Below are 72089 nucleotides of genomic sequence, written 5' to 3'. Positions count from 1 at the left end.
GAGCTTCCCATGCAGACCTGGTTGCCTGAGATCTGTAAAACGTGTCAGTTATTTAGAGGATTCTCAGCAATGACAGGAGAGGGGCAAAGGGGGAAGTATTCAGGTTGCATTTCTGGGTGGAGCTCCTTCTACTCTAAACCTAACACTGTGAGAGCTGAAACTTGGCCCCTTTGTGAGATTAGGCCTCCCAAATTAGCTCTCTTTGGTGACAGCAAAAATACCTGCCTGTCCCCTTCAGCAAGACTCTCCACCTGAAGGAGAAACCAGAAGCATGGCCCAAGCCCAGAACAGGTGTTTAACGGGGAAGCTGAAAGGTAGCAGGCTTCCACATGCAGAACTTTGAGGCCATTGCTGTGGGGATTTGGCTGCATGATAAGCTTTTATTACAGTTAAACAAAATTAAAGGCAGAGTCTATAATACTGGCACAGAAGCTAAAAGGGGCACATTTGCTGGCTCACTTGGGAATCCTAAGTTTTGTTACATTTTTAGAAAGTGGGCATCTTTAATTGCCATCAAAACCTGTGGTGAGACATAATGTTTCTTTCAGTTTGTCACGATGTTTCCAAATGTATTGCTGTTATTCTTTTTTTAAAAAGTCTACTTCAGTATAAATGCTATTAGTTGTTCTAGATAATATGTGACATATTGGAGGCAACCTCACATTTATGGACTTATTTTATTCACAAAGTACCTATATGAGGTCAGTAGGCTGAGGAACATTATGATTGTCTATTTTATAGACAAGGAAGTTAAGGTGATATGGAGAAATTATTTTGTGTCTCTTTTTCTGAAAGTTTTATTCTGAGAAAACAAGTAGCATCCCACTGGAAAAGTACAGATTTTGTCACAAAGACAAATTATAAAAATCATGGGAAAGAAGCTGTAATTTTTTTGCCACTTCAATTTAAAGTAGATACCCACAGCATTCATTCTCATTTCCCTCATTGTTTTCCTTTACACTCACGGTATAATCTAAACATACATATTTATTTGCATGCTGCTCATTCCCTGGACCCCCTCCCCTTCAGAGTGTCAGCACCATCAGGGCAGGCACAGTGTGGCTTTGCTGCTGGTCCGGTACCCAGTAACCCTGCTTGGCACCTAATAGGTGCTTGAAAACGTCTCTTCAAGGAACAAATACTTAAAGAGTAAACATAACAATATATTTATATTTGAAAGTATCAAAAAGTCAGAATATGGAGATGTTTGGGATGAATTAGTCCAGACGGAAAAGAAATAAAACCTCTCCATTTGCTTGAGACAATTGTATAAGCAATTATTATCATTCGTATCTCTTTTTTTTTTTCCTTGTTTGACGTTGCCACTATATGTAAAACAAGGACTAGGAGCAGGAGGTATGCAGGCAGTGGTGGCAGTTCTTAAGGAGTTATAAGCAGGAAGATAAGACCTGTCTTGTGAGGAGTTATTATGTGGGGCCTTATCCTCAGGGGCTTTGAATGTCCTAAAAAGTCCCAAAGTTGTGTACAGACTTGGGTTAAGAGATTCAAGGTGAATTTAAGGAAATATCCTATCTTAACTTGAGTGTGAAAAGAAGCCTTGGTGGGTTATAAAGAGTCATTAACACAAGTTATGTGAGGAACGTGTTCAGTAGAAGAGTAATAGGAAGCTTGTAGATTAGGATTCTGCTCTCAATTCTTCCCTAGATTGGCAGTGTAGCCTTAGTATAGTCACTGAGCTACTCTGGGCCATCATTTCAGAGTTTGAATTAGAAAGAAGAGATTTTCCAGTTCTAAAAATCTATGCTGTTTTTACTCCTCCAAGTCTTGCTCTGTGTTCTGTATTCTTTCTAGAAAAAGAGTCCTTATATTTTTAATATTTGCACTTAACTGTTTTCATGGGGGAAGAAAAGCTGTATTTCTTTGTGAACTACACCTGCAGGGAGCCTAGCTGTTTGAACCGTGAGGCTATAAAAAAGGCTCATGAGTCCACCTGGTGGTTTCTTACCCTAAATGCAAAATAAATGCATAGAAAGAAATAGCCTTGCAAACCCAGTTAAGTACAGAAGTGATATAAATCTTGGGCAGATTTTCAGAAAATGTCTTGCCTACAGACTCACAATGAATTAGTTTCCCTATCCAAGTCCAGGACTCTTCTAATTGTCTAATAAGATTGCCTTATTTCCCAACATATGGAAAAGAGTTATTGTGCTTTCTGAAACATTTAATTGCTATTAGGGAAGCTTTGGTTTGCCTCTTCTCGGGAGAAATAATTCCAGTACTGTACTTTTCCCCACCCAATACTGTATTTTGATGCAACAGGATATTAATGACTAGAATGAATTAGGTCTATGAAATTGGCCAAAGGTCTGGCCAGGGACATAGGTCAAATAGGCTATAAGTGGAGTCCAACCAAGAGAAGGGGAGAATGACAGAATAATGTACATGTAGGTTGATCAGGCAGATGGCTACTCTCTTCATTCAAAAAGCACTTAATAGCAATTCCTGCATGTACGGAATTCCAGGTCATCATGGTCTTTACAGATAACTCTGTGATTACTTATCTGATTGGATTATAATCATTTAGGTCCATGTTTATCTCCCTTATTAGTCTGGAATCTATAAGGGCAGAGATTGATTTATCTCTGTACCCCCCCTTGGCTTGAGCAAGTGCTTGACACATCAACGGTGACTCTACATTATTAGACAAACACTCATGATTAGTATTGTAACTATTGCTGTTTTTGTATTTACTATTATTAGTTGAATGAAAAAAAAAAACTCATCCAAATTACTGGTAAATAATGAATTTTAAATTTCCCCCAAACAATCATTTTAGAAAAAATACCCAGGGAAAAGGGATTTAGTTAGTTGATGAAATATTGTTTGATCTTAGTCAAAATACACTTACCTTTATTAAATAACACAACTTGGATTCTGTCTTCTATAAAAATACTTATAGAATATTCTCCTTTTCAATTGTGTCAGTGGGGTGATTGACAGATATGTGCTGAGACTGACTTGTGTGTTCAGAAACTAGTGCTCTACAATGTAGTTTCCTGAAATCCAAGATTCAGGAATATTCTGTTTTTCTCCCTAGTGGGTAATGCCAGGAACCTGCTCTGTGATCTTACAAGCCTACCAGCTATTTTGAAACATCACACATTTACCTATCTCTTCCTGTTGTTCTTTTTTATAGCTTTGTTATATGCATCAAAATTATTTCCAGCACAATGCTAACCTTCTCAGGGATACATATGTTTAAAATAAAAGGGATTGGGAACAAGCTTAACACCCTTCTCTTAAAAGTAGCATACATTCTTAACATTAAAAGAAGCTGTCTATGACCCTTAAGAATATGTAAGAATAGTCCTATAAGAGCTTGTTCTTCCCTCATTTGTAAAATAATTTATACACATTCACTCCTAATAAACATTTTATGTATGCCTTCAGTTTTTTCCTCCCAAGCACTTGTGTTTATAAGGACACTGCTGTTGAGAGTAAATAATGATACAATTTTGGCCTTTATGATTCCAAACACCAGTAATGTCCTTTCCAGGGCCTTTTCACGATTTGTCTAATCCTCTATCGCCCTTACCATCTTAGGCTAGTTGCTGTTCGTGTCCACAAGAGATGAGCAGCAATACCATTATAGGATTCCCTAACAAAAGACTTCCACGATCATTTTCTAGCATCTTGGAGATTGACAAGGTCCCCTCCTGTTTCCCAAGCCCATTTCCCCCCTTATTCCTGGTGATTTCTTTTCTTATACACCAGAAAGAAAGCACCTCGCTGAGTGGTGACCTCTCTCGCTACATGGATACCTGCTAGAAACAACAAACCTCACGTGTTAAAACTGCCCCTTGATGTGTTGGGATTGGTGTGATGGCTCCTGTTTGATATACTGGGCTGCTTGGAGCTGCCTTTAAAAAAATCAATCCATATTAAAAATAAAAGTTCCTTTTGAAAATTACTCTTCTTATTTCTTTGGGGGGGGTTGCGCCACAAACCAGCTAAAAGTGCTGAAAAGTGTCACATAATGAAACCACCAGGACTCTAACAAGCCAGAGGAGGAGAAAATGTCTTGAGTAATTACAATACTTTTTGCTTTTCAATCATGTTTCAGTTTATCAGTAATGTCTAGTTTGTTTTCTTGTTGAGAAGACTGCAAACTTTAAAAATATTTATAAGATGTCAATTTTAATCTTTTGTCCAGTTTATTTCAAATTGGCAAGTGTATACACACACACACACACACATATTTGTTTTAGAAAAGTATGGGAAATAATTGCCTATGAACTTATATCACAGGGCATAACTTTTTATTAAAAGTTAATAACAATCTCCCTGAAACTTTATCCTCTTTTTACTAGTAATTTTTGCTAGTAGATTTTTGTTTCATTATGTGTGTAAGGCAATAATGTATGCCAAAGTAAATCATTTGAGAAAAAGAATAAACAATTTTAAAATACAGAATAGCCTTTAGAAAAACAAAATAATTAGAATGTTTTTGGTAAATAATCTTTTCAATTGGAGAGACTCCCTGGTTACATGTGTTTCTTAAAAACATATGTTATCATGTGTGTATGGGTGCATGCATATTTATATGCAGATTCTAAATATACATACCTGCACTTTCTTCATTTTAAAAAAGTATATTTTTATAACATTCTTCACATGACTAGGTTCAAACATAAACATGCCAGGTGTGGTAGCTCATACCTCATTGATGAGGTGGTTTAGGCAAACAGCCAAATGAGAAAGGGTAACTAATGGTGAGCAGCTGTGATGGTTTAAAGGTTCTGCTAAAGGATCTAACCTGAGCAAGGTTGTTGCAATGTTTTAACCACAGAAAAGAGTTTGGTCGGTTTTTCTTTCACAACCCAGTTAATATACGGGAACATGAACGCCACTCCTCCTGTAGACTCAAAGGATTAAGACAAATTTAGGGTAGGATTTGAAAAGTGTAGAGAAGCATATGTTCAGCCTTTACTTGAATAAAGGAATGTTCCTATCAGCCTAAGGAATTAAGTTTTGAAAAAGAAGAGCTTCATAATTGCACAGAGATTGGTCAACTGTTTCTCAGATTTACGACTGGATTGAGGCGGCAATCAAGTCTCAACTCCTCCAACTGGCTCAAGGCCTCCCTGAAGCCAAACTCTCTGTACTGACTCACCTTGAGTTCCTCCAGTTCCCTGCTGTGATCTGATTCAGTTCAGCGCGGTGCCTTTTTCCTGAAATCGTGTTCAGTCTATATCCTTTGCCATGTGAATAGGCTTGTAAAATGTCTTTCCTGTTTTCAAACATTATGGCCTCTGCCATGAGACCTTCTTAGGCATGGTAATGTGCAAAGTGCATGGGCTCACCAAGTTGGACAGATCTGGGTTTGAATTCTGGCTCATCTACTTACTTGCTACATGACACTGAGGCTGTTTTATTCCTCTGAACTTGTCTCTCCTTCTGTAAACCAAGATGATAACAATAGCTCCTGTTTTTAATTGAGTCCTACTATAATAATGCTAGCTATCATTCATAAGTTTATGTGACAATTAATCAAATCCTCACAGCAATCAAGGGTATTTTTTTAATGACCATTTTATAGACGAAAAAACTGAGACATTAAGAAAACTGCCTTAAGTCATAGAGCTAAGATTTAAACCCAAAGTGGTTTTGTTTGTTTTAACAATTTCACAGCCAAATTTTTCTCCTCTGTGTCATTCCTCCAACTTGACTTACCTTACAGAGCTTTAGTGAAGATTATAAAGGAGATATGTAAATTATTTAAAACATAATAGGCATTTAATAAAGTTTTTATTATTCATTTATTTTAACCCACCTATCTTTTAACATTCGTTTGTCTATAATATATATTTTGGTATTAACTTTAGTCTTTTAAATTTTTTTTGGTCATTTTGTGGGCATATCTTACATTTCTGTATGGCTGATTTTACTCCTATACAAGGTAGGAGATGACTTGCGAGGTGTGATTTAGGGGAGATGCTTTTCAAAATTTCTATGCTCTTTCTTAAGGAGTTGTGCAATGCCTTTATTCTATGATTAACGTGGGGACTAAAAATGCAAAGTCTCCCATCTTGGAACTAAGTGTATTCATTCAAATTAATCGCTGTCAAGTATCCAATAGGCATTGGAAATGGTTTTAGACAATAGGTATATGAGATAAATAAAATGGAATCTCCTTTCAGTCTGACAATTCCAATTCAATGTGAGGACGGGGACTACTTGCCTAGAGCTGCTGTCTGATGTAGTAGCTGTTAACCACATGTGGCTATTGGTTACAGCTAGTCTATATTAAAAGGTACTGTAAGTATAAGATACACACCAGATTCCAAAGACAATATAAAAAATGTAAAATATCTCATTAATAATTTTTTGTAATGATTACATATGGAAATGAGAATATTTTGCTTATATTGGAATAAATAAAATATATATTTAAAATAAATTTCATCTGTTTCTTTTAATGTGGCAACTAGAAATTTGACATTCCACATACGGCTTATATTGTGGCTCACATTATATTTCTGTGAGACAGTGTTGGCCTAGAGTAATTGGGGCGGGTGGAGGATGAGTTAGAAATTACCATTTCTATGTATTTCGTTTTATAAAAATCAAATTATGCTGTTATTTGATTTTATAAAAATCAAATTATGCTCTTAATAACTGTTTGTAACTATGTTTTTCCCCCTCAATAATATATGTGGATGTCATCCCATGGCTGGATGGTGGTTCATTATATGGATGGATCATAATTTATTCAGCCTGAGCCTGTGAAAAGTTGTGGATTTGAATAGATGAGAAGAATTAGAACTAGAATCATGGGGTGAAATACAGGATGTCACAATTAGAGGGTATGTAGACGTTTCTGAGGCCAAATGCCTCATTTGAGAGATGAGAAAACTGAGGGCCAGAAATGATGACTAGTGTTTCTTCTGGCTTTTTTTTTTTTTTTAAAGCTAACATTTGAGCATTATTCTATACTGTGCTCTGTGCTAAGCATTATCTCAATAATCTTCATGGCAACCTATGAAGTTGGCACTACTGTTATTTCTACTTAACAGGTGAGGAAACAGAGACTTAGAAGAGGTCACCTAGCTAATAAAGTGACAGAGCTGAGACTTGACCAAATCTACTTGATTTCAGCCAGAATTGTTACCATTTCATCAAAAGTCACCAAATCTTTAGATTTAACAAATTATTTTTTAATGGAAAAAAAACCACAGCTTAGCCACATTTTTTTTTTTTGCAATAACACAACAATTACTGCAACAATGTCACCACTATCTCTTATAGCCATCATTTCATAAAGGTAAGAGCATTTGAAAATAAATAAATTAGTTGCACTTTTTAAAAAAACAATGTCACTTTATTGCCCATATTTTTCAAATTTTACCATGGAGTGGTGAAAACAGGGTCACAGATAGGCATTGGGCTGGAACTGGTGTTAGGAAACTGTGCAGGATGCTGTAGGAGAAACTCAGTGCATGTAAAGCCAGCTGCTGAACTATGAGCAGGCTCAGAAGACTCCAGATTGCTGGAATCCTCTTCAAGTTCTTGCGACACTGCAATAAAGTGTCAGCCCTTGCCATAGTTATCCTGCATTGGGTAATATCCTTCATTGTACGGGTACTTTACTGTATCAGATCTGTGTACTTGGATTATTTATCATTCAACCCTGGAGATAGTCGTTTTTTTTGTTTTTTTGTTTTTTTTTTTCCATCTTAGTTGCTCTACAGGATGTAAAGCATTGAGTTTGTTCTGATCTCCTCTTCACATAGACTCCTTGGCCTTCAAGAAGCTGGCTCCATTGCACTGCCTTTGTATTTTGGAGCAGGCTGATGAGACAGACATGCTGCTTTGGCTGTCACTGTGTCAACTCTGTTCTTACATATGGTTGGCATCTTCTTGCTCTGCTCTCCTTTGCCAGCCAAATAATTCTAAGTACCCACTGCAAATACAATGCCTCTATGATGCTTCACCAATTTGGAGGTTTTCTAGAGACTGTAGGATTAAATTGGCATGATACAGACTTTGTTATTCTTTTTCTAACACATGTACCATATTAGCATGTTGGCCATATTAAATGATTATTAAGTGGTAAGTGTCTTTGAAGAGTTTTTTAGTTTCTCTGGGAAAAAAATAAGCTACAAATTTTATTATCAATAAGCTTAGTGTTGCTGTCATTTTTGTGCTGACTTTGTTTAGATAAGACTAAGACTTAATGACTTTGAACTAAGTAAAACAGCAAAAACAATTCAGATTAAATATTGGAGTCTCCACAGAATTTGAATAAAATGCAAGTAAAAAATTAAGAATGGAGAGAAAAGGAGGAACAGCATTAGAATGTGGTGCTGTGTGAGTGCTGGTGAATGCATCTTAGGTTACTAGGCCAAAGAATGTCTACTAGAATGGAAATAAAAATCTTTATTGTTACTTTTATTAATTAGAAAATAAATCCTTGTTTTTACACTTCATGTTTTGATTTACAATATTTCAAATTAATTTTAGGTAATTGATTTCTTACAAGAGATCCCCTTAAATTGTACATTGAATATAATAAATGTTGAATGATGCCAACATTTTAATCTTTCTCCATTTGGGAAATTGGAGTTCTAGTTCCCATTTTTCCATAACTGTTTTTTAATTGATGAAGGAAATTTTTCTTTTATCCCAGGGTTACTAACCTTCCTCAGCCTTTTGTGTATTCCCCAATCAAAAGGTTTTTGATTATCTAAAGAAATGACACCCACTGGTTCGCCTTTATAGATCATTTTGTTACCTCTTTCAAAGCATCTTAACAGGTTGGGGAGCCCAGATTTACCCTAACAAAAGCCAGGCTGGTCGCTCTCTTTTGTAACCTCCTCCTCTAAGCAATTTATAACTTTCCCTTCAGTGCACAGCTGAATTGGTTATACTGGGATCCAAGGGCAGCTGTGGGGGGTCCTGGATTGTTTTCAGGGGTCATCAGAGGATCTTTCTAGAAAATTATGGCAGCACTGAAAATTCTCAGTGCCCAGAAGGGTGAAGAGAAAAACTTCTTTCTTTCAATCTCTGTTGATTTCTGTTTGTTACTTAATCTTTTAAAATTATTTTCAACTGCTGGAAGTTTAGATTGTGTCCTGAGTTATCTTAGGTTTAGGGTAGCTGCATAATGAAAACTAGAGGAAAGATTAAAGTGAAGAGGATTGTTAAGGTGGAAAGAAAGGTGGCCTTGGGACATAGCCTTGGAAGGGAAAGCGGAGGAATTTTTAGAATCTTAAATTCTTAAAAGGTTTTTTATTTTTAATTTTTGTTTAGAAATTTGGAATTTAAAATCATAGGAATCGTCAGACATAATGAAGATAAAACTCGTGCTATTGATGAATTAAACTATGCAATGTAGCAATTCATTCATGTTCTTTTTTTTCTATTACACAAGTGATAACTACTTTTTGTAAATATCTTAAGCGAAATAGAAGCATAGAGAGTGAAAGTGTCTCATTATCTCCCATTTCTCTTCTTAAGGAAAGCCATTGTTCTCAGTTTGAGATGTATCCTTTCAGTCCTTTTTCTACTTATTTACATGCACATATACAATATAAATATAGAGAATATATTATTTTTGTTTTTATATAATGGGATCCATATTATATAATTATCTTGTGACTTGCTTTTTTCACTTTATAAAATGTCTTGGAACTTTTTACATGTTAGTACATACAGATCTACTATATTCTTTTTAATGGCCACATGGTATTTCATAATATGGATATAGCAGAAACTATACAACTGGTGCCAAGTTAATAGACATTTTTTGTGTTTCCAAATTTCTGTTATTATAAGCATTAGTGCCCAAACATCTTTGTGCATGCAAGTATCTGCAGAATTTCTTGGACATGGAATAGCTAGCCTGACTCACTCTCCACTATTATTAGCATACTGAGACATCCTCTAACCCATATGCCTGCCTCCATGATCCATTTCCCACGCAGCACACGGTAAGTCATTTCTGAAAATGCGTGTCATGTTGCTCTTCTGCTTAAAACCGTTTGATGCCTTCCTCTTCCTTTAGAATAATGACTCAACTCCTTCTTATGGTTTACCCAGTCTTGTCTAGCCACAGCTTACCCCTTAACTGCAATCTTCATGTTTTTTTTTTTTTTTAAATGTTCCAGCCAAATGGAGCTACTTCCAATTTCCTCAGTGTGTCCTTCACATATAGGCATTTACACTACAATTTCTTCTGCTTGGACACCCCTCCCAACCACCAAATTTTGCTCATCTTTAGATCTTAGCTTGAAAGTAATTTTCCCTGGGAAGCTTTCCCTAAGCCACTCCAATCTCCAGCCTGCATCCTACTCCTGTACACCCACGTGCATCCACCTTCCTGGGTGAGATGTTCCGGTATGTATCCCCTCATAGTCTCAGCTCTGCACATCGTGAGCGCCTCGTTATTTGTGTGAATCCCCCACAAATCTCCTGTAGTTTTTATGTCTATCATACCACTCAAGGGTAATGAATATCCTTGGTGTCACGTAAGCAACAAAAGATTCTAAAGTATCTCCTAAATTCTAAAGAACATGACATTATTTCACAAAGCCTAGCAGAGCGCATTGCAATAGAGAAAGCATTTCTCTGATCTAGGCGATCTTGAGTGGGAAGGGTGTGTGCGGCAGTGGTGAGGCAGAGAAAGCAAGGGAGACTTAAGTTTCTCAATTATCCAACAACAGTCTGTGGTGGGGCTGTTCTGTTGAAAGCAAAAGCTGAAGTAGACTCACTGAATCACCATGCTGGAAGGGTGCTTAGAAATCATCCAGTGTCTTGCTACTCCAAGTATGATCTGTACACCAGCAGCATTGTGTCACTTGAGAGCTTGTTAAAAATGCCTCATCCCTTACGTACTGCATCAGAATCTACATTTAGTAAGCTTCCAGGTGAGTTACTTGAAGTATGAAAACGCTACCCGAATTCTCAATCTAACTCTATATTAAAATAATCTTGGGAACTTTTCTTTTTTTTTTTTTGAGATGGAGTCTTGCTCCTGTCGCCCAGGCTGGAGTACAATGGCATGATCTTGGCTCACTGCAACCTCCGCCTCCCAGGTTCAAGCGATTCTCCTGCCTCAGCCTCCCAAGTAGATTTCAGGCGCCTGCCACCATGCCCAGCTAATTTTTGTCTTTTTAGTAGAGACAGAGTTTCACCATGTTGGCCAGGCTGGTCTGGAACTCCTGACCTCATGATCCACCCGCCTCGGCCTCCCAAAGTGCTTGGATTACAGGCGTGAGCCACCTCGTCCAGCCATCTTGGGAACTTTTAACCAATCCTAATGCAAGGCCCACCTCCCAGAGATGCTAATTCTGTTATTCTAGGGAGAGGCCAGCCAGGGCATTGTTGTTACTTTTTAACTTTCCAAGTGATTCCAACGTGTTGTAGCTGGAATTCAGATTTCTTGACTCAGGCCCTTCCTCTTCTAATGGTACAGATAACGATGCTGTAGACCGCAATTTAGTGGCTAAGTTGTGTTAGAACCCATGTTTTTTTACTCCATTTCTGTGTCCTCTCCTCCATAAGACAGCCTCAGAGTGATCACTCAGCAATCCTACAAAGGGTATTCTGATAGCCACGCTTTATTTTTCAGAGGGAAATTGTGTTGTCTAAGGTGAGTTCACAGCAACAGGACAATACATGGGATCCAAAATGTCCTTTGCTTTGTTTCCCTGTACTTCTCTTCACCAAGCATTCTATCAGATCAGACCGTTGGCCCTACTCAGGGTCTGATGTGATATCACCCACAGAGGAGTCTCCGGCTTTATCCTCTGACAAGGAGGGTGTGCCGTGCCATCCTTTTAACTGAATCTGAAACACACCTATAAAATACAGCCTCCTAAAATACACCCTTTCAGAAAAGACCACCTTTTAAATTCTAAATTCCAAAGAAAGGCCACAGTCTCAGGAAGCATAAATGAATCCCCAGATAATTTGACACCTGCACCTGAAACCAGCAAGTTTGCTGCTGAGTTTTGGTTTCTAAAGAACCAAATCTTTCCTGGGCTCTCATTTACTCCTTAAATGCTGCTGTTCTCAGCAACTGGAGATCAGCCCCCACCTCAGGTGCAGGTGAGAATGTTTGCTGCTCAACAAGCTGGTAATCCTAGGTGCAGAAGTAAGTGCTTAGAGCAGTAGTTGGGAGGGTCTCAGTGCCTTTTCCTTTGGAATGTGATATTATCACTAGATTAAGAGGCTAGACACCTGGTGAAGAAATATTAGCCTTATTCTGTCTGGGTGTTTTTGATGTCTTCCTGGATTATTGCTGGTTGGAGAATTTTCCATTCTATTGAAGATTACATGACACTGAGCTCCTCAGAAATAAAAATAAGAAAATAGAGAAATGTAACCATGGAAAATATATTTTTAATAAGAGGAATCCTACCTTGATGTCTTCTTTCTTTTTTGATTATATTCAAAGTACAGATTGATTAAATTGAAAACTTTCATCTGCAAATGGAAACTTCATGGGGCCAGACCAACCCTTTATAAGTTGATTTACTTAGATTGAGTTTACTTTACAGGTGAAAGGAAGTAAGCGTTCATTCATATTTCCACGAGAATGGCAAACCTTACTGTGTAGCCTGAAAGGCAACTATTAAAAGCTCTCAAAAGTGGATGCAGATAAAAATGAACAGTGCACATGTGCCCAAAGAGAATATGTTGTTCCAGAATGACACTGATGGGGGGTGCAATATTGGAAGAAGTTTAGTTAAACTTAAGAAGTGAAAGCCCCTAGAAATGATTGAGGAGAAAATAGACAACCATTTTCAAATGCTTGGAGCATCCTCAGAGCCTTCTGGGCTCTGATATTTTGGGAAGTCTTCAAATTCTCTAACTTTAATATGTGTGACAAATGACCTATCATTTCAAAAATTCAGCCCAGTTGAAAATAATCTGGTTAGAACTGTAGAAGATTCTTCTGTTTGTGATTCCCTGTTTAATTTCTTTGAAGAATTATTAGTAAATCTTTTTTCTAAAGCTCTTGCATATGCTTGTGGAGAAGCAAAAACTTAAATAGAAGAGAAAAAGAAAGAAATGTGGTACATAAAATTTTTAAAACCTAAAAAAAATTCATCGAGGCCAGTAAGCTTTTGTTCTTGTTCAATTTTTTTTAAATGAAATATTACAACCTTACAGAAAAGTACAGTACTCTATTAATACCTAAGTATCCCTGTTTGGTTTTCTAAACATTTTGCCATATTTGCTTCAAATTATTTGAGAAATACACCTTTACAGACATAGGTGAAGTCCACTGTCTACCCCTCCACTATTGCATTCAGTACTCTACACTGCTTTTATGCTTTTACCACATATGTTTGTATCAATAATCACTACATAATGTTGTTTTGCACAATTTAAAAGTTTCAATACCTGGTAATATGCCACATATCTACTTGTACAAGTGTTATTTATTTTGCTTCAAATTGTGTTTGTGAGCTTTTTTCTATGTTGATTCACAGAGTTCTAGTTAATTCCCTTTACTTTATCAGTTGTATGACCATGACACGCTATATCCATTCCCCTGTTAACGATGAGTATATATGTTGTTTGTCAGCATTGTTTATATTTCTTTAAAATCTTTTACATGTCTCTGTGTGCCTAAGTATGAAAGTTTTTCTATCTATATACCAAGGACTAGAATTGCTGGGTCAAAGGTGAGCAGGTCTTCAATAGTACTAGCCATTGCCAATGTAGCAGAACTTTTTCATCCAAAAGAGATGTATTGTAATTTTGAATTCCAATAGTAAGTCTCCTAGTGCACTGTGGATTTGCACTCGATAGCCTGCCTCTGGGACATATGCTCTGCTCTCTGATCTAGGTATTCAACATGACATGTTTGCCTTATGTGCTCTTCCTTCCTCCTTCCTTCTTACTCTTTTGACAATAGCAATAACAAAATGGTAAAATGCACCTAGTTAAAACGTTTTTACCTTTAAACTTACAGTCACAAAGGACTGGCTCAAATAAATTGTAATTATAGACAAAGGACCTGTAGATTAAATTAAAAATAAATATCAACTGAAGGGCTTGTTTAGAAACAACAAACAAGTTGGCAGGCAGGGGAGGGGGGAAATTATCTGCCATCTAAAGCTAAGTTCCAGGTTTTGCTTGCAGGGAGAAACCTACCACTGGCACATTAACTATCTAAAATTATCTTTCCTTTGTTCCTATTTCCTGATACTGTTAGGTAGCTGGGTTGTAGAAAAAGACATAGAAGAATTTTCAAATTATGATAAATTTTTATCATCTTACAAACAGAGAAACTCAAGGCTTTCTGTTATATATACCTTTTCAGCAATATTTAGCATAAGCGTTCCAGGATAGACAGATTTATTAAAATTGACTTCTTAAGCTAAATTGAGCCAAAACAACATCATATTAGATAATGACTACTTTGAAAAACGTTCAAATGCTTAAATTAGACACTAAATTAGAAGAGAAAGAGTTGTATTATTTTCATTCGGTTTTTCTATTTTTCTATATATTCTCTCTATAATTCTATATCTCTGGTACTTCCAGATGACTGAAGTGGAGTAGTTAGTTTAAGAGCCTTGGGCCTTTGCCACCACTCTAGAAAAACCTTAAGGTTCTCACCGAGGCTCAATAATGCTCAGTAAATATATGCATACATTTTTAATTCAAAGTGCACTCAGCCATTCATACAGGTATTATTGATTCTTTATTTGAAAAGGTTGTATGTATCAACTTTTAATATGTACTTAGAAGTCACTTGCAAAGGCATGTATTGGGGAAAAGATAATGTATATAAACATGGCTTTTAAAGGAGTAAAATATTAGCTTGAGTAAGTTGGAGTGTCCAGAAGCAGTGCCCATATTCTCAACTCTTGATCTCTTTCCTTACATCTGGCTCCATCACTTCCCCACTGTTTTGTATTTTGAAATAGGAAACAGTAATGTAAAAACAACCTCACTTTTGAGAACCAGATCCCTTGCCCCCTTTCCAATTTCCTTTCTGGGCCTTGTCTGAATGTATCCCCGCTTTATTCACCGTCAAATGGTAATTAGGCCCTAAAATACAGCTTATTTAATGGACTGAGTGGTTTCAACTTTGGCCATATTTTCAGTAACAAAATAATAATAATAATAATAATAATAATAATAATAATAACTGGTACATTTTGGTGGAACGCGTCATTCATGGTCTAAGCATTCAATTGACAGGAACACGAAGTAACAGTGGGTTTCTCGGCTATCTGCCACAGGACCAAGGGAAAACAATTGTAGAATACAGTAAACTGTAGAACTTAAAACACTAAGTTGTAGAACTGTAGATTCTTCTACCATTGGAAGGTGCCCTGTCTTTCCACCCTGATCTTATATTGCTCCTTAACCTCTGAATATGCAGTGCTCATTTTTCTTTTAACATGAAGACTTTTGGATATAGGCTCCCCTAACCTTAACTTTTCTACTGTCATAGTCATCTATTTAAAATTCTACCCATTCTTAAAAGTTCAGCAAAACCTAATCTTCTCCTTAGATCATTCTCTGAGGATAGTAGCCCACAGTTCCTATAGCGCCAACAACAGAACCTCTGCTTAGGCATCTCATTGATTCATCTGACATATAATCATGCACTATTTTGTAGGAGCAAATTGTGTGCCTTAGTTCCCTTCTCTCCAATAGACTGTAAATACCTTGAGGATGGAAGCCATATATATTTCCTACTTTATCCTCTAGAGCCCTAGCAAAATTCTGAAGACATAGTGAGCGTTTCCTAAATTTAATTAGTTACATCTTTTTCTTAACTCTTGCCATAGGTTAATGTCTTCTTTCCCTATAGAAGTATATACATCCTAACAGCAAAAACTATAGCTAAGACTTTTGTGTTCCACATATAGCAGTTGATCTGTCAGTATTTCTTGAGCAAAGGAGAATATCATGCCTCTGAAGAATGGTGTGATTGGGCAGTTTAAACAACTGTTTCCTCTTAAAGATTATGCTGTGGAACAAGTGAGCAGCATAGCATCTGATGTCTAATCTGACAAGTCAGTTCTTCAGATGCCAATGGCCATATTGGATTGTTTCTATTCAGAGAGTAACAATGGCATGGGGTGTTTTTTTTTTTTCCCTCCATCGTTTAATCTATAGCACCTTATGTAGTACCTGGCATGTTGTAGGCCATTAGTAAACATTTATTGAATTGAAATTGAATAAATTCAACAGGTAATTGAAGTATTTATTGAAGTTGTACCACTTACCCCATTATGTCATTTAATCCTTATGACGATAATTTCTGGAGGGTAATTATCCATCATTTTACAGATGATGAAACCAAAGCCCAGAGATATTCAAAGCACTGTCCAACTTCACGGCTAGAAAAGGACAGAGTGAGGAATACAAAGTTTGCTTTGCTTGGGCCCTCTAAACCCAAATTCCACATCCTTTTTGTTACATCACACTGTCTTGCCTTCAGGAATTTTATTTTGTTGCATGGGCCTCAGGTTAATTAATATATCTCCTAGTCTATAGGAAAACCTCATACTGGGCCCAAGTCTACCTAAACTTGGTGGAGGAGTAGTTTCAAGTAATGACTCTTGAAAAAGCTAGTTGTATGTTCATTGAAAAACTTAAGGCTGCTTGGGAAGAGACTTTTGACATTAAAAAGGTAAGTAGGCAAAGACCTATGACATTAGTTTCAAAGGGAAATATTGCTTTTCACAATTGTTATTATTTTATTTTATTACCATATTTTTACCTTTTTAAACCTGTTTTCCTTGATCTGAATTCTGGTTATTTATTTGCCCATCTTACTTCCCCATAAAGGTGACTACTGGAACAAAAAGTTGCTCCTTACCCTTCACCTCCACCCTCAATCTCAGATAGTATGGAGAACACTAATCTTATTTCTAAAATTATCTGTTTATATTAAAGGAAAAAATACCCCCTAAAATAATATAGAGATTTGTGGATTGGTTTTAGAACTGGAAGGAAACTTACACATTGGTGGGCTGAGTGACTTGATCAAGGTTAGTGTTAGCTAACCTCTTAGTTAAAGTGTAACCTAAAATGGACCCTAGAGATCATCTAGTTCAACCCCTTCATTTTTCAGAAAAGTGAACAGGTGCACACAATCCCAATACCTTTCAAGGTAAATATAATGTCATCCCACAATGACCTCGCTTCTAGTTGCAGAAATGACTGATGTTTTGTGTGCCTTTGTGTTAACTTAAGGTAGATTCTTAAATATACCCGCACCCCATAACTATAGTGGGCAGAATTGAATGTTCAGTAGCTTTTTGGAAACCTCACCATGGAAACAAAGGTTTGGATTCTCAGATTGGATTTTGCCGTTCTTCCTCTAGAGCAGATAAATTGAGGCTCCTGCAGGCATGGGTCCTGTCAGATGAGACTTTAAATTTCAAAGTAAAAGATTCTTCTCGGCAGGATATTAAAGCGTGTTGTGGTGCACTATTAGTAAGGAATGCAGCCTGTCCCAATTCTCTTGGCCGACCCTTTGAAAACCATGACTGAGGGAAAAATCTTGTTCTTGGCCTCCTGGATTCTTAGATGCTCTAAAGAAATGTAATTGCTTTTTATAGCTAATAGACACTTAAAATTGCTTCCAAAGAAAGTATGTCTAACTGCTTATTTTTAATATAGTATAATGAAGATATGAAAAAGTCAAAATACATGTTTTTGAGCATATTAAAAAATATTTTTTATGCCCAAACTGCAAGAGCTTTAGAAAGTCAGTTCCACCTCTGGGAGGTAATTTTTTTTGTGCAGGGTGAGGACCTGGTTCTGTAACCTAGAAAATGGAACAGTTGTTAGGTGGTTGCCTAGAAGGATGGCAATAGAAAATAAAGGGATTATTTCACCCTTATTTCCAAGCTGACACAACATGTTTTAAGTGAATGGTTTTTGGTTTCATTACCTTAACAGCATCTCCCTGTGCTCTTTGATGCGTCGCTCCAGTGCTTAGTAATTTAGTAACAGGTTGGAGATGGACTGGGGGGTAAAATGAGACTCTGTCACCATAGGGACAGCTACCTGTCTCTTATTTTTGAATTAGCATGGTAGCAGAAGGTGACATTTTCGCCCCAGGGTTCAGGGGAAAAATAAAGTTAGAAATTATACCATACAAATAAACTTGTTGAATGGACGAGTCCTCCAGAATCTGCTCTTAAAGTACCAGGTGATCAGAGATTGATGTGTTCTCATCAACTCAACGTGAGACGTGATACTTTTACTTGTGTATGAAAGAAAAAGATGAACGTTTTCATGACAAAAATTACCTGTTCATACTTTGTGCTCTTGTAAGACTTGGTTTATTTGAAATGCAGAGGAGCTGGTTTTCTAATCTTTTGAGGCATGCCATTAATTATTATTATTAACCAAAGGGGCTGAATGAAATCCTAGGCATAAAAGTGATCAACTCCACATTTAATATTGGGTGTGTGACTTAACATTTATTCCATTTTGCCTGCTTTCCATTAGGCTTAGGGCACATCAATGACTATGCCTCACCAAATCATTTGAAGAAAGGAGTTTCCTATAAATATCTGGAACAGCTATCAGATAAGACAGTATATATACCATATTTATTAAAAAAAAATCTTTGTCACAGTTACAATTTCCAAATATCCTTGACTACAAAAATTATGTGGTTCAGCCAATAAAATTCACATAGAACGCTAGAATAATCACTGCAGTCTTTTTGGCCACCAGTACAATTAGAATAATCCCTGCAATGTTATTTAGATCTTAGAAGTGCTAGTATTACTTCCTTTTGTGATTGTGTCTTTGCTTTTGAGTATATGCATCTTGCAGCTAAACAACTGACCTTTGGTGAAGATCTACACTGAATGAAGAATAGTTAGAAACTTCACAAGGAAAGTTGCTATTTAACTCCCCCGACCCCCGCCCCAAACAATGCTGATGATTTGCAAGAATTTGTAGTTTCTAGGGTACAATATTTTTAATAGAAACATTTCAAAGATTTTCAAGTGTTCATGGACACTGGAATACTGGAAGGCACAGTAACTTTTAAGGTTTAGGAAAGATACAGCATTTAGCTGCAATTTATGAAATGATAGCAAATACCATGAATTTTATTTCCTGGGACACTAATTGACTTGGGTAGGGAAATTAAGAGATGATAAGCTATGTGATTAGAGATTCATTCAACATTTAGAGGTTCATTTACATTAACAAGTCTTTCTTTTGGATTCAAATGTTTTCTGAAAGTGCTGGTTAGTTATACTTTAGTGTAAATTTCCTTAATTAGTTCAATAAGATCCAGTATTTTGGAGAGAAAAGGAAGAGGGGGTTTGATGTCACAGAAGTTGGATAAGGGAACTGAATGGACAAGAATAATCACGGTAAAAACTGAACCACAAGGCATGGGACTCCTGCCCCTTCCCCAGACTCTTCTATCCCTGGACCCTTCCCAACTCATCTTTCCCTTTATTAAGATAATTTTTAGACTGCCCTATCCTTAGAGAGCTCTACACACTGTTCCTAGTAATGCAGGTATGCCAGAGAGTTGAGAGTTCACTCCTAGGTATAAAATATTCTTCTTAGGAAATAAAGTACAAAGCAATTAACCTCACCTCCTCCCAAACTCCACCTCCACTGCCTTTATTTTCAAAGAGCTGTGATAAGAGTGAATAGTAAGCATGGCAATAGAAGTCTACCTAGAAGGTAATTCATACCTTTCTAGTTGTTTCTACTTATTTACAGTCAGTTAATCATTCAGTCTTTTTGCACGTGAGTTTGTGGACCCTTTTGCATGTGTCTGGTTCACTCAGCATGTTGGTGATTGGTTACTTGCTGGAGATGTTTGTGAAAGGGTTGATACAATTTTGAGTTGGGCTGTTAAGATGGGTTGGGTTGGTTCCCTCCCGGGCCAATGCCAATGTGAGGACTTAGGAGAGGGATGGCAAATAAGTTTCAACAAAGTGCCCCTTTGATTAATCATTAATGTCTACATAATGTCCTTGGTTGAAGAGAGTTCTGAGACCATGTCCAAACTCTTGGAGAGAAACGTGTGTGATCAATTAGTTTATGTCCACTTTCTGTAAAAAGCATTAGTGTGTATAAGTGTGTTTGCCATCTCTGTTCTGGAAAATTCAGCAAGTTGATTCTGACCTGCATTTTCATGTGAAACTGTTTCCATGTCTTTCTGTTCATGTTCAATGACTGAATCTTGAACCCCATCCAGTTATTGTACATGACAAATTGTGTTGGTCTGAAGAGGAAACAAGAGAGCATGGTTCAACATTAGGTGCATTCTTAGAAAATAACTCAGTATATTTATGAGGAGAATTTCTCAAATAAAGGGCAATACTTTAAAAATGTAGACATGTAGATAGGTATGAGATAATTTGCTGCTATAGCTATAATTAAAAGTGTCAAAAAAGTTGATATGTGATCTTACAAGGCAATGCAATAATAGACCTCAACGTACAACCGTCTACTTAAAACATGACCAGTTGCATGTAGCATCGTTTTTGAGTAGGACTGGCTTTGAAGCAGTCTCAAGAAATTATTGCCCAGGTTCATATCTTCCACTAGTCAACCACAGGATTTCCCCATCAGGTCATATAAAGTGAGACACTAGATGTGTGTGATTTATATGAATTGCTGTTTGCCGGGATCTGTGTGAAAGGCTGTCAAAAGGGATGTTGCCTTTAATCTAAAAGTACTCAGCTGTTGGCATTTTGGCATTGTCCCTACTCAGAAATGAAGATATGAGATTTAAGGTATTTCTGAGGAATTTTAAATAATTGCTAGAATCAATTTGAGTTCTGTGAAAACCTGTACACATCATTGGAGTGAAAACAAAGGACTATTCATATGGATGATCCCTTGCCAAATTGGGCATGTGAAAGCTTATAAGAATTTGCTTATATACCTTAATATGATGAATTAATGCCTTAAGAATATAACTCCTTCAAATGCCTTAAATTTCAAGAGGGTTTTACTAACCTTGTTTCCTTTTAAGAATGTGATGCATTTGGAACAATATAGGTGGGCAAATGATTCTTTAAGCATTGTGCTTGGCACCAAAGAGGAATTAAAATACAAGGTTTACAGATTGTGTATGCTAAGACATCAACAAAGCCAGAAAGTGGAAAGATCAGTGCTGGTATTTTCTCCCATGTTGAGCGACTGTAGCAGGTATACATTTCTCTAAATAGAATGGGCACATCATTTTGGTCTGATTAATCTCAGCAAACGAAGGTGAATTAAAAATTCACCTTAGAGAGACCTTAGTCTCAGCATGAGTTGAAATCAGCGAAGTTCTCCAAGTTGTAGATGAACAAGAGAATTAAAGGTATTTTTCATTATGTTATGCAATGTGCTTTCCATATGTAATACATTCCTCCCAGACTTTAGCAATAAGATAGTATTTCCCTTTCAAATAAACTACATACCTTCCTTTATAAGAGAGTAAGGCTTCACATTTCCCTTGTTGCATTGACTGCCAGGAGTCTCAGGGCTATATTTAATACTCAATATCAGAAACAATATCGTTGTAGCTTCCTGACACAATAATGCTTTTTTTCCTAGGTGATTTCTGTTCTGCCTCAAAATGATTGCTACTTTACAAGTGCTATAAAATTGTAAGTCACATCAAATCCTTTGTTAGGATATAAAATAAAAATATCTAAGAGTTGTTGAATAATGTCTATGTTCTTTGAACTTAAGATCTAAAGGAAAAAAAATCTAGAAATTTGAGCCTTAAGATTGTCCAAATAGTTGTAAAACTAAACTTAAATGTGGCAGGGGCAGGGTTGTTGTGTGCAAATGAAAGTTTAGAAATAAAGCTGAGTCCATCATTATTCTTTGTGTATTCAAGACACTACTGGTATCTCCTGTTTTTTCACATGGTAAATTGCCACCCCACTGCCATGGACCTCATGTCTGTCCATGTTTCACCTGTGTTAATCCAGCATCTGTGGAAACTTTGCTCAAATGCTGACTATTTCTTGAAATCTCTGTATGGATATTCTTGCTGTTAGATGCTTTCTAATTCTTCTGATACTTATTTTTCCACTAATACTCCTTTATCTTTCACATTATTATTACTCACCCACATTCATCTTATCTCCCCACATAGCTCCTAGACCATTCCTTCTCAATCTGCCTACATATTGGATCACCACAGGAATATAGAAAAATGCTGATGTCTGAATCTCATTCCCAGAGATTCTAATTTGATTGATCTGAGGTGAAGCTTGGGCACTGTGGGTAATTCTATCTGAAGCCACAATTGGTGAGGTTAAGCCACTGTGTTTATAAAGTTAATATCATTCTTAGTCATCTTTCTTTGCTCTAAGAACAGTGTCTTGCACCTAGTAGGTGTTTGAAAAACATTTATTGATACATCTGGCAGAGCACCTGTTGAGAAAACTTTTATTCTGTCAACCTGATAATCTTTAGAGAAATATGATTATTTTTGTCTCATTCATTCTTTCCTTTATACAGCAAGTATGCATTAAACAATCTTAGTGTAAAAGTTTGTGTGTGAAGTTAGAAGTGTAGTCCAGATTTAGTTCCACCCTTGGACTGACCTCCAAGGAAAGCTATATATAAAAGTTCAAGTCAGGTTAGGTGCAGTGGTTTATACCTGTAACCCCAGCACTTTGGGAGGCTGAGGCAGGAGGATTGCTTGAGTCCAGAAGTTTGAGACCATCCTGGGCAATGTAGTGAGACCCTGCCTCTACAAAAAAAAATTTTTTTAAATTAAGCAGGCATGGTGGCATGCACCTAAATTCTTTGCTACTTTGGAGGCTGTGGTGGGAAGATTGCTTGACCCCACAAGTTCGAGGCTGCAGTGAGCTATGAAAATGCCACTACAATCCAGGAATGAGACCCTATCCAAAAAAAAATTATCAAATCATTTCTTGTTCTACTGCTACTGTTGTTAATTGCTATGTTCCTACTGTCTGCCAGACTCTGTTCCAGGCGTTTTTTACTATATGTGTTAGTATACTTAATTGCAACACAGCACCACTTTTGTTTTACAGTTAACAGAGGTAGAGAATACATCTATAGTTTCAGCTCTAAGGCTGGGATTCAAACCCAAGTGTGCCTGACTCCAAATCCAGTGTTCTTTGCACGTACCAGGCCACTACTAGAGGATCTATGCATATGATTGCTGTTTCGTGTGTGTGTGTTTAATATGGATAATCATAAAAAAGTTTAATTTTAGGCTTGTCTTTTCAAGCTGTCTTTCCAATGGTTTGAAGACATGGTGGTCATCAGATGTCATTCAGTGGAATTCATTCACTAATCTTACAAATGTGCTGTTTGATTATAGTTGTCACAAATCCCTCTAGACAACTGTTTCTTCCAGAGCCTGTTCAAGACCTCAGCAGTGGCGGAGAGCCTGAATATGGCCAGTTTGCTGGCTGCCCTAGGAGGAGGAATTGGAAAACCACCCAGTCATCCTATGACTCTTTAGCCGAAAATGTAGGGACACGCTCTTGGGCCTTCTCTGAACAATGTCAAACAAAGGTTTTTAAAAAGCAAATGAACAGTCAATAAAAATAAAACAAAACAAAAATAGGTATCATATTGAACAGAACAGAGGCTTAGGCTTGCCTCCCACCATGCCCCAGCCTCCTATGCACGTGCATGCACACACAAACACTCCAAAGCACTTTTATTAAGCTTGTCTTTATTACTAATATTTTTCCACCTCTCTGCAGTGAAAAAGTAGAAGCTTGCCCATAGATAAGATGTCTTCAAAAATAACAACTATGAACAAAACAAGTTTTCAGAGAAAGGGAGAAAAATTATATTTACCATTCATGATTTTATCTGTCCATATATAACCTCTTTCTCTCTCCTTCCCATTTCCTCTTCTACCTTCAGTTCTCCCGAATTAGATGAGTTTAATAATCCAATAGCATAGTTTGTCTCTTGATGATACCGGGGTATATATTCAAGTTATTTGGAGATGCTTTATTTCAATGCATATTTCAAACAACATTTCTCACAAAGTGTGTCAACACAAATAGGTATAATACTTTGAATGTTCCTTCGTAGTCATTACCACATACTAAAACTTTACCTGGTAAATTCAAACAAAACTACGGTAAGTTATTTTAGGTTAATATCACTGAATGAAAATGAAAGCTAGTGTTCTATTTTTTCTCTTTGATGCAGTTGTGTGAGATACTAATGTTTGCACAGTGATGCCTCTTTTCCTGCTACTATCTTCAGACACATAATTGTAAAACAAAAACAGCCTATTGATGAGTAAACTGACTGGTGTTATCAGATACTTCTTCAATTTAAATCTGTATTTTTAAAGACATTTTTTCAGTGTTTAGGCCTTCTTGGCAGGGTTCCCTTCCATCATGCTATTACTTCTTTCTACTACTAAACGGTTGCTTTGTGTGCCCACTGAGCCAATATACTTACAAAAGCCAATAGATACCCCTTGTCTTCTTTTGTTTAATAAATGAAAAGTTCAAAACTTTTAGCTTCCAAAGAACCAAAAGGGTCAATATAATATTTGATAGGCATAGCATTAAACTTAACTAAGAAAGGAACAGTACAGTGGAGAGTATTTTGTCATGTGTAATCATCATCAGAAGGAGAGGCTAGAAAAGTAGCAACCTTGAATGGCATATCCTGAAGGTTTTGATAAGGCTTTATTTTATGGATTGGAGAACCAAACAGGGTTTTTACTCTATAGAGTGACATTATATTTTAGGAGGTTAATGCATGTGATCGTTATGGCAAATAGATTAGAAACAATATAGAAAGTGGTCTCAAAGTGTTTCCTAGACCAGAACCCATAGATTAAAAATGTGAATGCTCAGACCTCTACACAGACCTCCTAAATCAGACCCTGGGGGAGTAGTCTATAATCAATGCGTTCAAATCACTCCGGGTGATTCTGTTGCACACTAAAGTTTGAGAACCACAAGACTGGAAGAAGGAAGACTTGACTTGAAGAAGACACAATTCACAAATTGTGTCTAAATTACTCAGCATCCAGCACATAGTAGGTACTCAATACATACTTTCTGAATAAATTAATAAAGCCAAAGGTCACAAATGCCTAAACTAGCAAAGGAAAGGTGTAATATGAGAACCAAGAAAGATTTTAGTTCTATTTGCAATTCAATCAAGGGTAGAATTAGCTTTTAAATGAATGTGATTTTATAAATAATTTATAAAATTTTCTTCCTTTCCTAGTAGTTGCTCATTCCAAACTCAAAATAAATAAAGTGGGAAATTTTGGTAGCTTGTACCTGCTTCTACAGAGGTCCCGGGTACATCTCTTCCACCTGAAAGGAATCACTTGGTTAAGTAATCAGCAAGGTGGTATCAGTGTGGCAGGGAATGGTGGCTTAAGTTCTAAGACCATCAGAAAATATGATACTGGGAACTACACATAGTCCAGGATGGAGACAGATTCTGAGTGGTTAAAAACAGGAGGAGGGGTCAGGTATTCCTGAAGTTGCATTGACATTGTTTCTTGAAGAAATTCTAACCTTGCAGTAGAAAGACCAGATATTCAATCATTAATGTCTTTGATTGCTAAAGGTAAATGTTCACTGAGAAAAAGGAAGATGTATCAGGGAGAGGGAGGAACCCCAAAAATCTACTCTCTACCATTCAGTATGCTGGAACTCTACAAACATATCTTATTTAGTCCTTATCACCTCACCACGTGATGTTAATAGATCTGTTCTATGAGCTGGGGCCAGAGACAGAAGTTTGTCCAAGGTTAAAGAGCCACAAAGTGGTCACACTAGAATACAAACTCACACAGTCTGACTCCAAAGCCTGCATTTTATCTTTCGATATTCAATAAAATGCATGTGGTTGTAGTTTCAGTAACTGTACTGAAATATTTTATAAAGTATATATAATATTTAAAATAAATATTGAGGATATAGTTGTATGTAGCACATAAATTGGTAGTTTAAATAAAATATTTTAGACTTGAATATAGGAGTTTCGAACAGAAAGGCATTCTCCTGCTATAGTGCGTGTTATCTGCGAAAATTGGAAATAAATTGCTGCATTTTAGTTCTCAGTAACTTTAGAGGGAATATAACTTTCTGTCCATCCCATTTGGTCTTTCTGTGTTTTCTTTAATAAATGTTTTAAAATATATTTGTGTGTATTTCAATAGAAACTGTTTTTTCTTTCTGTCAGTGGAATAAAAGCAATGCATTCCTCTTTTCCCCTCTTATATTTGATGTGTATTTATCTTAAGTTCTGAAATGGCCTAAGTTACACAAGAGACATCCAATTATACTTCCTTAAAGGATGAGGTCTTAGAGTGCTCACATTTCCCCTTCTTCCTACATAGATGTTACTTGTTGTGGGATCACTTAATAACTCAATCAAAGCAGTCTTGGATGCAAGAGCTGGATTTGAGCTAGTCTTTGGTTGGCTAGAGGCTTAGGATCTTAAAGATTGCATTTGTTTGCATTTCCAGTGCAAATGGGTATCATAATATTTGCCTTGAATTACCTTTTTTTGGGAGTGGTGGTGGTGGCAAGGAATGACTGAATTGGTTAATTAAGTCAAATCATTATGACAACTCATTTTAGTTCCTTAAAGGAAAGGTATGACATAAGTTAAATACACATTCTACATATTTTATTCTACAAATGTGCCTTGCAGTGCTAAAACTTCAGAAGTCTTCTGGGTAAAATGGGGTGAAGACTAAGAAACTATGCTTATTTTAAAAATGTTTAAATAATACCGTAATTACTGTTTTACCCTTTTAAATGTTTTAATCCTCATTCTTCACTTTTACCAACAATTTGTTCCTATGGGAACAGCTTGAATATGCTTGATGCCTTAGAAGACACTCAGTTTATTTGGGGTTGTACATGAAAAAAAGTGGGAAGCTATACAGCAATGCTCAAACACAGGAGGTATTCCTGCTTTTGTTTTCTCAAATCCTAGGAGTTTATGCAGTGAAGGAGTAAAAGTATGGCTGGAATTCAGCCAATACACACTGGTACAGCTGCGTATTAAAATACTGAAATTTGTCTATACGAGTTAATAAATAACCAGTATTCTCAGTGCCTCCTGCCCCAACACACTGTCCCAGCTTCCTTGATGTCAACGCTGGGGCTCCATTAATCTCTTGCATCCAGCAAGGGGCTTCCAGGACCCTGCCACGGTGTCTGTTCTGCTTGGTTGTGCCCATGACTTGTAGGTATTAAACATTTTGAATATCTCCCTCTGTGCCCACAGAGAAAACTTGGAAGATCAATTATACTAATTGCCATGAAACTCTTAATAAATTAATTTTGTCTTCATTGATATATATAAACCTTCTTGGAGCTTAATTTCTGCTATTGGCCCTTCTATTATTGCTTTAGGAACTTCATACTGATGCAAGATGAGAGAGAAAGAGCCATTAGGAAACAGGTTTGAGGGCGCACAGGCCCACATTGGAGATGAGTTTGGCCATATTCAATTTTATTGAACATCTTGAAGCATTTAAAACAATACAATGTCCTGTGACCCAGATGCATACAGCCAGGTGTTTTTCTCTTAATATTAAACCCATTTTATGGAAGATTTAATCCATATGTTAAATCTTTGACTTCAAAAGGCATTCCTTGAAAGGCTAATAGAAATGATGAAAAACGGGTCTAAAGATTATGTTCAAAGATGTCATTTATGGATTGGGGATAAGGGTTTGAGGAGAGAGAGAGAAACTTGGGGGAGTTTCATGAAGTCATTTAAGTATGTGAAATGTTCTAGAGCACAAGGGAACTCTTGACATTTCATAATCCTAGAAACTTTTTTCATTTCCAAAGAGCATGTTTTTGAGACAGTGCATAATATAGCTATTTGTTCTCTTAGACACATCTCAGGGAAGAAAAAGAAGTTAGGAAAATGAGCCCATTGTTTTTCAAAATTAGTGACAAACTTCAAAATAATTCCAAACAAACCTCAAATAAAACATTTTCCCCCTACTGTGAATCCCATTTAAACTGTTTGGGTCAGTCTGTTTTAATGAGTCACATTCACGCTGACACATCCACACACTTCAGACAAAGACGACTGTACCTCTAAACCCATTTAAAAATGATAGATGACTGTCAGCTTTGAGAAAGCAGCACATGCAGAGGCTTGATAGCGCAGAATGAAAGCAATCTACAAGTGCAAGTCTGTTTCTTTTGGCAACGGAAGGAGTTGCTAATGGATTCATCATTTTCTGTTAAGCATGAATGTCAAACAAAAAAACATTTAGGGCTCTATTCAACTGAATTTCCGGCTCGACGCTTGCCAGCCATGGAAGCCCTGTGACTTGGAACCTGCGCAGCCCAAGCCTGATTCTTGTTTCCAGAGTTCCGTGGGGCCTGTGCCACGGAACTTGGAATTCTGCCGAGGGCTCCTCCTCCTCTCTTCACCTCCCCCTCTCCCCTTTTCTCTCCAATCGCATGAAGCCGCCAGTCGTGCTTCCTAAGTGAATGCCGTTTATGGAGCAGAGCTGGTTGCCAACTCTTACACCAGCTGACTCCGCCTCGGGATCACATAGGAAGTCCACTAACACCACTCAAGAAGGGATGGCAGAGTGGGGACTTCTTGTATCCAGAGATTCTGGGGCCTTTATGCCTTGGAATTCATTGCGGTCGAGTGGGCATCACACACTTCCTATTTTGGGGTCATAAATATGCAACATGTCCCGGACTCTTTCTACAAACAAAAAAATAAACCCCAAAATAATAACAGTTAAAGTGCCTGGGCTCCAGAAATGCGACGCTAGGCTCTGAATGGACCTTGAGAGGAACTGGGGAAAAATGCTGGCCGTAGAACACAGCTCTTTTTATATCCTTAACTACAGAAGAGCTCCCTCTGTCTAGGAGAATGGCTTCTTCAACTGAGCGCACAGTGGACAGCTGTAGGAGCGTGCTGAGCCCAAACACATCGGTAGCTTCCTCCCTGGCAGGAGAGAGGTTACAGACCCCAGGCCCTCACATGCCAGGCCAGTGCCAGCCCTGCCAACAGCTGTGTGGTCTCGGACAAGTCTCTCCACCCCTCAGTGCCTCAGTTTTATCCTTTGGTTGTTTTTGAGGATTAAATGAGATCACATGAAATCAGGGGGGTAAACTACAAATCACGACACAAGTGTATGTTGTTATTAACTGAACTGTTTTAATTAATAAAATAAATAAATAATAAATACTAAGAGCTAATGTAGGATGGTCTAAGGGAGTTTAGAACAGAGAAGCGAAGAGACAGATTCCTGGCAACTCCATATTTTTGTTCTGTGACCTCGAGAAAAACCAGTGTACCCTCTAACTGGAATGGGAATATCTATCCCAGTAAGTAATATTTTGACTATACAGTGCCATGGATTTGTACATTATTCAGTCCTTGGAAGAGACCTAGGTGGCTCTCACTTCTCCAGATATCAACCCTAATGTCAATCATTCCACCGCTCTAGCTTTACTATTCCGCATTTCCCAGCAAATAGGAGTCGCCTTTCCCAGTTAAAATTCAAACACGTGAAAGGATAGGAATTCATGCTTAACTTAGCAATTAGCACATCGCAGGGTATAGCTGGATTAAGACACAAAGTTGATGCTAGTGGGCTAGGGGAGGAAACAAGATACCAGGAGAAAGGAAAGGAAGCTCTAAAATCAACTTCACTTTTTTTTTCAGGCATGCCTTGTGCCTCTCTTGTCTTTAATGTTCAACGATATTGTGAAGATAATTGCAACGAGTTGTGAAATGTTGCCAGTACCTTTAGAAATTACAGGACTATCAGTGATTTCATGTCACACTGATATTGATGATTTCTTCAGTCTGAAGGATAAAGGCAGAACTTGTATAGGAACGAATTAATGGTCTTACCTGAAGATATTTTAATCTAAAATTGTAAATGTTACCTCCTTCAGGAAACCTTCCCTGATCCTCCAGATAGAATCAATCACAGTATATATTTCAAAATATGTGTTTCTCATATCATTTGTTTGTTTGTATTTTTTTTTAACTTTCATCTTAAGTTCAGGGGTACATGTGCAGGTTTGTTATATAGGTAAATTTGTGTCATGGGGGTTTGTCATACAGATTATTTCATCACCCAGGTATTGAGCCTCGTACCCATTCATTATTTTTCCTGATCCTCTCCCTCCTTCCACCCTCCACCTACTGGTGGGCCCCAGTGTGTGTTGTACCCCTCTATGTGTCCATGTGTTCTCATCATTTAGCTCCCACTTAAAAGTGAGAACATGTGGTATTTGGTTTTCTGTTCCTGTGTTCGTTTGCTAAGAATAATGGCCTCCAGCTCCACTCATGTTCCTGCACAGGACATGATCTCGTTCTTTTTATGGCTGTGTACTATTCCATGGTATATATACACCACATTTTCTTTGTCCAATCTATCATTGATGGACATTTAGGTTGAGTCCATGTCTTTGCTATTGTGAATAATGCTGCAACAAACATATATGTGCTTACAATACATACATATTAAGTGTGAGTTTGACTCTTTTAACTCTATATTCAATACCTTTTTAAACTCTATATTCATGTAGTAGCTAGCACGTTGTAGAAACTCAGAAAATATTTGTTGAATTTAATAGATACAATGTCTGGAGGACGAAGTAGATCAGGCAGTCATTCTCCTAGTGTATCCAAGACTTGGTCTACTTAGCAATCAAAGCTAAAGATGCTTTTCAGCAGAATATTAAACTCCATAAAGGATTAGTTGCCCTTTGGTTTTTTAAAATGCTGCCACTTAGATGATACTTTAATAGAATTAAATGGTATTTTGCTGAAGCATTTAGCTAAATTTTATATGCCCGTACCTCTTAGAAATATAACCAAACCCACTCAGGAATTATCTATACATACATGATAATGTATTGGTAAAGCTACATGCCAAATGTCACTTTAACTTGTAGAAATGATCAGATTCCTATTCCACAGGGCTGCTTTCAATGAGGAATTTTCAGAATGATGAAACCAGATTTAGCTGGTAGCAATTATTGGTACATTTCAGATGAGCTCAGCATGAAGAATAAGACTGAAGAAAGATTAAGTCTCAAATACTAAAGGAGAGAAAAAAAATGAAAAGAGAGACCAAAAGGGCTTGAAAAGCAGGAAAGGACCGGTTATCTGCAGGACGCTGGTATTCTTATGTGAGATGGTGTGACCCAGTCTGGGTTGGAATGTTATCTCTATGTGATCTGCAGAATTTCTCTCTTGACTGTAGCAACTGCAGAAGAGTGAATTAAAGTCTTAAGGAGAAAAATCAATAAAGGAAAAAAAAAAAAAGATAAAAGCAATATGGCTGGAGAGCATTTCAAAAACCATATAAAAGTCTCTTAAATGGCCATGGAGGACTAACCAGTATTTATAAGGGTTTAACAGGAATACCAATAAGAATAGATTTGTTGGTCTCCTTAGAGGAACAAAAAGGCTTCTGGATGGTTTATGGCATTTAGCTGGTCTTTGTTTCACTCTAGTGTGTGACATACAGAATCATAGATTGCATAAAGGACTGCCTGTAATGACAAGAAATTCATTGGAAAGATATTATGAGAGAGCTGGGATGAGCGTAGCCCTTACTGCTTGCTCAGTGCTGTGAAAGAAGCTCACTACCCCAAGCACCTTTCCTCTGACTACCTCTTCTGTATTCCCAAACCAGGAATTTCTCTGAACTATATGCCAGAAACAGATAACATACTAATTTAATCCCAATAATAACAATGTTTTCTCTACTTTATCTTTTTTTTCTTTTTTGAGATGGAGTCTCACTCTGTCGCCCAGGCTGGAGTGCAGTGGCGGGATCTCGGCTCATCGCAAGCTCTACCTCCTGGGTTCATGGTATTCTCCTGCCTCAGCCTCCCAAGTATCTGGGACTACAGGCGCTCGCCACCACGCCTGGCTGATTTTTGTATTTTTAGTAGAGACAGGGTTTCGCCATATTGGCCAGGCTGATCTCGAACTCCTGGCCTTGTGATCTGCCCACGTCGGCCTTCCAAAGTGCTGGGATTACAGGCGTGAGCCAATGTGCCCGGCCTATTATATTTTTTAAAGATCTGTAAAATGTTGTTTTCTTCAATTATAAAAAGTGTATCTCATTCCAAACCTTCTCTCAGCCAACCATCTTCTTAATTTAGTGAAAAGATGAAGGAAGCAAGAGGAAAAAAGCTGTAGAAATGGAAGTGACAGAAATCTTGAAAGAAAAGGGTCGTGTGTATTCCTACAAGTTAAGGAAAGGCAGGTCAAATAAAATCTAGAGCTTGGGGAGCTATATTTCAAAATGTCCAAAAAGACATAAATCTGACTCCTCCTCTCTCCTGCCCTGGTCTGAATACATATGTGGTTTGATACTGCATCCAGCTAGTCATTTGTTGGTCCATTTATTCATTTCAATATATTCTTCCTTGAGTTCCCATTACGTCATAGGTACTCTTCCTATCGAGAAGCTTTCAAAAGCGAAATTCTGGCAATGTAGCCATTAAATATTCTTGATTAGGAAGAAAAAAAGTGTGTTTTTTGATAAAAGCCTAGAGTGAAACTTTACAGAATCTGGACTTTAAAACGTGTACACATACAGTGGAAAAACACCTGTGCATGGAACTATGAATAAGTGACTAAAGAGCTAAAGCCTGGATGTGAAGGGAAGAACATCGAGAAAAAAAACCCAGGCTGATAGGTTAAATAAAAATTTACATTTGGCTCCATCTGATTTCAAAGGAAGTGCTTTCGGTCCTAATGCCAGGGTTGCTTAAATGATGAGCTCCTGTATCTAAATATATCCTATTAGGAATGGTGGGATAATATAGATTTTATGGGTCACATTTTTGCCCTTTTTTTTTTCTGTCTTATGCTTCCAGTCCCTCCCCTTTCCCCTACACACACACATTCTGACCCTCACCTGTAGGCTGCTCCTAGTCCAAGCATTTCGTGATTCTGAAATAGGCCATTCTTGTAGCCAGTCTACTTCTACCTGTGCCTTGATGATGATCTCTTGACATCTGCCTTTTGCTCTGAGTGAAATCCCAGTGCTGACAACCTGTCCCACAGTTTTTACACAATGAGAGTCAGCATTGCTTTGGCCAATTCAAACTCCAAGTATAATAACCTATTCTTTCTACATTGACCACTAAAGGCTGTGCCCTTCCTGAAGTCATACTGCCTTTAGTTTTTCCCATCACCAACGAGGCTGTCATTCTCTTTTTACAAAGGAGAAAACAGGGCTTAGTGGAGCTAAGGAACTTACCCAAAGCCATGTAGCCAAAAGGGATAGAATTCAAACCCAGTTTTCTACATTCCCTCTCCTTCATGCTACTTCCCCCAAATTCTTCACCTGAGCCATACTGGTGGTGACAGACTTCCAAATGTCACTTCCAGGCTCTCTTCACCGATAGAGGCTTCACCTTATTACTGTTGGACCCTATGTTCCAGCTTGCAAGGACTTATCATCTTTCAGGTGCTGTCAAGAACTTTGAGTATAATGTGTTTCCTATGGCCTGGGCTGCCTCTCAATACCTGCCCTCAGTACCTGTCCTCTCCAACGAGTGGGTCTAAATCTATTCCTGCTCTCCCACAGTTTGCCTCATTCCATGTGGACAACACAGATATGCCCACCCAGGTTTTGAGATATGACTCTCTTTTCTTGAGATCCCTTTAGAAACTAAGATTTTCTTTTTGAGTCACTTGAAAAGAATCATGGTTTACTTCTAATGGCCAAGAGCTTGGGGTTCCAAGTCCAGGATGTACTTTGTTTCTGATACTGTCATGAACCTAATTCTGAGCCTTCATTTACTCACCTGAAAAACTGAAATAATAACAAACCTCTCAGGGTTTTATAAGGACTAATGGGTTATTTATGCAAATCTCTTTTCAGAGTGATTAGCCTGAAGGTGCTCAATGTATGGCAGCTCCTATTATGATCATTATCCACATATTCATTATCGTAATCATCACTTCAGGGCAAGGAAAGTCCTAAGGGTGGACTGATGAGAAATCCTTATGATGTGAACTGGAGACAGGTACAAGCACTTCGCTTTACCTAGAGAAGGAGGTGGTGCAATTTACTGGAAAGGATTCTCAACAAAGCTGACTGCTCAGTCACTATTTAGAGATGATACCATTTTTTTTTCCAATCTCATTTTTTAGTGAGAGCTGTCAGCGATCTTTTTAATTAGATGTCCTGTAAATTCTGGGGAAAGGTTTTGTAAATACACACATTTGGGCCCCATCCCTGAGGACTGATTCAGTCAGTCTAGGAGGGGCTTCAGGACTTGCATGTTGAGAAGCTGTGCGAGCAATTCCAGTGAGTACCGCTTGGTGGTGGTGCGCCTGGATCCGCAGATCCTTCCAGATTTGACATTCTGCCATTTCCTGGCAACAATTAAAGAAGAAAATAATATGAGAAGTACAATGCGGTGTGCCCAATTCTGGAGCATACATTTGTATTAGTTTGCTAGGGCTGTCATAACAGAGTACCACAGACTGAGGGGCTTTAACGACAAAAATTTACTTCTCACAGTTCTGAACGCTGGAAGCCCAAAGAGCAGCGGGTTTGGTTTCTCCGGAGGCCTCTCGCCCTGGCTTGCAGATGGCTGCCCTCTCACTGCGTCCTTACATAGTCTGTTCTCGGTTTGTGTGAATCCCTGGTGTCTCTCTCTTTCTGGGTCAAAATTTCCTCTCTGAGGACAACAGTCAGATTGGATTAGGACCCACCCTACCCGCCTCATTTTAATGTAATTACCTCTTTAAATGTCCTATCTCCAAATACAGTCACATTCTGAGGTACTGGGGGTTAGGGCTTCAGTATTTGAATCTGAGGCGGGGAGGCATACTTTAGCCCAGAAAAACATACAAAGCCTTTGAAAACATACACAGTCACTTTTAGGAATTTATTCCAGGGAAAGAGAGAGAAAGAGAAGGCGGCCCAAAATTTTCCTCACAGCAGGAGTCCCGCCTATGCCTAGGGGGCATTTAGCCACTGTCTGGGTGAGCCTGAGGAAGCAGGGCCTCTGGAACCACATTTTTGTCTGCCCCCCTGACTAAACCAAGCTTTAGTGTCTGGTGTCTGCAGAAAGAGGGCCTGCAGGCAGAAGCTGAAGAAATTATTTTCATGAGGAGCCTTGTGGGATAAGCAACAATGTGTGGTCTGAATCCCTCTAAAACAAAATGACACAAAAGATAAGATGAGAGTTAGGCTTCCACCAAGTATGAAACAGAATGTAGATCATTTATAGCTTGTTGGGGACACCAGTGGTTTCCAGAGGATACCACTGTGCCCAGAGAATACTGACAAGAATCATTAGCCCAGACCCGAGCCAGCCTGTTAGTGAACATTAACATCTAGCCCTAGGGACCCTTAGGGATGTCAGAGACTGAGATTCTACATGAATGGGGGTGAGGAGAAGAGATGTCCTGTGAAGCAGATCTCTTCTTACAGCACCTGAAGAGACCCCAGGAAATGTGAGTATTGCTTAGTATAGAAAAAAAGGGAAAAAATATCACAAATGTCCAACAATTAGGGGATAAGTACATGATTCTATGTTTATGTAAATATAATAGTATTCAGTTGTGAAAAATCGTATTGTGGAAGAATATATACTCGAGAAATATTCACGATATGGTGCTACATAAAAAAATACAAGAACAGTACAGAATAATAGCTTTATGATTTATAAAAATTATCAGTTACCTATTAAAAATGCCAGGTGCATGCATACCAAGTTGTGGTTATCTTGGGATGGGAGATTCGAGCTATTTTTTTTCTTAGTGATTTTCTGTGCTTTTTCAAGTTTTCTGCATTGTGCTTATAGGTTATTTACAAAATTTGAATTTTAAGAGAGTTTAATAAAAGAAAAATCAGCTCTGCTAAAATGGTATCCAGACTGATACCTGTCATTAGACTGTCTATGTGATTAGAGAAGGGACTGTTTTCTTTTTCTGTTAAAAAATTATGTCTTTTCTACTTTTTTCATTAAAATATCATTTTGAATAAAATGAAAAAAACAGCAGATGGAAATTTAAAGTGTATTTACTTGAAAAAAGAGCAAGTTGGTATTCATATGCCAAAGTCATTGTTTAAACATTTTCTTATATTCATCTTCGGTCTCACTAAAGTCTGGGAATAACTGCAATAGGTATTTCATAATTTAACACACATACATCTTAAACATCTATGCCAAGAGTTTTTCCTTATGTTTTTTACACATCAGCCTATTATTTGTGTTTAAACTAGAGTACATTGTCATTCCTGTTCCACATTGGCCAAGAGACCATCAAGGCATTTGGATGCTATGCCCACCTTCCTCTCTGACCTCCTATGCTGAATCATCGGAACAATGATTTCAAAACATTCTCTGGTTATATTTATACATAGCCACATGAATAAACATGTATACATATCTATTTATACAGATACAATATGCATATTGCTTTTTTAACTTTCCTAATTCTGTACTTGACACATTTCGTGTGTGATGTCCAATGTTCTACAAACCCTTTCCTGATATGTAAAGCAGACAAGAGCCACCTTGCATCAATGTGTAATTTGATTCTTGTGTTTGTGAAGCAATCCTCCTGTCCTTTTCTTTATGAAATTTGACCTATGTCTCATTGTTTTCTTCTCTAAAAGGTCCATTTGAAATCTTTTAAATCTTCATTAATGTGTACCTTGTTTTACAGAACTAGTGTTTAGTTTTTTTAAAAAAGAGGACATAAAAAAGTGAGATGATATAAAAATGATTAATTCAAGCTGAATTCTTTGGAGAGAAGTAACTTATTCTTTTAGAATACACTATGAAAGATAAATCATAACTAGGACTAATTGAAATGTTGGTCAGAGTGCCTATAATTATATCAGATGTTCTAGGAAGAATCTTAATTTTAAAACCACAGTAATTAATATTCTGTGTGGAAATCACATACCTATGTGTATTTCAAAATACATATCTTTTGAATGTATTGAATACATATCATAACATTTAATACAGTGCAATGACTGCTTAATCAAACACACCTATAAAGGTAACATATTCCACTGGCAGGCAAGTTGATGGAGTGGGGGAGGGCAGGGCTGTGGTAGGACATCTGCGTGGAGCTAACAAAAGGCCCTGAAAGGGGTGTTCCGAGGCTGATGAACACAGGCTCACCTACTTTATTAATTTACGTAGGGATAGAGTGAAGTTCGCCTCCTAGAGACTCATCCAAGAATATATTGTTTTAGATGAGGAGAGGGCGAATGGCAACGCCAAAGGAGTTTATTTGGCTCTGATAAAATATAATGCTTTTATTGTGACCTGAATGGAGAAGAGGGAGATATCTTTATTGAAAAGAATTCCGCCCTTATTTTTTCTATTTTGTATTAATATGTCAAATTTTCCTCCAGATTTATGTAAATCCAAAGGTTTTTGTTCCTTTTCAAATCCTTGGTAGTTACTCAATATATTTTGAATGAATGCGTGGATGAATGAAAAGGAATAATGATGTTTTGAACTTTTAAAATTTGTTATGAAGAATTTCAAATCTAAACAAGTTGAGAGAATGTTATAATGAACTCTGAGGTACTCATCACTCGGATTCAACAGTTACCAATTTATGGTCGATCTTGTTTCATCCCTACTTGTTTGGGTACCCTAGCTGTGTTCTTTTAAAGCAACTTCAGATGCTTATTATTTCATCTGTAAATATTTTAATATGTATCTCCAAAAAAAATCAGGACTCTTTCTTTAAACATAACCATAATATCATACCAAAATTAACAATATCCTTGATACCTGGTCAAAGATTTCATGACTGTTTTGCACATAGTTTGCTTAAATTAGAATCCAAATAAGGCCCATACATTGCAATTGAATAACGTGTCTCTTAAGGCATATTTAATATATCTGTTCTCCATCTTTTTCTTCTTACCATTTATTTGTTGAGGTTTGTCCTGTAGTTTTTCATCTATGGATTTGGCTGTTCATATCCCCTTGGTATTAAGAATGCTTTATTTTCCTTTTATTTTCCACAAATTAGTAGCGTGATATAGATGCTTGATCAGACTCAGGCTTGACTTTTTTTAGTAAGAATATTTTACAAGTGACATTGTGTACATCCATCAGGAGGCATATAATGTCTGGTTGTCTCTCTTTTTGAGATGTTAACAGCCATTAATGATCATTGCCTTGATCCATTAATTCATTAAGAGCTTCAGAATGCACTATTCTATTATTCTTTCTTCATTTACTAGCTTGAATACTTCTCTACAGAAACATTCTTTATCAGCTATGTATTTACCTTGTGGCATAGTTAGCACAATTAAGGAAGAATAAATCCTTAATTCTTTTTCTGTATTAACCAGTTTTGAAAATAATGAATTAGATCTCTAACATTTTCCAAACATAACTAATGAATTTTTTGAAGTGTCATTATCAACTTATGAATTCAAACATACTTGGTAAGTTTCGATTCATTTTAGATATTGTATTATTGTATTGCTCCTCAAATTATTCTATCATTAGCTAGTGGGGGCCTTTTCAAGCTGGCTGTTGCATCCATTTGACAAAGTTTGAATAGTCCTAATCATGTTTTTCTTATTCTTGTGTGACAAGATGTCATATATTTCTTGACCCATATCTGGGATCAGCCATTTTTCCAAGGAGCCCTGGATCTTTTGAAAGGGAAGTAGTGTGTGAAGATCACTATCTGGATGGTGGGGGTGGCTATGGCTTCTGGATTGGCCATTGCTTCTAGGCTTTTCCAGTGGACAGAACTAAGGAATAAGAATTTTTTTTTATGGCAAAACACATCACGATTTCACACTATTTCCAGGTCAAATTCAGGATTATAGACTTTTTATTGAAACTCTTCTTATATCTGCATTCCTTTGTTCCACACAAACCTTCCTGATTCTGAGCAGCACTAATATACTTACTTTCTTTACTCTATGGTAAATATACAACAGAATCAGAAAAATAATATGAAGACTACAACCAACAGTATGATTACTGAAAATAGTTTAAGTTGTATTTGCCATTTTTTTGGTCCTTAGAATATATAGTTTTCTCTTAGTATTTCAGGGGAACCAATTCCAGGACCTCCATGGAGTACTAAAATCTGAGGATGCTCAAATCTTCTATATAAAATGGCATGGTATTTGTATAACCTATGTACCTCCTTCCATATACTTTAAATCATCTCTAGATTATTTATAATACCTAATATGATGTACATGATATGTAATCAGTTGTAACACTGCACTGTTTAGGGAAAAACGACAAGAAAAATAAGTCTGTACCTGTTCAGTACAGACAATTTTTTTCTGAGCATTTTTGATCTGTGTTTGGTTGACTGTATGGATACAGAAACCACAAACAAGGAGGGCCAAGTATTCCACTAGGGGTAAATATTCAAAATACTGCATTTTAAAGTTACTTGGGACATTTCCATTCTGTGTGGTTATGCCACTAAACTAGGTAAGAAGCTAATATAACACACACACACACACACACACACACACACACACACACACACACACACACATTTTACTATACACTTCCCCAACTTTTTTTTTGCCTAGCATTATGCACTAGATATCATTCTATAATAGTGTATAGAGATACTCCATATTCCTCTTTAATATGCCACTCTGTGGATGTGCCAAAACTTATCTTTTCCCTAGTGATCTGGGTTGTTTACAGTATTTTGCATTTACGAATTTTTTAATAAACCATTTTAATGAATGGTTTTGTGAATTTGATGCATTTGAATGTCTTTAGATTTTGCTAGTGGATATTTGTGATAGAGTTTCGTAAGTAGCATTTTTATATCAAAGGGTAAATGTGTTAGAACATTTACTGCCATTCTCCAGGCATGGTGGTTCACCTGTAATCTCAGAGCTTTGGGAAGTGAGTTGGAAGGGTTGCTTGAGGCCGGGAGTTCAAGATCAGCCCGGATGACATAGTGAGATTCTGTCTCTACAAAAAAAAATTCTTACAAATTAGCTGGGTGTAGTGGCTCACACCTGTAGTCCTAACTACTAAGGAGGCTTAGGTGGAAGGACCACTTGAGCCCAGGAGTTCGAGGTTACAGTAAGCTATAATTGCACCACTGCACTTCAGCCTGGGTGACAGAGTGAGACCCTCACCAGTCACGAGAATCTGGTTTGAGCCACTGCACCTGGCTTTGTTTCTTTTTGACTAAAATGTTTGCTTTTATCTCTATCCCATTTTTCTATAGGATTTTGTGCCTTTGACTTCTCAGTTTTTAGAAATGTTCTATATATTTAATTACTAACTCTTTGTGACACAAGTTGCAACTATTTTATTCAGTTTGCTGTTCGACTTTTTACTTTTCTTATCATGTTTATTTTGTATTCAATTTTTAAAAATTATGTATTATTAAATGTATCACTTTTTCCCTTTTTTCTTCTGGTCAAATCATAGTTTGGAAAGTAGCCTTCTTCCCAAATTAAAGAGAAATTATCCCATGTTTTTTCAAATCTTATTTCTAGGACTTGCACGGTTTCATTAGAGTTTAACATTTAATTCTGCTACATTTGAATTTACTTTTGTGTGTGGTATGAAGAATGGATCCAACACTATCTTTTTCCTTGTGGTTCTCTACTTATCCAAATACTTTTTATTAGAAAGTATATCTTTTTCCCATTGATCTGAGATGCTACCTTTTTCATGTACATTTCCAAATGCATTGGATTAATTTCTGAATTTTCTGGTTTGTTCACTGGTCAGTCTATTCCTACCATAATGGTTTACTTATAGAAACTTTAACTATATTTTAATATTTAATAAGGCTAGACTACTCTTCCCCTATCCCCAACCCCATTGTTCCTCTTTTTCAGGGCTTTCCAGGTTATTGTTCTTCCAAATAATATTTATAATCATTTTGTTCAGCTCCTGAAAAAAGCATGATGGTATTTTATTAAAATCATATTGCATTTAAATATTGCACTGAACGACAATTGACATCTTCAGAATATTGAGCTTTATAATCTAAAACCACAGTATGTCTTTCCATTTGTTCATCTCTATTTTTTTTTTTATTTTGGGGGGATGTTTTGTAGTTTTCCTTACATGAATTTGAGACATTTCCTAGTCAAGTTTACTTCTGGATATTTATTTTCCTTTTTGGTCATCCTATAAGATGTCTTCTACTGCATATTCTAGCTGTTGTGTTTGTACCGATGAAGGCTATTGATTTTTGCACGATGACTTTGTAAACTGCTACTGTACTAAATTCTGCTATTCTTTGAAACAGCTTTCTTATTTGTTCTTTTGCATTTTTCATGTATACAGTTGTACTATTTCCCTTTCTTTCTTTTCTTTCTTCCTTTCTCAGTAATTAGGATGTTTAGATTATATGTTTCTATTAGGCTAAGTTATATTTTTCTAGAAAATAACCTATTTTATCTAGCTTTTCAAATTTATTTGTATTGAGTTGTGCAAAGTAGTCCTATTTTTAAAACAGTTTCCCTCATTTTGATAACTATTTTCCACTTATTTATTTTGCATATTCATACTCTCAACGTTTTTCCTTTTTAATACTTTTTCCACTGAAGTATAATATACTAAAAGAGAATAAATCATTAAGTATACATATCAGTGAATTTTCACGAAGTGAACATACCTGTGTAACCCCTAACATATCAAGAAATAGAGCATCCATGGAAATAGAACATCACAAACCCTACTCTGTTCCCTCACAGTCACTACGGCTTCTGTACTCCCCAGAGGGTACCACTATCTGACTTTCAAACCTACAGGTTTATTTCACCTGTGCGCCAACTCTATATAAGTGAAATTATAGTCTTGCTTCTCTTTTATGCTACCTTTTTTCACTTAACCTTACACTTGTAAGATTCTTCCATGTTGCAGCATGTAACAAGTTTATTCATTTTCATTCCTTAATAAAATTCCATTTATTAATATACCAAAATTTAATATCTGATCTGTTGATTAACATATAGATTGTTTCCAGTTAGTGACAATTAGGAATAACACTACTATGAACATTCTTATACATACTTTCTGGTACATTTCTGGGTGGTATATACCCATGAGACGATTTGCTGGGCAATGTATCATGTCATGTGTTCCGCTTTGGTAGATACTTCCAAACAGTTTTTCAAAGTGATTGCTCCAATTTATGGTCCCCCAAACAGTGTGTCAGAGTTTCTATTGCTCCACCTAAACTTGGTATTATCAATCTTCTTAAATTTAATTATTGTAGTTTTAGATTTGCACTTTCCTGATGATGAATGAACATTTTTTTCACGTTTTATTATCTGTTTAGAGTTTATCTTTGTGAGATGCCTGTTCAAGTCCTTTGCCCATGTTTGTATTGGATTGTCTGTCTTATTAAAAGGAAAATAATTCTTTATATTAAAGAAATTTTTTACATGTTCTGATGCTTTGTCAAATGTATGTATTGCAAATATGGACTCCTGCTCTGTCTCTTGCCTTTTAACTCTCTAAATGAGTCTTTTGATGAGCAGGAGTTCTTAAGTTTTATATAATCCAATTCATAATTTTTCCTTTATGGTTATTGCTTTTATTTTCCTGTTTGATCAATCTTTGCCTATGATGAGATCATGCAGTATTCTCGTATGTCATATTCTAAATTTCCCTTTCAGATCTGCTAACCATCTAGAGTTGATTCTTTACATGACACATGTGGGAATCAAGATTAATTCTTTTCTGTATGGGTAGTTAATTGGTCCACCATTATATGTTGCCAATTCTCTTTTACCAACAATTCTGCAATGCCACCTCTGTCATAAATCACGTATGTCAGAATCTATTTTAGTACTGCTTTTTCTGCTTCACTGGTCCATTTGCCTAAGCTTACGCTAGTGCCACCTTGTCTTAATTAATAAAGCATGATATTCAGTGGTGTTGAGTCTCCAAATGTATTCTTCAAAACTATTTTTTCTGTTCTTGGTTCTTTGCAATTTTTTTCTTCTTTTTTTTTTTAGGAACAGGGTCTTGTTGTGTCACACAGGCTAGAGGGTAGTTGTGCAACCATAGCTCACTGCAGCCACAAACTCCTGGGCTCAGGCAATCCTTCTGCCGTGGACTCCCAAAGTGCTGGGATTACAGGCATGAGTCACTGTGCCTGGCCCTGTTGATTGCATTTCAAAAATTAATTTTAAAAACTCGTCAATTTCCCTCAATCCCCCCAAAAAACTTTGCTGAGATTTTTATTGTAGTTGCATTGAATTTAGCAATTGATTTGGGGAAGAACTAACATGTTTACAATACCTAGTGTTCTAAGAATCCAGAAATAAAGCCACATACCTACAGACATCTGATCTTTGACAAAGTTGAAAAAAATAAGGAATGGGGAAAAGACTCCTTATTCAATAAATGGTGCTGGGATAGCTGACTAGCCATACGCAGAAGAATGAAACTGGGCCCCTATCTTTCAATATATACAAAAATTAACTCAAGATGGATTAAAGACTTAAATGTAAGACCTCAAACTTCTAGACTTCTGGAAGAGAACTTAGGAAACACCATTCTGGGCATGAGCCTTGGGAAAGAATATATGATTAAGTCCTCAAAAGCAATTGCAACAAAACCCAAATTGACAAGTGGGACCAAATTAAACTAAAGAGCTTCTGCACAGCAAAATAAACTACCAACAGAGTAAATAGCAACCTACAGAATGGGAGAAAATGTTTGCAAACTATGCATCTGACAAAGGTTTAATGTCCAGAATCTGTAAGGAAGTTAAACAATTCAACAAGCAAAAAACACATAATCCCATTAAAAAATGGGCAAAGGACATGAACAGATACTTCTCAAAATAAGACATACAAACAGCCAACAAACATGTGAAAAAATGTTCCACATCACTAATCATCAGAGAAATTTAAATCCAAACCACAATGAGATACCATCTCATACCAATCAGCATGGCTATTATTAAAAAGTTAAAAAACAACAGAGGCTGGCAAGACTATGGAGAAAAGGGGACACTTAGGCACTGTTAGTGGGAAGGTAAATTAGCTCAGCCACTGTGGAAAGCAGCTTGGATATTTCTTAAAGAATTTAAAATGGAACTACCTTTCAACCCAGCAATCCCATTACTGAGTAATTATCCTAAAGAAAATAAATTGTTCTACCAAAAAGACAGGCACTTGCATGTTCATCACAGCACTACTCACAGAAGCAAAGACATGGAATCAACCTAGGTGCCTATCAATCATGGATTAGATAAAGAAAATGTGGTACATGTACACCATAGAATACTACACAGCCATAAAAAAACCCCAAACCTGTTCCTTTGCAGCAACATGGGTGCAGCTGGAGGCCATTATCCTAAGTGAATTAATGCAGGAACAGAAAAGCAAATACTGCATGTTCACACTTATAAATGGAAGCTAAACACTGAGTACTCCAGGTCATAAGAGATTGTGACTACAGAAACTGGGGACTACCAGAGTGGGGAGGAAAGCGGGGGAGGAAGGATTGGGAAACTACCTCTTGGGTACTATGCTCAGTACTTGAGAGAAGGCATTCATCATACCTTTAGTGCTAGCATCACACAACATACCTAGGTAACAAACCTCCGTATGTACCACTTAAATATAAAAGAAAAGTTGAAATTATTAAAAAAAAATAAAAATAGAGTTCTCTAAAGTTTCGTGCATATTAGATTTTCTGAGATTTATTCCAAGGTATTTAACGTTTTTGTAAATGCTATTTTAAAATTTAGTTCTCTAATAGTTCTATTTACATATAAAATACAGTTAGTTTTTGTAAATTGGGTATTGAGATCTTGCTAAATGCATTTATTAAATATAGTAATTTATCTCTAAATTATTTTGGTTTTTTTCATGCACAGTCGTTCACTTGCAAATAAGGACAGAGCTCTATTGCTCTCTCTAGTATGATATTGAGTAGAAGTTGAGATAACAAGCATCTTTCCTTTATTTTTGATCTTAGAGGAAAGTTTTTGTACTTCAATGTTAAGTATTCAGTTTACAGTAGTATGGTTTTTTGTTTTAAGACACCCTATATCAGATTGAGGAGGTTTCCTCTTATTCCTAGTTTTTTTAAATGAGCAGATCATGAATTTTATTAAATTCTTTTTCTGTAACTGTAAAGTGATAATACAATTTTTCTTCTAATTTTTAGTGTAATGAGTTACTTTAGTTGATTTACTTAAATTGAGGTAAAATTTATATATATTAAAATGCACAGATTTTCATAGTACAGCTTGGAAAGCTTTCAGATCTGCCAACCATCATTTAGATCAAGATTTAGACTATTTTACACCACAGAAAGTTTATTTGTGCCCACTTGCAGTCAATATTCAAAGGTAACCACTATTCTAATTTTTTTTTTTTTTTTCCCTCCAGACGGAGTCTTGCTTTGTCATCCAGGCTGGAGTATAATGATGGAATCTCGGCTCACTGCAACCTCTGCCTGCCTCCCAGGTTCAAGCGATTACCAGGCCTCAGCCTCCTGAGTAGCTGACAGGTGCACACCATGCCTGGCTAATTTTTTTGTATTTTTAGTAGAGATGGGGTTTCACCATGTTGACCAGGCTGGTCTTGAACTCCTGACCTCAAGTGATCTGCCCACCTCGGCCTCCCAAAGTGCAGGGATTACAGATGTGAGCCACTGTGCCTGGTCATTATTCTAATCTTCATTACCATGCATTTGTTTGCTTGCTAACTTTATATAAATAAAATCATACAGTATATACTTTTGGAGTCTGGGTTTTCTCCTCAATATAATATTCTTGACCCAAGTGTTATTTAATAACGTGTGTTTTAATTTCTAGGTGAAAAGTCCTTTTTGGTTTTTGATCTTGTTAATTTTTGCATTTTAGTCAAAGAATATTATGTATATTATTTCCTCTTCTTTTTTTAAAACAACCAAGTAATCAAGTTTTATTTAGTATCAGCAGCATGTTTGCCATTTTCCAGTGCTTCTCATCCCTTCATGCATTACCATACTTCCGTCTGAAATAATTTCTATTTTGCCAAAAGAACTTAATTTGGTATTTCTTTTAGTTTAGACTTGCTGACTATGAATTCTCTTAGGTTTTGTTTGTCTGAAATCATTTTTATTTTACCTTCTTTCTAGAAGATTATTTGCACCAGTAATAAAATTTCATGTTGGCAGTCATTTTCCTTTCAGCTTTGACTTTTATCGTTTTGGTAAAAACTCAGCTTTCAGTCTTTTTGGTAGCTGCTCTAAAAATAATATCTTATTTTCTCTGGCCACCTTTAAGATTTCTCTTTGTCTTTGGTTGCCCAGCTAAAGTTCTGTTTCTATTTATCCTATATGGGTTCATAAATTTTTTTGAATCTGTGGGCATATTCTTACCTAGTTGCATCTACAATATTGCTTTTTCTTTTTCTTTTTTTTATTATACTTTAAGTTCTAGGGTACATGTGCACAATGTGCAGGTTTATTACATATGTATACATGTGCCATGTTGGTGTGCTGCACCCATTAACTCGTCATTTACATTAGTTATATCTCCTAATGCTATTCTCTCCCCTCCCCCCACCCCATGACAGGCCCCAGTGTGTGATGTTCCCCACCCTGTGTCCAAGTGTTCTCATTGTTCAATTCCCACCTATGAGTGAGAACATGCGGTGTTTGTTTTTCTGTCCTTGTGATAGTTTGCTCAGAATGATGGTTTCCAGTTTCATCCATGTCCCTACAAAGGACATGAACTCATCCTTTTTAATGGCTGCATAGTATTCCATGGTATATATGTGCCACATTTTCTTAATCCAGTCTATCATTGATGGACATTTGGGTTGGTTCCAAGTCTTTGCTATTGTGAATAGTGCTGCAGTAAACATATGTGTGCATGCCTCTTTATAGCAGCATGATTTATAATCCTTTGGGTATATACCCAGTAATGGGATGGCTGGGTCAAATGGTATTTCTAGTTCCAGATCCTTGAGGAATCGCCACAATGACTTCCACAATGGTGGAACTAGTTTACAGTCCCACCAACAGTGTAAAAGTGTTCCTATTTCTCCACATCCTCTCCAGCACCTGTTGTTTCCTGACTTTTTAATGATTGCCATTCTAACTGGTGTGAGATGGTATCTCATTGTGGTAGCATTTCTCTGATGGCCAGTGATGATGAGCTTTTTTTCGTGTGTCTGTTGGCTGTATGAATGTCTTCTTTTGAGAAGTGTCTGTTCATATCTTTCACCCACTTTTTGATGGGGTTGTTTGATTTTTTCTTGTAAATTTGTTTAAGTTCTTTGTAGATTCTGGATATTAGCTCTTTGTCAGATGGGTAGATTGTAAAAATTTTCTGCCATTCTGTAGGTTGCCTGTTCACTCTGATGGTAGTTTCTTTTGCTATGCAGAAGCTCTTTAGTTTAATTAGATCCCATTTGTCAATTTTGGCTTTTGTTGCCATTGCTTTTGGTGTTTTAGTCATGAAGTCCTTGCCCATGCCTATGTCCAGAATGGTATTGCCTAGGTTTTCTTCTAGGGTTTTTATGGTTTTATGTCTAACATTTAAGTCTTTAATCCATCTTGAATTAATTTTTGTATAAGGTGTAAGGAAGGGATCCAGTTTCAGCTTTCTACATATGGCTAGCCAGTTTTCCCAGCACAATTTATTAAATAGGGAATCCTTTCCCCATTTCTTGTTTTTGTCCGGTTTGTCAAAGATCAGATGGTTGTAGATATGTGGTATTATTTCTGAGGGCTCTGTTCTGTTCCATTGGTCTATATCTCTGTTTTGGTACCAGTACTATGCTGTTTTGGTTACTGTAGCCTTGTAGTATAGTTTGAAGTCAGGTAGCGTGATGTCTCCAGCTTTGTTCTTTTGGCTTAGGATTGTATTGGCAATGCGGGCTCATTTTTGGTTCCATGTGAACTTTAAAGTAGTTTTTTCCAATTCTGTGAAGAAAGTCATTGGTAGCTTGATGGAGATGGCATTGAATCTATAAATTACCTTGGCCAGTATTTCTTCTTTTTAGAATGCATGGACATTTTCTTTTTTACCCATGTCTAGGAATATGATTTTTTTTTTAAAAAATAATGAAACAGAGATGTATTCTAATATGTGGTCTTCTTAGAAGAAGGCTCAGGTGTTTGAAGAAGTTCTTGAATCATCACAGTGTTCCTTTGGGGTAGGTGGATAAAGCAGGTGATATGTTCTACTAATCTTTTTCAGTGTCATAATTGTATTATACTACTACATTAGAAATTCAGTATACTGACATCAAGCTGTATTATAAGGCTACAGTAATCAACACAGCATGATATTGGTACAAAAACAGACACAGAGACCAATGGAACAGAATAGAAAGCCCAGAAATAATGTCACACACCTACAACCATCTGATCTCTGATAAAGCCAACAAAAACAAGCAATGGGAAAGGACTCCCTATTCAATAAATGATGTTGGGTTAATTGGCTAGCTATATGCAGAAGATTGAAACTGCATATACAAAAATTAACTCAAGATGGATTAGAAACTTAAACGTAAAACATCAGACTCTAAAAACCCTGGAAGATAACGTAGGAAACACCACTCGAGACATAGGACCTAGCAAGGATTACATGTGAAGACTCCAAAAGCAATTGCAACAAAATCAAAAATTGAGCAATGGGACCTAATTAAACTAAATGACATCTCCACAGCAAAAGAAACTATCAACAGAGCAAACACACAACCTATAGAATGGGAGAAAATATTTGCAAACTATGCATCTGACAAAAGTTTACTATCAAGAATCTATAAGAAACTTAAATAACAAGTGAAAAAGCAAACAGCCCTACTAAAACAATGTGCAAATGATATGAACAGACACTTCTCAAAAGTAGACATACATGTGGCCAAGAAGCATATAAAAAATGCTCCACAACACTAATCATCGGAGAAATACAAATCAAAACCACAATGAGATATCATCTCATACTAGTCAGAATGGCTATTATTAAAAAGTCAAGAAATAACAGATGCTGACAAGGTTGCAGAGACAAGGGAACACTTATACACTGCTGGTGGGAATGTAAATTAGTTCAGCCATTTTGGAAAGCAGTTTGAAGACTGCTCATAGAACTTGAAACTACCATTTGACCCAGCAATTTCATTACCGGGTATATACCGAAAGGAATATAAGTTGTTCTACCATTAAGACACATGTACGTGTTTGTTCATTGCAGCACTTTTCACAATAGCAAAGACATGAATGAAATCTAGATGCCCATCAATAGTGAAAATATGGTAAATATACACCAAACGCCATGGAACACTACACAGCCATAAAAAAGAACAAAATCATGTTCTTTGCAGCACATGGATGGAGCTAGAGGCCATTGTCCTAAGGAAACTAACACAGGAACAGAAAACCAAATACGGCATGTTCTCATTTAAAAGTCTGACCTAAACAACGAGAACACATGGATACATAGAGGAGAACAACATACACTGGGACCTACTTGAGAGTGAAAGATGAGAGGAGAGAGAGGATCAAAAAAAAAAATACCTATTGGGTACTATGTGTATTACCTGAGTGATGAAATAATCTGTATGCCAAACCCCCGTGACACACAGTTTACCTATATAACAAACCTGCGCCTGTATCCCTGAACCTAAAATAAAAGTGATAAAAAAAAGAAATCCAGTAAAACTATTAATATTTAATTTTAGAACTTACCTGAAGTTTTGCTTCTTGAGATGTTGTTCTATAATAGAGAGCTCCAGGTCTTTCAAAGTCCCCCTCAGCCCTTTACTACCTCTAATGCTTAGTGGCTTAGAATTACTTGTCAGTTTCCTTACCAATAAAATGGAAATAACAGTATCTATTTAATATTGTTATTGTGATGACTGAATGAAATAACTGATAAAAGCATCTGGTAAGTGGAGTAGGTATTAAATAACTAGCAGCTATGGCTATAATTGTTATTAGCTTTAAATGAGCCTTGTTCACGTGCTATTCTCACCAACACATGAGGAAATGACTTCTAGCTCTAGACTGACTAAGCCGCAATTGATTCTGGATCAAGGGGAGCAAACAGTCCCCAGTCAAGCCTTCTTTCTCTGAATTGAGATAGTATCCTCCATTCAAATCCAAGTTCTCCAGAAAAAGCATCACAGTAAACCATAGCAGTCCCTTAAATATTTGTGTGATATATTGGATGATTCTTTCCAACATAAGCATGCATCAAGGGCCAGTTGGGTAATTAGGGAACTTAGGGAAAAGGTCCTTGTAAAAGAATGGAAAGAAGGGCATGAATGCAAGTGGCAAAAAAGATGACGATCTTTGCATTCTTTTTAATTTTGTCCAGAAATGGGCCCTGCTACGAATCACTAGTTGAAGCTAGCAATCAGTTTTCATTCACAAAGAGCACTGTCAGGTGCCCCCAGAGATTGAAGCCTCTGCCTCTGGATTTTTCTTCTGTAGCACTCCAAAATTATACCTTTCCTTCACCTCTGTGATACCTTTAGTTTGTCCTTTTGGCTTGTAGCCAGATTCTTGTGCTCACACAGTCTCATTCATGACTATCTTCCAATTTGAGAAGAATGAAGATTTGGGTGAAGGAGGGGTCAGTGCAGTGGGAAGAAAGGAGATGTAGATGTGTCGCAGGGAAACTCCTACCTGTGACATTCCTGTACTTTTCAAGGTTACAGGGATCAAGCTGCTTGCAGTCAGTTGTGAAGAGAAGGCTTTCTTCTCTCCTGTTGTGATTGCAGTCTGGAATGACTGGTTGTGATAATAACAGTGTGCTCCAGGGCTGATTGACGCGGTGACAGCACCAGGCTCTGCATGAGACCCACTGCCAAGCCTTAGGACCTCACTGGGACTGTTGACAACCTCTTTTTCTACTTGACTCATATTGCAATCACCTGAGAAGCATGTTGTCCAAAATTTCAAAGACAGCCAAGCAAAATTAATGGGCCAGAGGCAGCAATGAGTGAGCATTATTCGTTGACAGGCAAAAATGTCAGATGGAAAAAAAAAAAAGTCAACCAAAGGAGCTAAGGACTTGTAAGATGTGACTGCTGTGAAACATGGTTATATTCAAGACCTAATGGGTTCAGCTGGTTTTGTACGGCTTATGTATGTTGCTCTTTATCATCTTAATAGCAAAATTATCATTAGGTAAATCTGCAAGTAGATAGTTCATCCACTGGTCAGTGCTTGGTCATGATAGGCCTATCTTTTCTAGGTTTAAAACTCTTTTTAAAAATCCTGTCTAATTAAACTGACTTCAAAGTATAGGTGCCATGTGTACACGTGTACTTGTGTTTGTGTTCAGCAGCTTTTTTTCCAACTTTTATTTTAGGTTCAAGAGGTACATGTGCAGGTTTGTTTTATGGGTAAATTAATTACGTGTCATGGAAGTTTGGTGTACAGCTTATTTCATTACCCAGGTAATGAGCACAGTACCCAATATATGGACAGGTAGTTTTTCGATTCTCACCCTTCTCCCACCTCCATCCTCAAGTAGGTCCTGGAGTCTATTGTTCCCTTTGGTTTTTGTCTGCGTGTACTCAATGACTAGCTCCCACTTATGAATGAGAACATGTAGTGTTTGGTTTTTCTCTTCCTGTGTTAATTTGCTTAGGACAATGGCCTTCAGCTCCATTCATGTTGCTGCAAAGAACATGATTTTGTTCTTTTTTATGACTGTGTAGTATTCCGTGGTGTATGGTATATGTGTACCATATTTCACCATTGATGGGCATCTAGATTGAGTTCATGTCTTTGCTATTGTGAAAAGTGCGCAATGAACAAACACGTACATGTGTCTTTATGGTAGAACAATTTATATTCCTTTAGGTATATAAATGAACAAACATGTAGACGTGTATTTATGGTAGAACAATTTATATTCCTTTAGGCATATAAATGAACAAACACATACATGTGTCTTTATGGTAGAACAATTTATATTCCTTTAGGTATATAAATGAACAGAACAAACATGCGCATGTGTCTTTATGGAAGCACAATCTATATTCCTTTGGGTATTTACCCAGTAATGAGATTGCTGGGTTGAATGGTAGTTTTAAGTTCTTTGAGAAATATTCAAACTGCTTTCCACAATGTCTGAACTAATTTACATTCCCACCAGCAGGGTATAAATGTCCCCTTTCTTCCGCTTCCTTGCCAGCATCTGTTATTTTTGACTTTTTAGTAATAACCATTTTGATGGATGTGAGATGATATCTCACTATGGTTTTGATTTGCATTTCTCTGATGATTAGTGATATGGAGCATTTTTTCATAGACTTGTTGGCCACATATATGTCTTCTCTTGAGAAGTGTCTGTTCATGTCCATTGCACATTTTTTAGTGGAATTATTTGTTTTTGCTTCTTAAGTTTCCTATAGATTCTGGATATTAGACCTTTATCAGATGCATAGTTTGCAAGTCTTTTCTCCCATTCTAGTGAGAAAATATTTGCAAACTACCATCTGACAAACTGTGCATCTGTCTGTTTACTCTGTTGACAGTTTCTTTTGTTGTGCAGAAACTCTTTAGTTTAATTAGTCCCCATTTGTCAATTTTTGGTTTTGTTGCAATTGCTGTTGGAGTTTTTGTCATGAAATCTTTGTCAGGGCTCATGTCCAGAATGGCATTTTCTAGGTTATTTTCTAGGGTTTTCATAGTTTTATAGTTTCACATTTAAGTTTTAATCCATCTTGAGTTGATTTTTACATATGGTTAAAGGAAGGGATCCAGTTTCAATCTTCTGCATATGGCTAGCCTGCTATCCCAACACCATTTATTGAATAGGGAGTTATTTCCTCATTGCTTGTTATTGTCAACTTTGTTGAAAATCAAATGGCTCTAGGTGTGTGGCTTTACTTATTAGTTCTCTATTCTGTTCCATTGGTCTATGTGTCTGTTTTTGCACCAATATCATATACTATTTTGGTTACTGCAGCCTTGCAGTATAGTTTGAACTCAGGTAGTGTGATGCCTCTGGCTTTATTCTTTTTCCTTAAGATTGCTTTGGTTATTTGGGATCTTTTTTGATTTCATAAGAACTTTAGAACAGTTTTTTCTAATTCTGTGAAAATTATCATTGGTAGTTTGATAGGAATAGCGCTGGATCTGTCAATTGCTTTGGGTGGTATGGCCTTTTTAACAATATTGATTCTTCCCATCCATGAACATGGGATGTTTTCCCAATTTGTTTGTATTGTCTCTGATTTCTTTCAACAGTGTTTTGTAATTCTTATCGTAGAGGTCTTTCACCTCCCTTGTTTCTGTGTTCCTAGGTGTTTTATTCTTTTTGTGGCTATTGTGAACATTATTGCATTCTTGATTTGGCTCTTAACTTGGATGTTTGGTGTATAGAAATACTGCTGATTTTTGTACATTGATTTTGTATCCTGAAACTTTACTGAAGTCATTTATCAGTTCCAGGAGTCTCTGGGCAGAGACTATGGGGTTTTCTAGGTATAGAATCATGTAGTGTGCAAAGAGAGATAGTTTGACTTCTTTTCTTATCTAGATGCCATTTATTTCTTTCTCTTGTCTGATTGCTCTGGCTAGGAAGTCCTATTTATACCAATTTTTACATACTTACAGATATAACTAGTTGACTTTTCAAATTTATTGAGTTTTAGAAATGATTTCATATATTTTAGTTCTAACTTGTAACTTAATTTTCATTATTAGTTGAGCACTGACATAATCAGTGCAGGAATCAACAACAGGGGTTGGAAGATGAAGTAAGATAGTGCTGTCAACCTAAGATGAGAATAGCTGGATCTGAATTCTGATGAAGATCCAGAAATTATGCTTGTCAATCAGTGCTGGGAGTCATCATCTCTTGAGGGAGAAACTTACACTAAGTCCAGGGCACACAAGAATCATGCAAACCAGAATGCCCATTTTAGGAATTCGATGAGACATATGTCCAGATAATTTAGATTGGCATAAAATTCTCTTCCTATAATCAAAGTATATGAGGATCCAAATCATAATTAGATGCCAGTTTTTGAACTTTTAAAGAAATTACCCTCAGGAATGAGAAATTGTCAAAAACCTAGGTGAATTATCTATTCCCTTCTTACAGGCAGGTCTACAGGGGAAATAGGATATTGATTGATGAACAGAGTGTCAGAACAAAGAGTTTTATATTAACTGAATATTTAAACACATCAGCCAAAAACAATATGAGATATCTATCTAATGCAAGCAGTCACCTTTATCTCAAACCAGGAACCAGATACTCCCAAATCACATAGGTAAGACTTTCTCTTCCAATGACAGAGCTTGGGTAGACATGACCAGTGCCTGTCTCTGGGGTCTCTCTCTCTCTTTTTCTTTTCTTTTTCTTTATTTCTTTTTCTTTTTCTTTCTTTCTTTTTTTTTTTTTGAGACAGAGTCTCTCTCTATTGCCTAGGCTGGAGTGCAATGATGCAGTCTTGGCTCACTGCAACCTCCGCCTCCAGGGTTCAAGCAATTCTCCTGCCTTAGCCTCCTGAGTAGCTAGGATTACAGGCATGCACCACCACGTCCGGCTAATTTTTGTATTTTTAGTAGAGATGGGGTTTCACCATGTTCAGGTAGTCTCGAACTCCTGACCTCACGATCCTCCCTCCTCGGCCTTCCAAAGTGCTGGGATTACAGGCGTAAGCCACTGCGCCCGACCTCTGGGGTCTCCTTTTTATCCCATGGCTAAAACACTCTACCTCTTCCCACCCAAATCAATACACAAACCTACCTCTAATTGTCACAGTAATTCTTTTGTTTCTCAATATATACTTAGAAATGGAATTGCTGGGTCAAAGAGTGAGCCTAGTTCTATAGGCAACATCAACTGTTCCCCCAAAATGAATGTATCAATTTGCACTTTGTCAGCAGGGCTATGTTTCCTTTGATCCACATTCTAGTCAACCTTGGCATTTTTAATTTTGAGCCAAAAAAAAAATTGTAAAATGATATATCTTTTCTTAACTTATATTTCCTTGATTATTAGTAAAATTGAGTATCTTTTTATTTGTTCCTAGGAAGATAAGATGATTCTATTTGCCTCTATTGAAATTACTACATGGAATTTTCTTTAGCCAGTTTACACAGTAAATTACAATAAGAGATTTTCCTGTGTTTAACTCACATTACATTCAACCTGCCATAAAATAGCATCTTTCTGAAAATCATTAGACTTGGTTTGATAACATTTCCTTTAGGGTTTTTACATTAAAGTTCAAAGGTGAACTCAGCCTGTAATTTAACTTTTTAAAATTGTCCTTGCCTGATCTGTTCTTGTCAAGATCACACACATCTCAAAGCCTGTTTTTCTCTATTCAGAAAGAGCCTGGTAATTTGTTTTTAAGAAGATTTCGAACTGCAGATTCATTTTTTTCCATTGTTTTAGAACCTTTCAGCTTTTCAATAATTGAGTCAGACTTATCACTTCTTTCTTTCCTAGAATGTGTTATTTTTGCCTACTTGTACAATTTTTAATTTTTAGTGTATTAATTTTTTTTGTTTTGTTTTTGTTTTTTGAGACGGAGTCTCACTCAGTCGCCGAGGCGGGAGTGCAGTGGCGCAATCTCGGTCCACTGCAAGCTCCGCCTCCCAGGTTCTCGCCATTCTCCTGCCTCAGCCTCCCGAGTAGCTGGGACTACAGGTGCCCGTCACCATACTCAGCTAATTTTTGTATTTTTAAGAGAGACGGGGTTTCATCTTGTTAGCCTGGATGGTCTCGATCTCCTGACCTTGTGATCCTCCCGTCTCGGCCTCCCAAAGTGCCGGGATTACAGGCGTGAGCCACCATGCCCGGCCTTAAAATTTATATATAGCAAATGTACAGATGGTTTGAGAATTTTGAGAAATGTACAAACCTACATAATCAGCATCCATAAAGATATAGAATATTTAATCTCAGCAAACAGTTCTTCGATGCCACTTTCCAGGGAATCCTGCCCTCTACCTCAGAGAAACATTTTTCTTCTGATTTCTAACCCATAGATTAGTCTTGTTTGTTCTTGAATTTCATATAAATAGACTTATGCCTACTCTTTTCTTTTATGCAGTATGTGGATTCTTTCCCTCAAATATATTCTTTATATTCCTCCATATTGCTTCGTGTGTTAATAGTTTGTTCCTTCTTATTTCTGAGTAGTATTCCATTGTATAAATATTCTACAATTTGTTTATCTATTTTCCTTTAATGGACATTTCCACCATTTCCACTTTGGGCTATTACAAATACTTTCGCTGTGAAAATTTTTGTACAAGTCTGTTTGTGAATCTGTTTTCATTTTTCTTAAATAAAAATCTAGAGTGGAATTCCTGAGTCATAGAGCAGGTGAATGATAAACTTGGTAAGACATAGCCATACAATTTTCCAAAGTAGTTATACTATTTTACATTTCACTAGCAATGTATGAGATTTCCTGTGTAATACTTTTTTGCCCATATATAGTATTTCATTTTTTAAAATTTTTGCTGTTCGAGTGTGCATGTGGTGATACCTGCTTGTGATTTTACTTTGCATGTCCCTAATGAGTAATATTTAAAGTATCCTTTCATGGGCGTATTTGTCTTTCATATATCTTCTTTTATGAAGTACCTGCTAAAGTCTTTTGCCCATTTTAAAATTTGGTTGTCTTTTTTCTGTTGATTTATGGGTATTTATATCTTATATATATGAGTCCTTTGTTAGAAATGTAAATGACAAATATATTTTTTCCAATTTGTGGATTGTCTTTTTATTCTCTTAATCTTGTCTTTTGATGTACAGAGGTTTTAAATTTTGGTGATATGCAATGTATCAAATTTATTGAGTTAACACTTCTTGTATCCTAAGAAACTTTCGCTTCACCTCAAGGTTGTCAGGATATTCTCCTATGTGTTCTTCTATCAGATTTGTAATATTGGCATTTACACTCAGATTATAACCTATCTCAAATTATTATTATTTGCATGATGTGAGATAGAGAATCAAAGTTCATTTTTTTCTCCTTGGATATCATGTTGTTCCAGAACTATTTGTTGAGAAGACTTTCCTTTTCTTATTGAATTGTCTTGATGTCTTTGATAAAAATCAATTGACCACCCCTATGGAAGCCTGTCTTTGGATGTTTTATTCTGTTCTTTTGATATGTACACTAATAACACATACCAATATGCTTATGCCCATAACATACTCTCTTACTCACTTAGCATCATAGTAAGTCCTCCAATTTTGTTGTTCTGTTTTTATCATTGTCTTAGATATTCTAGGTTATTTTATATTACCATCTAGTGCTATTGAAATTATAATTACTGTTGTCATCTACTAGTTTTGGGTCCTCCAATCCTTGAACATGGTATCTCTTCATTATTTAGACCATTTTTTTAAGGAAAATTTTAATTTTCAGTTTAAAGATCTCATGTCTTTTGCTATATTTATTCCAAAGAATATTGAAATATTGATGCTTTAGCAAACGGCATTTTTAAAATTTCATTTATTGTTTTTAGAACATAAAAAATAGAATTCTTATAGTATATTGGCTTGTTATCCTACAATCTTGCTAAGTTCACTTATTAGTTATAGTAGTTCCTTTTTTATTTGAGTTTTTTACATATAAAATCATGTTGTATGCAAATAAAGGCAATTTGACTTCTTTCTTCACTTTTCCTTCCTTTACCTTTTTTTTTTCCTTATTATAATTCCAAAACCTCCACTGCAATGTTTTTAAGTTAAGCGGTGGTTTAAGTGGTGATTTTTAATTTAAGTGACTTTTTAATTTAAGTGGTGAGAGTGGACGTCTTTGCTTTGTTCCTGATCTTATGAAGTAGACTTCAAATTTTTATCAAGCTGATGTTAGCTGAGGTTTTTTTTCATAGATGTACTTCATTGGATTGAAGAATTTGCCTTGTAGTTCTAGTTTGCTGAAAGTCTGCATCATGAATAAGTGCTGAATTTTATTAAGTACTTTTTTCTACATCTATTTGGAATGCTAACGTTTTTCCTTATTCTGTTAATGTGGTATATTATATTGATAGATTTTAAATGCTAAATCTACCTGCATTCCTGGGATAAATTTCACTTGGTTATAATGCATTATTACTTTTATATATTACTGGATTTGATTTGCTATTATATTATTCAGAATTTTTGCTGCTTTGTTTATGGAGGATATTTGCCTGCAATTTTTTTTTGTGATATCTTTGTCAGGATTTGCTAAAAACTATCTCTATGTTTTGAAATAGTTTGCATGAAATTAGTATTATTTCTTTCATGGGAACGAACTCTGCATCTGGAGTTTTCTTTGTGAGAATTTTTTCAAAATTATAAATTCAAATTTAAACATAGATTAGGGACTATTCAGGTTTTTTTTTCTTCTTGTGTCAGTTTTGATAAATTGTGTATCTCCCAACAATGCTCCATTTAATCTAAACTGTTGAATTTATTGGCATAAAACTATTCTTAGTATTCCTTTGTTCTTTCAATGTCTCTAGAATCTAAATTGATGCCCTCTTTTCATTTTATCTTTTTCTTGATTAGTCTTGCTATAGGTTTATCAACTTTATTAATCTTCACAGAGTCAACTTTTGCTTTTGTTCATATTCCTTATTGTTTTTGTTTTCTATTTTATTTATTTCTACACTAATCTATGTTATTTCCTTTCTCCTTTTAAAGCTTAATTTGTTTTCCTTTTGTAGTTTCTTAATTTGAAAACTGAGATCACAGATTTTAAAACCTTTTTATTTTCTAATGTAAGCTACAAATTTCCTCTAAGCACTGCTTTAGCTGCATCTGATAAATTTTGATATTTTTTGTTTCATTATCATTCAGCTCAAAATATTTTCTAAATGTTTTTGAATTCTTACTTTGCCCATGTTTATTTAGAAGCTCAAGTGTCAGATATTTGGGAGATCAACTCAAGTTTTTACAATTTTAACTTAAGAAAATACTAATGATTTTCATATATCTGGATTTCTATTTTTATCTTTTTAATTGAAATTTAATTTTTAATCTCTATAATCTCTGCTTTATCATCTCTACGCTCTGTTTATTTTCTCTAGATTTTCATCTAGTAGTATTTATTTTATTCCTATGTTATTCATGTGTATTATTACTCATTCCTTCCCTCCTGTGTCTTGATTGGCTTTGCTGGTAAATTATTAATTTTTTATTTTTTCAAAGAAATAATATTCAGTTCTGTTTATACTTTAAAAAAATTTTAAATATAAATTATTTTTTAGTGGCAGTCTTAGGTTCACACCAAAGTTGATCAGAAAGTATAGAGAGTTTCCCTATATCCCTTGTTTCTACTTACATACAAGCTGCCTCACTACTAACATCTGGCACCAACATGGACATACCAAAGTGCCTTCAAGAAACCTGGAGGTGGTAGAAACAAAAAGACTCTTGGAAGTTAAATCTCAAAATGAACATACAATGGTTCATAAAACAGACACCTAGGCCAATGTGATTTGACTCAATTGGTTGGATGCTATTGTCTATTGGATGCTACCTCACCTTACCTGTTCCCTTACCTAACCTGCTTCCTTACCATCCCAGCCAAGCTATCTTTCATACCACTCAGCTGAGTTCTTTTTCCCAAAGACATAAATATCCCCCATGTTGCCTAATTCAATAGTCAAATCTCAACTACTTATCATATTCTACTCCTCACAAATATTTTAATATAACTAATGCTCCTACTATCTTGAAACATTTTCTTCTTCTGGTTTTGGGGACAATGTGTGCTGCTGGCTTTTCTCCTATCTCATTGGCTGTCTTCCTCAGTCTTGTTTGCTTTACCCTCTTTCTTATTTCTGCTTCTAAATTGGAGTTGTTTCAGGCTAAATTCATGGGACTTCTGTCTTTGCATTCACTATTCTGAGGGATTGAATCCAATTCAATCCAATTCAATTCAGGTGGCTTTGAAAACCACTTGTATCCTGATGACTTCCAAATTGTTACCTTTAGTCTCAAACTCTCCTTTACAGAATACCGGCTACAGACTATCAAAATCCCTGCTCAAAATCTGCCTTCTGATGTTGATGTCTAACAGGCTTACTAAACTCATCATGTTCAAAACTAAAATTTTGGTTGGTTCTCCTCAAATATTCGTCTCTATTCACCACTCCCCAACTTGGAGTTCATCCTTCAAAATGCATTTTAGATAGCACTATTTCTTACCCCTGTTACTATTTTCTGTTTTGTTCCAGAATACCATTATCTCTTAGCTGACCTTGCAGTCTGTACTATCTTGCTTTCTTATTGCCACTCTGTCTGCCTTTAGTCAATTCTCCGTTTTGTAGCTTAAGTGGTCCTTTTAATATGCAAACCTTAGCATGTCACTCCCCTGTTCAAAACCCTCCAATAATTTGTCATATTAGAATAAAATCCAAAACTCCTTATCATAACCTTATGACCTTATAAGGCCCTTTGTGATCTGGCCCCTAACTGCCTGTTTCACCTCATCTTACCACTGTCCTCCTCACTTGCCCATTGAAAGCCAATCATATTCGTCTTGTATCTGTTTCTTAAACATGTCAAGCATATTTCCATCCCAGGACCTTTGTTCCTGCTCTTTCCACTATCTGAACACTGTTTTCACATCCACTTGCCTTGCTTCCTTACTTCACCCAGGTCTCTATTCAAAGATCATCCCCTTAGAAAGCCCTTTGGTTGGGTGCGGTGGCTCACGCCTATAATCCCAGAACTTTGGGAGGCCAAGGTAGGCGGTAGGCGGATCACGGGGTCAAGAGATGGAGCCCATCCTGGCCAACATGGTGAAACCCTGTCTCTACTAAAAATACAAAAATTAGCTGGGCGTGGTGGCACATGCCTGTAGTCCCAGCTACTTGGGAGGCTGAGGCAGGAGAATCACTCAAACCCGGGAGGCGGAGGTTGCAGTGAGCCGAGATCATACCACTGCACTCCAGCTTGGTGACAGAGCGAGACGCTGTCTAAAAAAAAAAAAAAAGCCCTTCACCGTCCACTCAATCTAAAGTAGCATCCCTCTACCCTTTGTTTATTTTCCTGCTTTATTTTTTTCATAGCACTTCAGTAGTAATTGATATTGTATGATTGATTTACAGACATTTATATTTTGATTACCTTTTCCTCTCATTTGAAATGTAAAATTCATGAGGGCAGGGATTTTATTTGAGACTCTTAGAATTACCATTTTATCACCAATACTTAGGCATTCAATAAATGTTTTTTGATGTTAGGAGAGATTAATATTTTGGCAGTTTGATTTGCCTCCCAGTCCTTCTAAGCCTACTTAATATGAGCTAAGCCCTGAGAAATGGGATCCTTTGTAGTGTCTTAGAAAAATCAAGTTCCTGACCGTCTAAGGAAGACTCAAAATGGTAAGAAATTTACCAAGGACATAGATGGAGAGCTTCTCAGATAGCCACTTTGTCCTAGTGATCCCCTCTGCATTGTTGCATGTTGGTACATGATTTTAGGCCAAACTTCATCATTTATTTTCTCATTCAAAAGAGAGAGTGCAGAAAGGTCTGAATTACTTCATTGGGTCATGGACTCAAGCAGGATTCTATTATGGCACAGCGGTGAAGAACATAGGCCCCAGAGTGAGACTGTCTGGATTTGAATTCTCTACCACTCAGCAGCCATGCAAATGGGGCAAAATATTGAATCTATGTCTTGGTTTTCTCATGTCATTCCTTCTCAGAGAAGGAATAAGAATATTTGCATCATAGTATTATGCTTAGAATACTATATGTAACACTATATATAAACACTCAACACATATTAGCAATAATTAATATTATTATTCTCTTGTTTCTGTTGATCTCTCAAAGATTAAATTATTTTAGTTTTACCACAGAAATAAACTTGAGGATAAAAGTAAAAAACTTTTGAGGTTCATTCTTATTTCTTACTCTGAGTTACTCCATTAATCTAGGAGAATTTGTTAAGCAAAGGAAGATTTGTCATCTCTCTAGGTACAAGCAGGTGGGCAAAGGGTAACCAGAAGATTACAAAATACTCTGCAAATACCAAATGGCAGGAAACATGCCAGAAGTAATTCCTTCTAATATTGCAGCTGGGCTACGACTTATGACTCCCCTGAGATCTCACTGAGTCGATCCCAGCTGATGACTCCACTCCCAAACACTGGTGTTAATGAGAGTCACCAGTGCAATACGGTGACTTTCCTGTCTATGCAGAGTGAGTTCCATGTTCACACCCAGATGAACACCAAGAAACAGGAGGCAGCAGTAGAGTGCTTTAAAAGTACATACTTAATGCAAAATGTCTTTTTTCCCTCTTGTTCAAGTTCCAACATATACTAGCTTTATTAAAGACCTGTTTAAAACAAAACACTAAAGCTCTAAGAATGAACATTTATCATGCACATACCTTGTACCACACACCTTTCAAAGTGTTTTACATATATTAATTCACTTAATCCTCACAATAACTCCATGAAATGGGTATTATTTTTATCCCGATTTTACAGAAAAAGCTGAGACAGTATCAGAAAGGTCAGGAATATACCCATGGTCACATAGTTGAAGTGATGCAACTGGGATTCAAGCCTAGGCTATCTGGCTCGAGAACCCAGAAGCTTAGGCTCACCACTCTGTTGTCTAGAAAAGCTCCCAAGCATGCTGATTACTAATTTTATAATCACAAATAGACTACCCTTTTATCTGAAAATATCAATTCAATTTCTTATTTAAAAGTTTTTTTAAGTATGAGTGCAAGGTACTGAGCTATGCAGGGGAAATCCATCAAAGCCGTCTAATACTTTACACACAACTGCATGGCTGGGAAAAACCCACCCACATCTATTCTATTGGCTGGTTTCTGTTTGCTGCCTTGTTTTAGACAGTTATCTGACTTCTTTAACAATGTAGTTGTGTTCTTTTGTCTTCCAGTAGAATTATAGAAAGGTTCATTATCTCTCTACTTTGGATCCAAGTGGGTGTTGAAGAGAACAAAAATGGAATAGCCAATCCTCTTTAAGCCTCTTTGCTGTATGTGTAAATTTTATTTTACTTTTTTGAGACAGGGTCTCGCTCTGTCACCCAGGCTGGAATGCAGTGGCATGAACATGCAGCCTCAACCTCCTGGCATCAAGCAATCTTGCCACCTCAGGCTCCAATGTACCTCAGAGGAGAAGCGATATTGAGATATTGAGATAATCTGCGTAATTCACTTACATGATCCATTGGCCAGAATTAGGCAGATTATCTCAATCTCGTCACAAGAGAGGGTGAGAAATCTTAGAACCACATCAAATAACTGTAAGAACTCTCTCTACCACAATGAAATGTATTTGAAAATTGTATATTCTTGATACATTAGTATTTTTCCCACAAAGAAACAGTAACAAGTTTTTTTTTTTTTTTTTTTTTTTTTTTTTTTTTTTTTTTTAATTCCCAGTATCCACAAGCACGAACCACCATGCCTGGCTAATTGTTTTTAATGTTTAGTTTTTGTAGAGGCAGAGTCTTACTTTGTTGTCAAGGCTGGTCTCAAACTCCTGGGCTCAGGCAATCTTCCTACCTTGGCCTCCCAAAGCGCTGGGGTTATCAGGCATGAGCCACTGCGGCTGGCCTGAATGGGTAAATTTTAATAGATATTTTCTGGAGTTCAGTTTCAACTGCCAAGTAGAAACAAGGCAAGGGAATATTATTAAAGACACATTTTTGCCTGGAAAGATCCCTACTCAATGCTTACTTCTTATTCCTTTAAGGCTGATCTGGAAGTGGACATTGGAGGCATAACTCCCGTCTTTCATTCTTCTTGAGCCAGAGAGGAATACTTTTGTCGACTTAGTGGCTGTAGTGAGACAAAGGGGACCATGACTCAGGTTGAGACTCCTTGCAGGTGGAGAGACACAGCTAAGTATGTTATGTGTAAAACTTCCTCCCAGCCTTAAATTCGCGATACAACAATTTTATGTGCTTTGAAAATGGAGCAAGGCTACTCTCCTCTGTTTATTTTGGGGCTTGGGTTCACAGATGGTGGGGAGCGGAGCAGCCTGATCTTTAGAAGTGGATGAAACTTGATTGCACTTACAATCTGCATGACTGTAGGAACATCACTTGTTTCTTTGCTTGTAAAACGGGATTCATAATAGATTCTGGCCTGTGAAAATGAGTGATACACTATATATAATACATGACGTACGAAAGGTACTCAGTAAGTTGTAGCTATTAATAACTACAATGCTTGAAAGGTTTTAGGAACCCTATGTTATATTCAATTCATATAGGCACATCCTAAATTATCTTGTTGCTTGAACTTATATTTCCAAAATATTAACAGACTTCTTGGGAAGTGGCTCTTGTTTAGAAAGACAATGAGACTGCCATTGACTTGAGAGGGACATATAGGAAACATCACAGTGGGAGCAAACCTTCAAAACAGAGTAATGCCAACTTCTCACCCCAGGTAGAACATCTTTATATTCCATTAGCATCCTGTATACCAGATTTTTTCAGTTTGTCTTTGAAGTCGCCTCACTTCTCTGTGCATCAGTTTCTTCATCTGTAAAATGAAGACATTCATCTCCAAATTCCCTTCCAGCTAAAACTTCATATTAGTTTATTGATGAGGTGAGAGATGGCATGATTGAGAGACTCTGGATTTAGGAACTATAAATTTTAATTAGAAAAATGCTCCCTATGAGTAAAGTTACTTTCTATTGTCTATTCTAGGTAGTAGGAGAAGGCTGGAAGTCTCAAGAACAGAGTAGTACTATCTTCATCACAAAGCTTTGTTGCACAACAGAAAGGACAAATTACTTGTGAATTCGAGAAACTAATTGGATTGCAAGGAGCCTCTGGACTAAAATCATGTCCCGACGCTAGGAAAACAGACTCTCTTCAGAAACATAGTTACATGACCACTTTCTATGGCTCATTCATTTCTGTTTTAAAACACAACCATGGAATACATTCATTTATTCCTTGAACAATTTTTTCACATTGCTTGGATATAACCTGAATATCGAGTGGCCAAAGGCATCCTCAACTCACACAAGTTGAACAGTATGACATCGTTCATGCTATGGTAAGCCTTGGTTTTAAAAAACTGGAGAAATATTAGTTAGTAACCTGGTCTAAAAAATTTCAAATACGGTACTTTATAAATATAACTTTTAATACTATATTATGTGGGAAATAAGAACAACATCAGTAATGCCCTCTGAGCTCCTTGAAGGTGGAGTGTGTCTTATGCATGCTTATGTCCCCAGCACCTGTCTCATGCAAGGGGATATTTGAATATTGAAAAGAATAGTTAATGTTTGCATCAGGGATATCTGAATTGAAATGTTTCTTGACTTAGTTGAGCACTTTCTCGAGTATTTTACTAACTTTTTTCAAGTCATTATTTTCATGCTGATTATCTCACTCAATCTTTAAAAAAATAAATTCTATGACTTATTTTGAAAACCAGAAGTAATTTTTCAACTCAGAACTGATAGTAAATTAAAAGATCGTCTTCCCTTTAAGACCAGTGATCTCTCTTAAGTTCCAAGTATTAAATATTCCTAGAAAGCCCATGCCTCAGAACAAGACAAATTGCTACTTACTAGCGATATGAGTTGAACAAGTTACTTAACCAGTCCTAGTCTCAATTTTCTGGTTTGTAAATGTCTTTGTTGCTGGTCAATTGTGTTTTTGTCTTAGTCAAGATTAGATATAATGTATACACAGCCTCTAGCTTAATTTCTAGCACATCGTGGGGGAGCGGGGATATTATTGTTGTCATTTTTCTGAAGCTATTTTTCCCCACTGGTAAGATATGACATTTTCTATTGGAAAATAAAAATCTGCTGCTTGTCACTTTATTAAACCTAGACAAGTTATCACGTCCCTTTTGGGCTTAGGTTAAGAAGTAAGATTTCAGAATTATCCCACGAAATTAAAAATGTTTACCCCGCCCCCACCTCACCCAAGGGCAATCACCCTAGGGTTGCTGAGCATCCACTCAGCCTAACCTACTAGGTTAAATAAAAGTTGAGAACAGGGTCCCCACGCAGAGCTAAGTGATTCATGTGCAAACGCCCTCTCTGATTCATAACAAGGGAGCAAATCATCCTGTCATTCCCAGAAGCCTGCAGAGCCAGCCTCATTTGGCTGAGACCGTGGGGGCTCCCAGTTTCCAGGCATAGAGTTTGGCTGCAGTCTGAATGCTTGGTGATGACCAAATTGGTGGGGAATATAGCTGAGCAGCAAGGCTGACGACTTTCTGAGGTACTGTGGGTAATTAGAGATTCATTACAATCCCATAGTTTGTATCATGGCTCGGTGTCAACACAGGGTCACTGCACATGGCAAACTTACGAAGCTGTGTCTAGAAGGATGACGCCAGCCAGGAGAGGCTGGGATAGGGAAGCGGACAGGGATGAGGAGCCAGGGGGGCTGGGACGCAGATACACAGCCAGGGACTGGCGACAGCCCGGATGTGGGGCAGTGGGCCCCGCGGGCTCTGGGGAAGGGAGCAAAACACAGGCAGCTGAACTAGCTTCCCCACCGCCATTCCTGCCATCTCCAATTAACCTTCCAAGCCAAGGGTTCCCAGAGATTGGCATGTCATGGGCCAGTCCAATTTCAAAAAATAATTGGGGCCTGACATAGGGTAGCCAACTTCTTATTTCGCAGAGTAAGGACACTGAAAACAAACAAAACAGTTGCCATCCACTATCACCATCATTTCAGAAGAGAAAGGGGATTTTTACACTAAATAAGGTAAGAAGGACATAATCTCAGGATAAATGACAGTCATGTAAATTTAATTAATTTAGCTCACCAAGTTGTGGTTATTTTTCTCATACCATGAAGACTTACGAAAACTCTCTTGCAGGCTGGCTTTAGGCTTTCCCTCCAGATTTTCCACAATGGCAAGACTCAGGGCACGGTTTTGTGGAGAATATTCATGAGGAGAAAAAGGACACTGCACATTTTCTGAACTTTATGAAGATTGTTTAACGAAGAACTTTATGAAGAAAGATAGCTTCTATCTCTTCTTTATATACTCTTTTCATTCCCTAGTTCAAAAGAGAAGAAAGAAAGAAAAAAAAAAGGAAGGAAAGGAAAAGCTTATCTATCAAATCATTTCATTAGCATGACATTTAAAGTTTTCTACTAAAATGTTCTAATGAATTTAAATGGGATTTTTGACTTTATGTTTCCTCCAGGTGACATAGCAATGATAACATACCTGTAAAATTCTTTTTTTTTTTTTTGAGACGGAGTCTCCCTCTGTTGCCCAGGCTGGAGTGCAGTGGCGCGATCTCAGCTCACTGCAAGTTCCGCCTCCCGGGTTCAGGCCATTCTCCTGCCTCAGCCTCCCAAGTAGCTGGTGCCAGCCACCATGCCCGGCTAATTTTTTTTTTTTTTTTTTTTTGTATTTTTAGTAGAGACGGAGTTTCACCATGTTAGCGAGAATGGTCTTGATCTCCCCACCTCGTGATCTGCCCGTCTCGGCCTCCCAAAGTGCTGGGATTACAGGTGTGAGCCACCGCACCCGGCACATACCTGTAAAATTCTTTTATTTGCAAAGGACTTTCACATTTATGACCTTCTTTGATTCACCAAACAACCCAGTAGATAGTATTATACTATATTACCCATTGTATGGATGAGGAAACTGAGGGTAAGATTTGCCCAAATTCAAACATTCAGTAAATTGTGGAGCTAGGATTCAAACTCATGTTTCCTGGCTCCATAGTCTATAATCTTTCATTACAACACGAATTAAGGGAAAAGAGAGGTTCTTTGATATAATTTTGCCATGATCAATCTATTTTATTCTCTGGAACAAGATCTTCACATTTTGGAAAAAAATCTTATAAAGAATCAAAAGTTAAACCTGGATGGCCCTGAAACCGAAAACTCTGTTCTCAGTCCCAAGGCACTCTAATTATGGAGCATGAGTCATCTCCACGCTGATAACATTTAAAGCCGTATTTCATTAGTTCAAGTGGACCACCCTGCAGAGTGGGGTTACACAAGAGAGGAAAACAGCAACATTCAGTTAACAAAACAAAAAAATGCCACTACCTCACCTATAGCTGACTTTGTGTTAGTATTTTTAGATTTTTTTTTTTTTTTTTTTTTTTTTTTTTTTTTTTTTTTTTTTTTGAGACGGAGTCTCGCTCTGTAGCCCAGGCTGGAGTGCAGTGGCCGGATCTCAGCTCACTGCAAGCTCCGCCTCCCGGGTTTACGCCATTCTCCTGCCTCAGCCTCCCGAGTAGCTGGGACTACAGGCGCCCGCCACCTCGCCCGGCTAGTTTTTTGTATTTCTTAGTAGAGACGGGGTTTCACCGTGTTAGCCAGGATGGTCTCGATCTCCTGACCTCGTGATCCGCCCGTCTCGGCCTCCCAAAGTGCTGGGATTACAGGCTTGAGCCACCGCGCCCGGCCTAGATTTTTTTTTTAAAGAACACTTTTGCATATCTTTTTGTTATGTCAAATTAACAAATTTCACTCGATGCTAATTTGTCACATTCAGAGCTGGAAGAAGTGGTGAGTGGGGAGGCTTTGCAGCAAGGAGAATATCGCCTGGGTGAGGAACAGCTGGCATGTGCCCTTCTGTGTGTGACCAGCCTGGCTGCAGGTGGCTTCTGCACTTGCAGAGGCTGAAGGAGTACAAGTGAGGATGCCTCTCACAGGACCTTCAGGCCCTCCCTAGGCATGAGGATGGCTCCTCTCTGCCGCAATCCTCTTCTAGCTGGAGTCCAAGTGCTTGCTGAATTTTGGGCCTGCCTCAGCTTTATTTCCCTTTCAATACTGATGCACAGCAATATCCAGAACTAACAGGAAAAGGAGGAATTAGTTTTTCAGGGAAATAAGGGTCTTGAACTTAGAGGTTAAAATCAGGGATTCTCTTATCTACATCTCTTTAGAACTGTGAAGGGCTTTGTGTTTTGCTTTTACAGAATGGGTAGACCAGACTTCTATGTAGGTAGAAACTAACAGCTTCTAAAAGCAAATAAAATTCTAAAATTACTTGAAAATGAAAATAATTACATAAATTAGAGCTTTATGTACTCATCTGTAAGTTTGTCTCATTAGCCTGATTAATGGAGCCAAGATATGATCCCAATTAGCTCCCAACTCTAAGATTAGAAAAGATCCTTAATGAATACTCAAATAAGTTTTGTATCTAAGTTAATAGAATTGGACCAGTGTTAATTTTCTGGATTTGACATTCTACTATGGTTGTGCACAATATCATTGGTGGAAGCTGGGTGAAGGTTATTTGGAATCTATACTGTTTTTCCAACTTCTTTGGAGTTCTCAAATTATTTCAAAACCAAAGCGTTTCCTTGTTGAAACTCTTCACGTAGCTTTCTCCTGACAAGCTAAGAGGTCCCCTGAAAGCAAAAAAAAATTAGTGGATAGGTGATGTATCACCTGTCCATAGCCTCAGAATGCTGAGGGGTTTTGTGGTCTAGATAGTTCAAAACAATAATTTAAAAAACGTATTTGCTTCATACTTACCATACATTTCATGAATAATTATTTTTCTCATGTATTAGCAGGCCAAAGGGCCTTCACTTTGACCTTATGAAAGGCACTTTTCTATTTAAGGAAATTCTATAAAAGAAGCTTTGGGGAATTGATAATAATGACCATCCACTGTGGAAGACAGCCGGCCTATGAACTTCATATATGTTATCTTTTTTAATTCTCACAATAATCCTGCAAGGTAGTTATTATTGTTCTCCTTTTGCAGTCAAGAGAACTGGAGACACAAAAAAGCTAAGTGAATTATGCAAAGTCATCCAGCTATAAGTGACTTTCTTCAGAGGAAGTTCTTGGAATTCCTGTGCCACCATAAAAGTTACTCATCTGCTGGATTTTTTATGAGAAGGTGTATATTTTCTAATTTATTCAGATATTCTTTGGCATATATCCTGCTTTGCTGTGCATGTTTATTCTACTGTAAATTTATTCATTCAATCATTCAATGATTGACTAACTCATTCAACAAATATTTATGGAATGCCTCATGTGTACCAGACACTGTGAACTACAACACTGAACAAAACAGAGTCATGTCCCCTCCCTCAAGAAGGTCAACAAGTAAATACATAAATATTTTTAAAGCAATAAGCCAGTTGCAGAAAAATGAAGAAGATGAGGGAGAATGGAGGATTAAGTGGAAGTGAGGTGTGGAATAAGTGTGCTATTTTAGGTAAGGGGTCCAGGGATGGCTTTTCTGAGGAGACAACATTTGGGCAGAGACCTGATGAAGGTAGGAGAAATGCCACAGGGGGAAAGAGGGCAGCAAGTGTGCAGGCCTTCAAGGGAGAAGAAGGAGATGCCCAGTGGGGTTGTAGTTCTGTGAGGGAGGAGTGTGGTAGGAGGTAGATGGGAGAGGTAGCCAGGGGCTAGATCACTGCAGGGTTTTGTAGCCTGTGGTGAGAATTTGGGTTTTATTTTAATTGTGATGGGAAACCACTAGAAAAAAAGACGGGGTCAAATTTACATTTGAAAAGAATCACTCTGGCTGCTGCCTGGGGAACCATGTATAAGGGGGCCAGGGTGGCAGCAAGGATACCACTGTGGGCCAGGCAAGGGATGTGGTGGCTTAGATGAGGGTAAGAGTTTTCTTCTAACCCTGACCTAAAATCTATGACTTCCTGACAATAAATTTAATATTGAATGCCTTTCAGCTTAACAATGTAGGGATCCCAACCTGCCAAAGCTGTGGGCACAGAACAAATAACACATTTTGCATTCTGAGTGTCTCTGGGAAAGGAAGAAAAAATGACAGGCAGAAGGGAACAAAGGGTGTGTATGTGTTTTGCCATTGTCTCTAAAAGTGGATAATGTGGATTCAATTGCCCTCCTCCTTTCAACTTTCATAGTGCTTAATTCTGCCCCACTAATTTTTACATAATCACATGTGGCTTTTCTGTGCAACTTCCCTTTAAGGAAATGCATCTTTTCTTTTTTTTATTCAAAAATACTAGCAGTTCCTAAAGGGCAGAGACTGTGTGGATATAGTGCTTGTATTAAATGACTGGAATTTTACAGTAAGATAGTTGATGTTAAAATGTATATTTTAAAAATGATTAATATTTAGGTAATTTAATAAATGCATTTAAATTGTCCAGTTATTTAGTAAAGTTGAGGGTTGGAAAATATCTTGGCCTTATTGGATGTCTCTTGGCTCTAATGCATCCTTTCTGAGGATGTTCAATGGACCACTTTTCCACAGGATGTTAATAGGTGCTATTTGAAAACAGGTTTTTGTGGTCAAATAGTTTGGGGAGTCTGAGTGAAATAAAATTACATAGGTTTCTCCACTGTAGGACTTCTCAGTGGCTTTACTATGCTAATGTCTATTGTAAATGTGCAAGAAGTGACATAATTTGTAATCCTTCCCTAAAATCTCTGACCATGAAACTTCTTTCTCATTGAACTTTTTTAGAAAGCATCTCCTGAAACTAGAGTTATGAAAACACATACTTTGCAAAAGGATTTCAGTGGAAATCATGGTAGGTAACAAAGTGGGCAAACTTTTCTTCTGATTCTGTTATAAATAAAAACCAAGGCTTATAGCAAGGAAGAATAATTAGCAAAGGCTTGAATTGTCTTTTTCAAACTGATCATCAGAAAGACAATATTTAAATATACCTTTTAATCTTGATTTAGCAAAATGCTGAGCTTATCATCTGGTGTGAAGGATAGAATTCGCTCGGTTCAGGCCAGGTGAGGTGGCTCACACCTGTAATCTCAGCACTTTGGGAGGCCAAGGTGGGCGGATCACGAGGTCAGGAGATCAAGACCATCCTGGCTAATATGGTGTAATCCTGTCTCTACTAAAAATACAAAAAATTAGCTGGGCGTGGTGGTGGGCACCTGTAGTCTCAGCTACTCAGGAGGCTGAGGCAGGAGAATGGCATGAACCTGGAAGGCGGAGCTTGCAGTGAGCCTAGGTGGAGTCACTGCACTCCAGCCTGGGCGACGGAGCGAGACTCCATCTCAAAAAAAAAAAAAAAAAGAGAGAAAAAGAAAAAAAAATTCACTTGGTTCAAAGTTTTATTTTAGAATCTATCGTTAACTGGTCAATTAATTTGTTGGAGATGTAGCAAAGGGATTGGTTCATTTACCAAATTTTTTTTCATCTATGAAATTTAAAGGCTATGATGGACACAATCCTTCCTGGAAGGTAAAAAGCTATACCAGTTTGCTGTTGGAAATGATTTCTGACAGTTC

The sequence above is a fragment of the Macaca thibetana genome, chromosome 2 (genome assembly GCF_024542745.1).
Source record: "Macaca thibetana thibetana isolate TM-01 chromosome 2, ASM2454274v1, whole genome shotgun sequence".
NCBI lineage: Eukaryota > Metazoa > Chordata > Mammalia > Primates > Cercopithecidae > Macaca > Macaca thibetana.
This window is presented reverse-complemented; position numbering follows the sequence as displayed.